The sequence below is a fragment of the Primulina eburnea genome, chromosome 15 (assembly GCF_022965805.1).
Source record: "Primulina eburnea isolate SZY01 chromosome 15, ASM2296580v1, whole genome shotgun sequence".
NCBI classification, from domain to species: Eukaryota; Viridiplantae; Streptophyta; class Magnoliopsida; order Lamiales; family Gesneriaceae; genus Primulina; species Primulina eburnea.
This window is the reverse complement of record NC_133115.1, coordinates 23306126-23378214: the sequence shown is the minus strand read 5'-3', so window position 1 is coordinate 23378214 and position 72089 is coordinate 23306126. Positions and strand designations below refer to the sequence as shown.

Below are 72089 nucleotides of genomic sequence, written 5' to 3'. Positions count from 1 at the left end.
TTCGCAATATTCTTGGTTTAATTGACTTGTCTTAAAATTATTATAGATGCTGCTTTACTAAGTAAAATTATTTGCAGAAAATAAGAACACAACAACAAATCGAAAATGATACTTTATTAAGAATAAAATCTTTTTCATCTTACAAAAGAAATTTCAGAACCAACTGAATCTTGCCATTATCTAATCCAATCATTCAACTCATACATTCGGATTCTAGAAAATGATTCAGTTGTAGAAATCTTCTCAATCACATGCCATTCCTTCCATAGCATTGCATGTAACAGAACATTGTCATCAACCAGGTCTGTAACATGCCTAACTTCAAAACGATTAATATATCTTCTTGTTGTTGCTGCTTGAACGAGACGGAGCAGCACCACTACTACTTATCCTCTGCAAATCATGAATTTTGAACTATGTTGACATCACTTTCTTCAAAACATATTCTTCAATCTTCTTCTTCAAATCTTCGAAATAAAGCCTTGATTGTTCAGTAACATGAATGTGCATACTGCTGCAAGCATCAGAATTACTTGAGTCGGACATATTGAACTGTTATTGTCTTGTCTCACATTTAATCTCTCTCGTCTTATTTATAGACAGGTGACATTAAATGTTGAAGAAACCAAAGAGTCTCAAGTCAACCGAAGCGTTTTTCCTATTTTACCCAGACTTTTTATTTATCATTTGATAATTATCAACTGATATCAGTTTGTCATCTATTACTTAATGATTAATTGACTTCAGTTCATAGTCAACTTACATCACTTAATCTTTAATCAGTTCATCTGTTTAAATTCGCAATTCATATATAACAACTGATGAAATTTATCATTTGCAGAAAGAGAAGAACAAAGTTAAGCACATATAAATACTTCATTCAACCATAAACGTTTGCACGAATTACATCATCATATTTTTCCTCTACAACAATTATCCACATTTTCAACCAAGCGGATAAAAGTCCAGTAGATGTCTTCACAAAGTTCTGAGAATCAGCTATGTGCTTAAGGATTTTCAGCTCCTTTCGAAGCTTTAGCTGATAGATATGACCATCCTTAAAGACATCCACCCACACAGCTATGTTCAAGTGCTCCCGCACTTTTCTCAAATCTGTCACCAGTTTGGGAGTGGTAGCCTCTCCAGTATTATACAAGAACTCAAGCTTCTGTAACTTTTCCCAGTAGTGAAGACTCTTATAGAAGACTTCATCTTCTATATCAGCCTTCCTCGTCTCCAGAGCAAACGACAAAGCAATCGAGCTACTCGCATCTGTCATTTTTTTTGTCTTGAATATTTTCACTAATATGACTAAAACTAATTGTGTTACTTCTATTTATAGGCGAAAATCATGGAAGCTGAAGGGCCATAAATGTTTCAGCAAACGAAAATCTTTCTGATCTTTAAATTTATATCGTCACTTTAATTATTCTATGCACCGATTAAGGGGGAATATCAGTTTTTAAGAAGTTAACTGAGAAGACAATTGTTTGTGAATTCTCAACTGAAATGAATCAGTTCAGCTGGATATTTTACAAATCTTCTCATATAAGTTAACAAATTAAAAACTTATTATATTCCAAATCAACTGATGTGACTGCAATTTCGTAACGTGGCCTATTTTAAACTGTTCATTTTTTTCACACATGCTTACAGCACACATACACACATTTTTACTCAAATTTTAATGGACTGACACATGTCCAGAATTTAAACAGTCACAGACATATAAATGATTCCTCGCTTCGATTCAGTTTTCTTTCTTACACGTACATCATCTCTCAGAGCAAATTCATACACTCAGAACTTATATTTCGCAAAATTTCTGGCTTCCTTACTCTCAGCAATGGCGAATCAAATCCTAGCTCACATGATGAACGCTATGGCCATTGACTTTGACTCAGTTTTATCAGTTCAAGAAGCTGATGTTAAGAACGTATTTCTGAAGATTGAATCTGCTGGTCTCAGGATGTTTTTTGGACAATCTTTGCAGGAAATTTACCCAAAAGAACTCCAGGATCTCTACTCAAATGGATATATCAATCCTGATGGAAGCATTATTTCCTCTGTCAATGGTCAGTTGGTGACCATTTCTGAAAATTCTTTCGGAGAATCGTTTCATTACATTCTGATGGATTAGTACAACTTGCTTATGTCAGTGCATCAGATATTGAAGAAATGAAAACTGCACTCTCTGTTGATGGACGGAAAATTAAAGTTTCCGATCCTAAGAAGGAACTGAAGCATGAGGTTCAGTTGCTGGCTGATATCGTAGCCAAAGGGCTATTGGCTAAAGCAGGATCATTTGCTGCCCTTACTTTGGAAAAATTTCAAGCTATTACGGTTATTATGACTGAAAGAAAATTCAACTGGAAGCAACTCATTTTCAGTATCTTGAACAATATGTTTTCCTCCACCAAGCAATCCAAAGGATTTTCAGTGCCGCTAAGCTATTTGATGAAAGTCAAAGGGTTGGTGGCTGATGATTCCGAGCGACTATCTAAATTCAAAATTTTCAATGGGAAAAATGTTCTGCCACCCAAAACTAAAATCGATATCTCTCCTGATCAGTTTGTGAAGATCAAGAAGGAGATTGGGACGCAACAGGCTACTCCCAAATCAGTTAAACATGCGAAGACCTTGGCTCAACTGACGGCAGTTAAAAGAAAATTGATTATCAGTGAATCTGATTCCGAGAAGACGCCTTCTCCGAAAATTGCAAAGAAACCAAGAACACAAAGGACAAAATTACCAACCACAGCAGAATCTATTCCTACTGAAAGGCTGAAATCTTCGAATGCCCAACAGCCTATCAAAGCAGTTCCCATAAAGTTCATCCCACCAGAAATCTCAACTGATGCAATAAAGGAAACAGTTAGGATCAAAGCTCCTTTAATCCATATCAATCGTCCTGCTGTTCTCGCACCTGCTAGAACCAAAGGTATAAAGATTACAGAACTTGTGGATACTACTCGTACTGGATTGGAAATTCCTCACATCCTCAATAATGAAAAAGGCAAGGGTAAATTCATTGAAGAGCCCAGGCCATCCAATTCCATTCAAACTCATATTGACCTTGTTTGGGAACATGTTAATAATTTTGCAGCATTAAAACTTCAATCCTATGATGCCTGGACCGCTTACAGAACTCAGATTTTTGCTAAGAAACTGAAAAAGAAATCCCAGCTGAACAAATTTATCAAAATGGAAGCAATTGTCCTCAAAGTGGTCAAAGCCGCCACAATTGTTCAGGCTTTGGAGAGAAAACCTATTTTTTTGACCAAATTCAAGCTAAGAAGCTATCTCAACTACTTGAGAAATTGAAGGCCAAATACATTCCCACCAATACAACTGCTTATCATGATCGAGCTGTGATCACTCAGCTAGATACAGATCTTACTAGCTTGCAAGCTTAGATCAAATTGTGGGAAATGGATCAGGAGTTAGTTCTTCCTGATGAAGCCTCTGAGAAGAAGGAGAAGAACCCTCCTCTCAGCAGAAAGATCCAACCTCAGAACAAACTGTTGTTACAACTGAAGAAACAGTTCAGGATGTGCCACAATCATCTGCTGTGGAACATCAGCTGTACTCTGAAGCTGAGTTGAATTTTGCCAACATTGATGAAATTATTCAAGCAGTGGTGACATAATCTATTATTAGTGAATCCATTCCTGAAGAAGTTGATCATTCAACAGATCAAATCACTCAAGAGTTTCCTATCTCAACAGAAGCACCAGTTCAGCCTGCTGATTCTGAACTAAAGGAGAAAACAGTGGTGCCTACTCAATCACAAGATCAACAGATTGCTGAGAATATGGAAGCTTTGTTAATTTCTCCAACTGATGAACCAGCACAAATGACAGAAGACTATCAAACAAATGTATCAGTTCATGACCCTCGCTCTGAAGATCTGATTCAGCAGGAAAGGCCAATTGCTGATCAACATCAATCCTCATCTCCTCCAGTCCAAGTCAAAGTAACTGAAACATATGTTCCATCACAGACTGTTCCTGAAACGATACTATCTGATAGAACCATGGTAGTCTTTGATCAAGTCTCACATGAACCAAGAACATCTAATCAGTCACCTCCTCTTCAATCCACATAAATGGATCTTTTCCTTGAGGAAATACAGAATATGCAGCACAATATGCAGCAGATGCTTACTGAAATCAAGAAAATTCAGTCCACACAATTTTCTCATACTGTCAAACTGGATTCTTCAATTGAATTTGATGCAGAAAAACTGAAAGCCATTCAAGCCAACATGGAGTCTCTTACCCGAACTGTGGATTAAATGAAAAATAATAGAGGTCTAGCTCAAAGTCTCTTTACAACCCAGGATATAATCAGCAAACGAGTTGAGCGATTGGAAACTTCTGTTTCCAATAAAATAGATTTGCTGCAGACTTCTTTTCAAACTGCGGTCTCAAGTATCTCATCAGATGTCAAAATTCTTTCCACTGACGTTCGAAGATTATCTATGAAGATAGATGTGTTCGACAAAAAGGGGGAAGAGATCAAAGAAATTCTAGAACAAAAGAAATCTTCTCGTTGAAGAAAAATCTCTACAGATTCGTGTAGTCCATTATTCAGTCAATCATTTTCTTATCTACAATAAGTTCAGAAGTTCAGTTATTATTTCTCTACAATGAGTTCAGACATTCAGAAACTATTTACTTAGTTTTGTCAAACACCATAAAGGGGAAAATTGTTGGAAACTAAATTCCGGCGTTTGACAAAATATGAACAAACTGAAAATACAAAGCAACTGATCGAGTAAACTGAACTCAGCAACTGATCGAGTAAACTGAACTCAGCAACTGAATCTAGTAAACTAATCTACGCAACTGAAACGCAATTCAGTTATTCTCCTCGTCAATTAACAGATAATACACTCAGCCGTATGCCATTAAGCTAAGCATCCTTCAAACATGTCTCGGGAAAGAACACTCAACCGACAAAGAGATATAGAAGATTGCAACTGAATATGAAACTCCGCACTTCAATCAATACAGCTTAGAACAACGCATTGCAGTTAAGACGCCGCATTACAATAAATGAAGCAAACAATTACCAAGGAATGATGAAGTGGCAATCAACGTATACAAAGATTCAAATATATCTCAAGTTACCGTTGGAAGAGAAGCTTATAAATATGATAGAAGAACAGCTGAATAACTAGAGATTACTATATTAAAAAGCTCGCTGTTATTCTGCCAAAATCTTAGCTCACTATTACTTGATTTATTCGTACCATTCAAGGCTACAATTTGAGCTCACTCGTACTTTGTAATAATCGATAAATTCGATAGTGCTAAGATCAGTTACGCACTGAGAACATATTGTAATACTAAGAGTTTCAGTTTTTGGCAGTGATAAGTCCAAACTGAAGTGGGTCAGTACAAATCTTGTATTCGATCAAAGTCTTTTAGTGGAAATCCTGTCCTTGAGATAGAAGGGGTGACGTAGGAGTAATTGAAATCTCCAAACATCCAAAAACAATCCTTGCGTATTTTGTTTCAGTTTTGCATTCTATCTTTCAGTCAGTTAGTTTCCGCAACTACTTCAGTTTAACTGATTGTCATTGACCAACAAGATTTCGAGAATCATTTTGTCACCAAACTGAATTCAAAATTCGAAAAGATCAGTTTTAAATGTGAGTGTTTATTCAACCCCCCCTTCTAAATACTCTTGATACGTTAATCGATCCTAACAATTCTGCTCTTTGTTGGTTGAATGGTTCGGTTTACTTAATACTGTCTTCAAGCAATCAGACACAGCCTTGGACAATGCTAGTGATATTTCTTCAATTTTTGTCGCAGTCATCTCTTCAACCAAACGGTTTGAAATAGGAGCATACACCTCTGGAACATTACTTGGATGCAAATTCAAATCCCTAGTCGGCTTTTCAGCAATCGGTTGTTCTGTCGGAGCGTGAACTTCTTCTTGGCTAGGTTGAGACTCCCCATCCCCTTGATTGACGTTTTCTTTCCTTCTTGGCGGCATAATGAGGTCCCACTGGGCGTGCCAAAAATTGTTTGCACAATATTGATATTTGCGGGCGTGACAGGTGCGAAGTTGCACCAACTTGTGTGAAAAACAATAAAATCTAACTTTTAAATATTCAAGCGACGTGAATTCTAAATTCGACCGTCGGTTCTAATATCTTAAAACAAATGTAATGCCAAAATGAAAAAAAATTATTGGAAATTTATGGAAATAAACATCTGACATAATTTTGAATTTACAAAAACTATAGGAATTCATCAAAACATGGAAAATATAATAAATTGTGTTGCTGAAATCTAAAACAACAAGACCTAGAATGCTAGAAATATGCTGGAACGCTTGAAAACTAGTGCTTTAAGATTGAAATTTTAACAGAGAGTATTTTTCAAGTTTTTGTTGAGTTGAGTTGTGTGTAGAGTGGCGTTTTCCGATGTCTTTTTCTTCCCAGCGCTGTGCCGTTTCTCTCCACTCCCCATGATCCATGTTTCCCCACTTTTCATGCCACGATTTCTACCTATCCTCCCACGTTCTTCTCCTTTTCCGAGCTCTGTGACCAGTTTGAATCGAATAAGAATTAATCCGTTATGAGCTTATATAATTTAATTGGGCTTAAGAATTAAATTGAGGTTTATAATTTAACTGGGCTTATAATTTAATTATTTTAGCCCAAACACTGATTTTACATTATTAAATTACTTTTTGTTACACAATATACATATATATAAATATAATCTCTTGTATATCAATCAATAAAAATATTAAATATTTGTAACATTTTATAATATAATAAAAAACATTTTGATACATGAACTATTAATAAACTAGTATTTTGAGGCATATGATATTTCATATTAAATTTTGGGTCAGTCATCTGTGACCTAGATCCGTGGAAAGTTCAACCCTACACATGCCTAGTCAAGTTTCAATCGTATCTTAGTTAATTTGATCGAATTAGACTACGGCAGGGTGATTCCAACCCTTTGCAGAGAAGGTGAATCTTTGCAGCTCATTTATTATTCGATTTCTAGTTGATTTTTTTTTAGGGATTTTAGCATGGACACGAGTTCTCACGTTGGATTTAGGGTCCTTATGTATTGGTACCTTTATAAGTCAGAGCTGACCCAGATTCGTTTTGCACACAGTCCGGATTGGCCAACCCTCGAGCATCACAGCCCGAGAATCGCTCCTCTAAATGATGGTGGCTGAATAAGAGAGAGATGAAATGTTTGAAAAACCAGTTAAACAAGGCCCGATCCAAACTCGGAATAATAAGGCGGTGGACGAAGTCCTTGCCATATAAGATGCTCGAAAATCTTTCACGATAAAGAAGTAGTCCTCGGAAAATAGGAATGTACCATTCAAATTCATTAATTACCAAAGAGAAGATAAAATCAACACAAATATAATATTCAAGGCAACTTTCCTTGCTCGAGTTCTTAACATACTAGAATTATTGTCGTACAAGATACTTAATTTCAACTCTATAAATGTGAGGTAATGTTTTATGGTTTGATCCATTTCTCACTACTTTATACAATCACTAGTATATTTTCATTGTTTATCTCGGGGATGGCCTAAGCATTTGAGGAGATACATCCCAACCAGGAGTTTTTTGATCAACCAGATATTGTCATCCAATAAAATTGGCTCGTCAGATCGGAACCTAGGTGTGGGGACCCGGACGCTAATCATACTCTTAATCGTCATTGGGATAATTTAATCAATTATAATAAACAGGGTCCAAAATTATTTCTTTTTAAAATGCAGAACGCAATGGAAACCATACTAGCATACGTATCAGTATAAAATAAGGTACAAGTCCTGTACGGCATATATTCAATACAGACTAAGGTTCAACAACTAGCTAGCAAGTGTCCAAACCCTATCTACAGCAACTTCAAAGTCCGTGGTCTCCACTCTAATCATGATCTCTCGTCATCTCCTCGACCCTGATCCTGTCCCACCTGTTGTCATGCACACATACAAACACGACAACAGCCGGATAATTCCGGTGAGAATATAATCCTAGTATAAATCAACGAACATGCAATCATATAATCAATATAAAGCATGAAGCAGATATCAGATATATATCAAAGTCTGAAACATAATTAATAAAAAACTATCACTCATACTCGTGACTCAACGACTCAGACTAGATCAATCCTAGCCTAGGGATCCCGGTTTCCAGACGTTGGCATTCCATATCGATCACCACTAATAGAAGAAACTCCAATTCTATCCACATCGATATGGTATCGATCGCCAATAATAGAAGAAACTCCAATTCTATCCACATCGATAGCCAATCGTCCGGTGACCTATACGTGATAGACTTTGGCACTTTCGCCAATTCATTATCTTGTGACATCGTGCAATGTGCCCGTGGCGATCCCACCACTATCAGGCACTTCTGTCACAAGATCACTCGTCTAATACTCGTCTAATACATGCTTCCTATAAATCAATAGAACAAGCATATCAAATCAAACTAATGCATATAATAACAATAAGTATGTGATTTAGGGAAACTCATGTATATCGTACTTGAGTCGATCTCCCAATATCACATTGACTTATACCTTTCGTTCGTTGTCTCGGTCTGAAGCAATAACCGTTCTGAACTCAAGACTTTCTCCGTAAATCTGAAACGACATATCGAAAATCATAATATCAATATTCCATTCTCAATTTAACACTCAATCTGATTAATCTGGATTTAATTCAAATCACGGTATAACGGCACAATCTCAGTATCCCCGTCAATACCATATCAACATACATCAATTACAATTCATAACTCATATCCGATACAATTTGAAATTCATTCATAATACAAATCTGTCCGATTTCAAATCATTATAATCAGAAAATCACAACAATTCCATAATCAGTCTGTTTTTCAATCTGACTTTGATTCTATGATGTCTAACATGTCAAGAACATCATATATGAATCATATCAAATTCCTACAACAACATATTTTCAAATGATACCAAAACTCAATAAAACTTACGTCCCGTTGTAGCCTGCGTCAATAGGAACTCATTACTGAAGTCAGATTCAAATTCTGACGGGCAGATCTTTCACAATAGGAGTAAGGATTTTTTTCACAACTTTCCCCTGAACCTTTCTCGGTTTTCTTGCGAAGGAAATGAAGGGAATTGCAAATTATATACATCAGTTGCATGGTAAAGCTATGTGGCTCGTCTTTTCAGAAAACACGTCTCGCGCATATGCGCGACATCACTCGGCGCATATGCGCGAGACCATATGTATCGGTGCATCATCTGCACAGCACCTCGCGCATATACGCGCCCCTGCTCTGTGCATATGCACGAGGTTCTCTTGAATTGCACTTGGTTCATCGCACAACTCGCGCATATGCGCGAGGTCTTCTGCTCGTTTTGCGCATGTGCGTGCATCACGTCGCGCATGTGCGCGAAAGGCACTGTCCTCGCACATACATCTTCTCATGCTGAGTCAAATCGTGTCCCGATTAATTCCCTCGTAATCATATTAAATCATAAATCAATAATTACAGATTACCAGGATAAAAATTCTCGGGCATTACATTTCTCCCCCCTAAGTTATGATTTCGTCCCCGAAATCACAGGCAATCAATCATATAAATAAGAAAGAATGTATAATAGAAACTGGATAGAAACTTACATCAATAAAATAATGTTGGAAATTCCTGTCTCATGTCTGATTCAGTCTCCCAAGTTGCTTATTCAGTGCCATGACGAGTACATTGCACTTTCACAAGTGGAATAGTCTTCGTTCTAAGTTGTTTATCCTACGATCGATAATCTGGATCGGTTTTCCGACATAACTTAGACATTCATCAAGTTCTGCTTCGTCTGGCTGAATAACGTGAGAATCATCCGGAAGATATTTCCGAAGCATAGTTACATGAAATACATCATGTATTCCTGATAATGAAGGCGGCAAGATGAGTCGTTAGGCATGATCTCCTATCTTCTCGAGAATCTCATATGGACCAACGTATCGTGGAGACAACTTTCCTTTCTTTCCAAATCTGACAACTCCTCGGAAAGGTGAAATCTTCAAGAATACTTGATCTCCAGTCTCAAATACCAACGGTTGTCGTCTGATGTTGGCATATTTGGCCTGTCGGTCCTGAGCTGCCTTCATTTTCTTCTGAATCAGCTTCACTTTTTCCGTCATATCTCTGATCATATCAGGTTCAATTTCAGGAACCTCAGAGATATCATCCCAATATAAATGGGATCTGCATTTCTTTCCATACAACGCCTTGAATGGAGCCATCTCAATACTCGTCTGATAGCTATTGGTGTACGAAAATTCGCTAATCCTGCCAATTAGTGCTAAAGTCAAGCACTACAGCTCTCAGCATATCCTCCAATGTCTGAATCGTCCGTTCTGACTGTCCGTCAGTCTGAGGATGATATGCAGTACTCAGATGTAACTTTGTACCGAGAGCCTGCTGCAAACTCTGCCAGAAGTGCGAAGTAAACCGAGGATCACGGTCTGAAACTGTAGAACCCGAAAAATCAGATTACGTATAAGCCATGCATAATTGCTACTATTTAAATTAAAAATGAATTTTTATAAATATATGAAGTGTTTGGTTTATTTTAATAATTTTAGGTCATGATTATTTATTTTAAAAGTAGATGTTTAGTTTTATCTTTTCAGGATAAATACGCGAGGCCGGACCGGAGTTTGGAGATTAAAGATAAAATTAATAATAAGAAAGATATTCTTAAATTTAATTTAAGTCAAGGAGTAATTTAAAGAAAAGAGTGTTTTAGGATTAATTAAATTAATTAGAGCTAAGTTATTAAATAAGTTCTTTAGGTTAATATTTAATTAAAGCTTAAATTAAAATATGTAAACAAATGAGAATAAATTAATCTAAGTCTAATATATTCAAGAATATTAAACATAGTATTTAAATACTTAAATTTGAATCCATGCAAGATCATACTAGAGGTTATTATAAATTAATATTTTAATGCACTAAAATGTATAGTAGGTGTAAGGCCCGAGAATTCGATTACCGTAATTTGAAATGATTTGGGGATAATTGAGGTGATTATAGAAGGAAAGGATCGGACCGGGAAAGACGAGAAAATGCATGAAAATGTGAGAGGAACAGTAGCCTCGCGCAGATGCGCGGCACAGATGCGCGCATATGCGCGACGGGGGCAGAGAACCTCGCGCATATGCGCGACACGAATCCGCGCATGTGCGCGAGGTAACCCGAGAGTTGTGAAGAATTTTGAAGGACCTCGCGCATATGCGCCGATTGAGGGCGCGCATGTGCATGCTACGCGCCGAGACATAGTTTCTCGCGCATATGCGTCGATATTAGTCCCGCATATGCGCGAGACATGCAGTAGGCACACCGAGCCACTTGGCTTGTTGCATGTGCGTGTATGTATGATATATATATATATATACGTACATTGAATTCGGCAGAAACAAAAGGAAATCGAAGGAAAGAATTGTGAAGAAAGCTTCAGGGAAAGAGTGAAAAATCCTTACGCCTTTTGTGATAAATCCGTCCGTCCGATTTCGATCCGATTTTGGTATTGAGTTCCTATCGACGTAGGCTACAACTGGACGTAAGTTTTGCTACGTTTTGATATGTTTTGAAATTATGGTATTGTCAGAATCTGATATGATTCATATATGATGTTCTTGTCATGTTAGACATCGTATAATTGAAACTGAATTGAGGAACAGATACCATATGGAATTGTTATGATTTTTGGAGTTGAGTTGATTGAGATTTGATATCAGAATTGACTTGTTATCGAATATGAGATGTTAGAATTAATATCTGACTGCTATGGTAATGCTGGGTATATTGAGACTATGACGTTATACTGTTGTAACAGAATTTGATTTAATTCTGATTATATCCAGTATTGATTGAGTGGTATATTGTTACCGTACCCTCGATATTGTTATTGTCAGATTGAGTATTAACAGGCTTTGAGTTCGAGGCTTCAACAGAGTCAGAGTATCAGAAAGAAAGATATAAATTAATGTTGAGTTGGGATTGCACAACTCGAGTAAGATTTGACTCGAGTTTCCCTAAATCACATACTGTAGTTTATTGCCTTGATTTGCATTGATATTTGCAATTGATGAGATTCATATGCTGCGTACTCTCGTATTTTTAAAAAAAAAAAATTAGACCCTGTTTATCTTAATTGATTAATGATTCCTAAAAAATGATTAAGAATTGAGTTAAGTTCGGGTCCCCACAGTAGAAGTGCATAAAACCTTAAGTATTTAAAATATTAGATTTTAAACAACATTGTACATGCAATATTAGTAACAATATAGTCAAACCATAAACCATTTCAAAAGTTTGGTAACTCCCCATTCAAATCACCTCTAAATGGACTTCATGGTGTATTCAATTACTCATTTTTAATTCACTAATTATTGGTAATTCAAATACTACAATTCCACATCAATTCCCATCAACCTATGAGCCTAGAAAGTGAGCTGATCGTACATCAAAAATAAGTAAATTACGATTACAACTGACCCAGAGCCAAGTTTTTCGTATTCTTATATATAGGAGTTTCTTGATTTTGAATTTGTTAACTAGCGCTTGTAGACACACAAAGCATGGTAAAGTGTATGCATATCATAGAACCAAGAAACAAACCAAGATGTGTCTCTCACTGAAAAGAAAACCATTAAGGTATGACATACTAATGAAAATTTTTGTACATATTATTCAATATGTACCTTCAAGCTCTGTGACAGATGAATGACTAACACATTGAATTTCAACTTCAACACAAAATCTTAAAATGATTTTTGTACACCTTATTCAATGTGTACCTTACAAGCTCTGTGACCGATGTACGACTAAGACATTGCATTTCAATTTCAATTCATAATCTCAACATTTTAAGTCGAACTTTAAAGGCATCTTAAGCCTGTGAAGTGAACCAAGGTTTTTAGTTTTTACTTGACGGCCAAAATGTGTTCCGTTCAAGGGCTTCCCCCTGGATAATGTCCAGGCACAAAGGTTCAGCCTAGGGGTTCATCTTATATATATATATATAAATTATGTACCTATGGAAAAAGTTGCTCCTATATCCTAAGGCCATTCTCAAGGATCTGCAAATGCCAAAGAACTTGGAAACGGATGAAATGCGCAATCACCAGTTAAAATAAAATCATAAATCCAATTTTCTCTGTTAGCCAAAGTTGAGCTCCAATGGTCGTTCTTTTTTTAAACTAAAATATTTCGACAGATAAAACTGCAATCTATTGGCAATATTCTCCATTACACTGGACACAACCTTTAATACATTTGCTACTTGTATTGTTTCTAACTTTTTTTTTATCAATCTCGCAAGAAATTAACCAGATGCTTTAGCTTCTCTATCGAATCACTTTTCTTTTTCAAAAGATTTTTAGCATACACCACGCAACTGTTAAAGCATGAACCCGAAATAAGGTATAAAAGCATACAGCATTGAAACACTTCATATCTGCATGTCTGCAACATGAGATAAAAGCTTCAAAGGATTGACATTGAAAGAATGGAACAGGAAAAAGGAAAATCAAATTAAATCATACCGGTTCAGTCTGCTTATGGAAAGCCTCAAGTCTCGACTTGAGCACAGCTGCAGTATCATCCTTACGTTGAATTAAAGACTCTCCAGTTACCTTCGCAAATAATTTAAGAAATTACCTCTAGGCCTTGAAGAGAAATTCAATACGCATAGTAACCAAGACAGTTCGGCTCCAAGAAAAGATAGCTATAGCTATAGATGGAACCTAAAGAAAGTTAGCATTGATAGACATAGAATAAACTTTTACATCATCGACACCAGCAACTTTAGGAGGTGCAAATTTCGTGTGGTATGAACGACCGCTAGAAGGATGGATCCAACGGCCAGTAATCCTCTCCTCCAAGATAGCATCATCAATTGCAAAGTTAAGAACTTTGTCAATCTTAGTTCCACGTTTCTCGAGCATCTCATCCAGCTGAATATAAGGAACACTAACTCATTTACAACTGCTGGAAACTGACCAAGAAACACCATTCCAAGAAAAAATAGTAAACGTTTTGTGCTTGGACAGTTGTCCATGGAAATCCATCAAGAATAAAACCTTTATGACAGGATGGATTCTTCAATGCATCATCGATAATCCCCACAACCAAATCATCGGAAACAAGTTCCCCCTAAGAACTCACAAACAAACAGATGCCTTTGGTATAAGTACTTATGCGTCAAAGGTCTTAGAATATAAAGCAAGGAATGTACCTTGTCCATGGCCTCTTTGGCTTTAACCCCAAGCGGAGTCTTGGCAGCCACAGCAGCTCTCAGCATATATATCACCAGTGGCCATATGGCATAAGCAATGTTCATCATTAATCATTGGTGACGGAGTACCTTTCCCCGATCCTGGTGGACCTGCAAAGTTCATATAAAAGGTAAAAGGCATTAGAATACTCATAAACAACTTCATCAAGCCTTACAGTTCTTGGAAACCATCTAAACAAGAGACTATTTCTTGAAAGATGAGGTTGAACCAGGGTTGCATACGAACCCAGCCGAGTCAAGCTCGAGAAACATCATACTCAAACTCAACTACGAAAAAATAAATTGTTAAGCTCAATTAAGCAGACAATTGACTCAAGCTCAACAAAATTTTTCCAACATCAACCTAGCTAGCAAGCTTCCTCACACATCACTCGCGCTTGACTGCAGATTCATGACAAAACCTTCTTAACTTTTACAAATTTATTTGTCGAATATGCAATCATAAATATTTAAAGCAATACAGTTATTTAAATAAAATTTGAATGATAATAATGATAAATTTATTTTTTTAGCTCAAGTACTCCGTGACTATTCAAGCCTAAGACCTTAAACGATGAGACACAATGACCTGTAAACAAAATATTGGAGATTAAAGGTCTTCCATCCTCAACAATTGGACACATTAAAGTTCCATGACAACAAATTTTTAGGCAATTGCCAGAAATCCAAAATGTAAAAAGATTATACTTAAAGTAGATCAACCAAATTAATGTCTTAAATTCATTTAAAAGTGGGCCTATAAAGTAGATCAACCAAATTAATGTCTTAAATTCATTTAATAAGTTACGGCTAGGCCCACTTATTTTAACTAAGTAGAGTGGCACGTTTATGTTAGAACGGGTCTCAAGCTTGTTTACTTTTTAGTAATTTTTCTACTATTTTCTAGACAAATTCCGGGTTCCACTAAATAATTTTATCTTAAACCTGTTTTGTGTTCTTAGCTAAGGGTTTTAATACATATATCATATGCAAACAATTATTTTATTGAATATCGTTCATAACATCAACAAACACTATTGAGCTTCTCCAATTTGAGAGTTCTTTATTGTGTCCTTATTGAACAAAACAAACTTATCATGGTTTGTTCTTAGTGCAATCAACCATTCGCTAAGCTAGAGTCAGGTGCCATACCGACGCCTAGGCCGCCTAGACTAAGACTAGGCACCGCTAGATGGATTCCACGGTATCAACATAACAAATCACATATTATAACTCCAACAAAATAATATCAAATTAAAAATGTGTTCAAAATTACACAACTAATAGAATATCACAAATTTACTTCAGTTCTCCATAATTTTGAACAACTTGTTCATCATCGGACACAAACTCGATAACATCATTGTAATCCTCTTTTTTCTTCTTCGGATGCAAAATCATCTCGTGAAGTTTTCTCACTCTAGATTGCAAACGAAGATGAAGTGTGGTGTGTCAGTACAAGCCAACAAATTGCATTTTTGTTGGACTTTGGTTGAAAGCCTATAAAAATATTTACCTTTAATTTTTTTTAATCGGACTTTTAATTAAAAACTTTTCAAACAAAACTCCACCCCAAAAAATGTAATTTTTCGGTGCGGTCATCCGGCACCTAGAGCCGCCTAAAGCATCTAGGCGTCCTTGCCGCCTAGGTTGGCCGACTAGCACTTTTTCGGTGCGGTCGGCCGGCGCATAGCGCCTAGGCGGCCACATTGGTCGAATTTTAGAACACTAACTGCAATCAACCCGAACTAGGCGTCCTTGCTGCCTAGGCTGGCCGATTGCCACTTTTTTGGTGCATACGGCCGGCGCCTAGAGGCTAGGCGGTCGCCTAGTCCGAGTTTTAGAACATTGACCGCAATCAACCCAAACTTATCATATACGGAATTTTGAAGAAGCGATGTTTCATAACTAAAAAACAAACCACAGTGAAATTCGGTTTGCAATTCTAATATAATCATTGGGTCAATTTCCCAAATAAAACCAAGATTTATCATTCAGAATCATGGATTGATATCGTGATGTTTGGGTTAAATTACAGACATCCTAAGGAAATTGTTTTGAATTTTGATGCAGGACCTTTCAACATATTTCCGGATTACTCATCATTAAAGCTTGAGCTTGGCTCGAGCATTGGCCAAGGCCAATCTAATCACGAGGGTGTGCACCACTAGGTTGACAAGTTCTAAAACTTCACGTAGTTTGAGGATAGGTCGGTTTATTGGTGTATGCGTCGTCCACAACAGGAGATTCTAAAACCTTAAATGATGCAGCAGAATTCTTATGCACAAAGACTAGCAAATACACACATAAACTGCAACTTCAAATTATGTGCAAATCCTGGTGAGAAAATTAAGTCCCACAGATCTGAGCTTTTGGATACTTCATCAAGAAGTCACCTGCCACTCTAAAAAACCAGAACAAAAAACTAAACAAAAAAAACAGTGATTCACACAGATCTATTCAGATTTCAACTTAAAATCCAAATTCGCCCATTATTCCAAGCAACAAAACCTAAGAAATTAAACGCTTTGTTAACTAGTCAATATGCATCATTTTGTCTTGAAACAATCGTCACGTCCACTAAATTCAATACATTTACCAAAAAAACTTATCATGCACACAAACACACATGCATATACTGTAATTGATCAACATAGTTTCACAAGTTCAACAATTTTCAAAGCATTATCTATCTTCCGAAAGTAAATCTAAGTTAAATTGTCGATACAAAATTACAACTCCGCACCGTCCCATCGATCATATAAACCCGATTCAATAACTGTAACCATGAAAAACAGCTCGAAAACCTAAAACCCATTAAATGAAAGAGGAAAAAACTTCATCAAAAAAATGAACGCACCAACGAGGATGAGGCGTTTATCGGGCTTGGAGAAGCACTTCATATGGCGGAGAAGCTCCGTCATGAGATCCACAGACGGCACATCTTCGAGATTGTCCATTCTGCTCTCCTCCCTGGCTGCACACTGGTGGTGGGTGAGAAAATACGCAAAGAGCAACCTCTGAAAGAAATCTTTGCTTGCGTTCTCCGACTTTCGGAGGTTTTGATGTTTGGTGATCGATTTAAAGCGTATTATGGATGGAGGTCCATGGTCATTTGATAACCACATTCTTATTCTTCAAAAATTGGCATTGGGAGAGGCACCATCTATGCTTTCTCTCCACAATGTGGATTTCTGGGTTCAAGTGTATGATTTGCCTATCGGCTTATGTCAGAACATATTGGTAAACTACTTGGTAATTTTATCGGAAAGTTTGTTGAATATGATGATAGTAATAATTTATCTATCTGGCGCACGTTTATGCGAATCTGTGTTACATTTGATGTCCGGGAGCCATTGAAACGTTTTAAAAAGATTAGGAAACAAGGAGGAGATTGGGTGATTGTTAACTTCAAGTATGAAAGATTGACACAGTTCTGTTTCATTTGTGGATTACTTGGCCATATGGATCGTTTCTGTGACAAACTTTTCAATACCCCTGAAGCTGATATTAAAAAAGAGTGGGGAACATGGCTTCGTGCACCAACAAGAAAAACCACAAATATAGAGGGCAGTCGCTAGCTTCGAGATGCTTTTTCCGCAGCTGAATCAACCAATCATAATGCTGGATTACGTCTGAGCCATGATACCCAATGCAGTGTAAATGATATGGTAAATTTGGAAACAAATCTTATTGAAGCGTCGAATGCACAAAGATTGGGGATTTTGAATTTAAATCACCGCACAACCAGGGCGGATAACAAGGAGGATTTCCAAGAAAATTCAAAAGGAGGTTCCAATCAAAGTATACGGTATGATTCGGAGGAGTGTATTATGGAAATAAATGAGGAACGAAAAAGAATGCGTGGGCTTGAGCATATCACGGATTTACAGGACAATTTGGAAATGGGTATAGATACGCAAAGAATGGAGGCCCACCAGAGTATGGAGACGAATGCTAGAAACCCAAAAAACTTGTTATTGGCAGGCTTTGGATCCCGGGCCTGCCACAACCCATGATCGTTTTAAGTTGGAACTGCCGAGGATTGGGCAATCCGAGGGCAGTTCCTGTGCTACGTGAGTTAATAAGAACTCACACACCAGATATCATCTTCCTTTTTGAAACTCTGGTTCATGCCCAAAAGTTAGAGGATATACGTACAAAGATTGGTTATGAAGGATGTTTTGCTGTAAATCGAGATTGGAGAAGTGGAGGAATTGGTGTATTTTGGCGACGTTCTTCTACATGTTCACTGCTATCATTTTCGAATAATCATGTGGACATGGAAATACTGGATTCCGCCATAGGTGGATGGCGCTTGACTGGTTTTTATGGCATTCCAGAAAGACACCGGCGAAGAGAGTCTTGGAATCTTCTTAGGACTATTTCTACTGCATCCACTCTGCCGTGGTGTATAATTGGTGACTTCAATGACCTGTTACATCTTGAGGACAAGCAAGGATTGGTTGAGCATCCAGAATGGTTGTTCAAAGGCTTCCGGGACGCTGTCAATGATTGTGCCCTCCAGGAAATCTCGATGCAAGGATACACATTTACCTGCTCTCGTAGGAGGGGTAAGCCAAATGCAGTTGAGGAAAGGCTTGATCGAGCTTTTGGAAATTTTGAGTGGATGGTTCTTTTCCCAGATGCCCAATTGAGTAATCTGGTTGCTGATATCTCTGACCACTCACCATTGTTACTGAAGACTACTCAACCTGAAGTTTTTATCAAACAGCGTAAGTTTCGGTTTGAGAACAAATGGCTACGAGAACCTCATTTTCAAGAATTAGTACAACACAGTTGGGATGTTGGGTCAGGTCACGATCTTCTTCCAAGACTTGAGATGTGCGCTGACTTATTATCCACTTGGGGAAAACAACGCTTTGTTGCGTTCAAACAAAGTATAAATCAATACAAACAGAAGCTGAAACAACTCAGGAATTATTCGAATCCTGAATCGGTGGAAGAATATGATGCAACAAGAAAAAATATGATTGACCTCCTAGTGCAAGAAGAAGATCATTGGCGCCAACGAGCAAAGACATTCTAGTTGACGGAGGGAGATTTAAACACAAAATTCTCTCACTCAAATGCAAATGCTAGAAGAAAGCGGAATTAAATCAAAGGGCTACAAGATGAAAACGGAATCTGGCATGAGCATAAAACAGATCTGTCTCATATTGTTATGCGGTACTTTACTGATCTTTACTCCGAGATTAATGGAAATTATGATCTCGTGATAAATGTGATAAATCGTAGCATCTCGGCTGAAGATAATGACATGCTTCTGGCTCCCTACACTCTTGAAGAATTTAAAGTAGCAGTGTTCCAAATGCACCCTGACAAATCCCCGGGACCGGACGGCTTCAACCCAGCTTTTTATCAAAAATGTTGGCATCTTTTGGGTTCTGATGTTTATGAACACTGTAAGAAATGGATGGAACAGGTCTCTTTCCCAGCAGGAGTCAGCGATTCAAACATCGTTTTGATTCCGAAATGTGAAACCCCTGCCTCTATGAAGGATTTTCGCCCAATTGCCCTATGTAATGTCATCTACAGAATTATGGCAAAAGTCATTGCCAATAGACTGAAGAAAATATTGCCAAAGATGATATCTCTATCACAATCTGCTTTTGTTCAGGGTAGAACTATAACGGACAATATTTTGGTTGCTTTCGAGACTCTCCACCATATGAAAAGGAAAACAAAAGGAAAGTTGGGTGGTGTAGCTTTGAAAGTGGATATTAGCAAAGCATATGACAGAGTTGATTGGGGATACCTAAAGTGCATTTTGATTAAAATGGGATTTGATACAAGATGGGTACAACTCATCATGGAATGTGTAACTTCTGTCCGATACTCCATCTTACTCAATGATCAAAGTATTGGCCCTGTCCAACCTCAGCGTGGCCTCCGACAAGGTGACCCTTTATCGCCTTATCTATTTATTTTGTGTGCCGAAGGTCTTTCTGCACTAATTCAAAGAGCGGAAGCACATGGATTAATTCATGGTTATAAGATATGCAGAGGGGCACCCATTGTTTCCCATCTCTTATTCGCAGACGACAGATTCTTCTTTTTTCGATCCACAGCTGCAGAAGCTAGTATCATGCGACATATTCTTACATCATATCAGGAGGCTTCTGTGCAAGCAATAAATTTTGGGAAATCAGGTATTTTCTTTAGTGGTAATGTACACTATGCTGTAAAAAATATTGTCTCATCAATTCTAGGGGTGCATTCTTCACTTGATACTGGAAAATATCTTGGCTTTCCATCTTTGATTGGGCGCAGCAAAAATATGGTTTTCAGCTATCTTAAGGAGAGAATTTGGTCACGAAATCAATCCTGGAAAAATAAACCATTGTCGAAAGCTGGACGTGAGATTCTTATTAAGGCAGTGGCTCAAGCTATACCATCTTATTGTATGAGTGTTTTTCTCTTGCCAGTGTCTCTAGCAGAAGAAATCCAGCGAATATTAAACTCTTTCTGGTGGGGTTCGAAGAGAAACAACCAACGATGTATCCACTGGCTCTCTTGGGACAGGCTAAGCATTCGAAAAGAGAAAGGAGGACTTGGTTTCAGAGATCTCTATGGTTTCAATCTTGCAATGTTAGGGAGACAAGGCTGGTCCTTTATTTCCAGTCCAGATACACTTGCCAGCAGAATCTTCAAAGCTAGATACTTCCCTCGAGGGGACTTCCTCACAGCCCAACTGGGCCATAATCCAAGTTTCGTTTGGAAAAGTATCTGGAGTTCTCGCTCGATGTTGCAACTTGGATGCCGTTGGAAGATTGGAGATGGAACACATATAAATATTTGGAATGATCCTTGGCTTAGAGAGGCAAACAATTTTCGGGTTCAAACTTCAATGATCGCTGGAATGGAATCACTAATGGTGTCTGCATTGATGATCCCAGGAAGTAAGCAATGGGATGTGGGTTTAATCAATAAATTATTTAACGCAAGAGATACAGGTGAAATCTTGAAAATACCTTTACAGGAGACTTCAGGGGCTGATACAAGGATATGGCACTACAGCAAAAATGGGCACTATACTGTTAAATCGGGATATTGGGTGGCCTCTGAGATTATGGCGTCAAATTTGGAATTCAGGGCTTCGGGTGAATGACAAAAAATCTGGAATTTACATATCCCACCCAAAGTCAAAAACTTTTTATGGAGAGCGATTCGAGACTGTCTACCAGTTCGAGCAACTCTTCAACGAAAAGGTATCCCAACCCCTCTCACATGTGTACAATGCGAAGGCAACATTGAAAACACATGGCATGCTTTGTTGTTATGTCCTTTTGCTCAAGACTGCTGGAATGAAGCCCATCTCTCCAATGCCATAAATTCATGTTCAGATCGGGTGGATAGTTTTGCAGATATGGTTTTTTCGATGATTAATACATTAACGAATATTGAAGTGGGGAAATTTGTTATGATCATGTGGGGCTTATGGAAACAAAGAAATGATAAACTATGGAACAATAAGCATTGCACATCGCCACAGGTAGTTTATGGAGCTTTGCAGACGCTGTATGAATGGCTACAAGCAAAAGAACGAGGGCCTCTAATTCATTCAAAGTTACAAAGAGCTGAACCAGTGTGTAAACGATGGCACAAACCTCCCCCTCATTTCCTGAAATGCAACACGGGTGCAGCCATCTTTATAAACAATAACACGTTCGGCCTTAGCTGTGTATTGCGAGATGAAAGCGGAGAATTGATGGCATGTCGAGTGCAACATGGCCATGGAAACCCACCAGTAAAGGAATGTGATGCTCTTGCTCTATTACATGCTATACTCTGGATTAATGAAATGAAACTGGCAAATGTGATATTCGAACTTGATGCCAAAGTGGTTGTGGATGCTATCAAATCTATCGATAATGATGCTACGGAGTTTGGATCTCTTGTGCACCAATGCAGAAGTCTATTGAATCAAGGAACCTCTTTCTCGGTTCAGTTTGCGTTTAGACAAGCAAATGTGGCAGCAGATGCTCTAGCAAAAACTGCTCATTTTTATGCTAGTCCTTCCGTTTATTTTGAAACACTGCCTTGCTTGATTGAACATTTAGCTGAATATTGTAACTCCTTGCATGATTAATGAAATTTCTTTTCAAAAAATATAATAATTTTAAAACTAACACAATCTGCATTGTTATAATAAACTAGTTTTTCACCCGTGCATCGCACAGACAATTAGTTTATTTAATTGATGATTAAAATTAAAAAATATGATAATCTATTTCATTTTCTCTATGTGACTTTTAATCAAACTGAAATGTTTATTGTTTTCATATGCATATAGATCATAACAAAGAAAAACAATATAAAAAAGTCATTTTTGTATTTCGGTTGAAAATTAATATCATGCTTGTATTAGACAATGAATGACATAATGTGTTTGTCAATTATCGTATACACATATAAATTTATGTACTATGTTCAAAACAGTAATTGCAACAAAATAAAATGATAAACATGATACAAAATTTTAATGTGGTTTAAATTATCGTATACACATATTTTTTCATGTTATTTTAACATTCATTATTTATTTTAATTTTTTAAACATATTTGGATGAAAAAAACTTAGTTTCATCCTTATTCTATATTTTTGTTATTTCTACATATTAATGTTTTGATAATAAAGTTGGTTTATCTTGAAGGTGTGATTACATTAGGACAAACACATTCAAAGGCTAAAGACATCTTCTCCGAAAGAGTTAAATCAAGACGGGTAAGAACTTGAAAAATTAGGTATACTATATTTTCGCCACAAATGCATATATTTTTTTAATTAAAAGCATGAGCAAAAAAATACATTTTTGATGCCCTCCATAATTCTGGTACCTCTGGACAGGTCCAAGCCCATCCCAAAGTAAGTCCTAGCCCACCCCGTGGTCAGGAATCCAAGCCCACAGTCCATATCCCATAATTCCGAACACATCCCAAAGTAAGTCCTAGCCCACCCCGTGGTCAGGAATCCAAGCCCACGGTCCATAGCCCATAATTCCGAGCCCTTCGGGAGGTCGGCAATTCAGGACACTATCATGGCAAAGGGATAAGAAGATATGTTCAGCAATAGATAAGGAAATCAATAAATACGGGATACTGATAAATCCCGATAAGATAAAGGTAGAGTCCTAGCCGCCGTCGGGATAGAGTCCTAGTGGAGAAGATCCCTTATCCCTGGCGAAGATCTATCTCGAGAGGAGTTATGTCTGGTTGAGGAGCTTATCCTCTCCCAATAAAATACCATGTAGGGGCATAAGGTTTGATTCATTCACAATCTCTTATTCACTTATCACTCTTATACTGCACCTTTAAGTTTGCTCCCTTGGACTGACTTAAGCATCGGAGGGGTTACGTCGGATAATCTTTCGGCGCCCCCTAACCTTTTTTCCGTTGTTTATACAGATTCCGGAGTGCTTACTCACCCCGTGGTGAAGATTTGAATATACACTCTCCGGACCGAACCCGAGGTAAAATTTTGGTATCATCAATTGGCGCCGTCTGTGGGAATTTGAAAAAAAAAAAAGATAAGATGGTGAACACGGAAAATATGATCAATGGAAATCAAGAGGACCTGAATACTCATGGTAATAAGAGCCTCACTGTGACCGAAATAACACGACTAATTACGGCCACAGTGGAGCAAGTGTTGGCAAGACATGGTGGAGAGGGTCTGTAACGTACCGTAATTTTCATACTTCAAAATTTGCGGAAAAATTAAAAATTTTCTTAAACATAAAATCCATAAGGTCCTCACTCATCATTCATCATAATAATATTTGAAAGCAACATCACCAACTAAAATTTTCCAACAACATACTTGTTTCAAATGTCTCACATCCAACATAAAAGCAAAGTATTTTAAACTTTTCATAAAAACATAAACTTAGTGGTCCTCGGGTTTAACCTTCCGCTCAGTCCAAGCCTGTCCCTTGGTCGCCACTTCCTGTCTCCTCCTCAACATACTCCCCTGCATCGATCAAGTCTAGTGAGTCTAAAGACTCAACACGTATAAACTAGAGATAGCAAGTACTAGATAATAAAACCACATACAGTTTCAAAATATAACATACATACTTGAAACTTGAACTTACATCATAAACTTGAACTTACGTACATACATAATTAGACGTGCCATCAACTTAAACTTTTCATAAACATACTTGCATACTTGAACATACTTGAACATAATTAACTTCATCATTTTTCGTAGAGGATGTTTCAAAGCAAGTGACCCATAACATAATAAATGCCTGATCAGACAAACCACAGTACTGGGCCGACAGGGACGTATCCACTGCCACATACATAAGATCCCCGTTCATAATTTAACGGGCTGGTTGGTCCCCGTTCATAATTTAACGCTTTCCAACCTCGATCTAACCCATTCATAATTTAACGGGCGGATTGGTCTCCGTTCATAATTTAACGCTTTCCAATCCTAAACATAATTTGGTCACAAGACATTTAGTATACCTCAAAAACTTAAAATATTTTCTTGCACGTCAACATACTTACTTGGCGTTGAGGGATTCGTTGGATCTCACTTGGCCACTGCTGCACATACTAACATGAGTTCAAACACTTATCTTTCATAGCTTAGACGTAGGTATTCGTGCTCATCACCGAAGTAAATAAATAGCTTATGACATTCTAGATCACTCGGGACTTGACCTCGTTTAATAATCGTACTAAGCCATGATATAGAACCCCAAAACAAATCCTATATTTTTACATAAATAAATTTTAACCATCGTACTAAACCATGATATAGAATCCCGAAGCAAATCCTTAAAAAAAATGAATAAAAAAAAATTTTTTTTAAAATTTTTTTTTTTAAAGAGGGCGGTACACGGACCCCGTGTAGGGGTCCGTGTACGAGTCCGGGTAGGCACTGAAATTTCGTATTTTTGAAGGAAAACGGACACGAACTCCGTGTAGGGGTCCGAGAAGGGGTCCGGGTAGACACTGGACTTGCAAACTCATGAAAATTCACTAACTTATTCATTCATCCTTTCGCTCCAAGCCTAAGGACCATGAACCAACACCTCAAGACTCATCCTAGGATGTTATTAAATTGATTCAAACCCATACAAACACCCCAAAAGTTCTCAAACATCGACAACTAACTTTAATACAACAATAACCCGTAATTCGGCGTTGTTACGCTTCCTACGACTTCTATTACATCTCAAGCCAATCCCGACCCAAACAAACCACCATATAACACCTAAATACATCCCATAACATATCTAAATGCATTAGCACAAGCCCGGCGATGTCCAACGAAGCCTACAACAAATAACTTCAAGAACATATCACTAACATAATTTTCAGGAAACGCGGTTTGAGCAGTCCCACAAAAATTTTCATAACTCACTCAATTTTTATCCAAATACTTCGGATTTTATATCAAATCGAAGGTATCAAAAATTTATACAATTTTCTTGTTGAAAGTTTTCTCATATTCACGACCGAAAAATCGCAGTATTTGAAAAGACAGCAAAAACGAGTTTTCAGATCTAAAATTTATTTCAAAAATGATCCAACCCATTTTCTACTCAAACGACGAACGTCACACATAAATTTTTACGCTTAAAAATAACACGACACATAATATGACGAGATCGATGCAGAAATAACAGAATATACGTGCCTTTGATGATTAAACAATACCGAAACGACGACACCGAAGCGAAAACGGAGCGAAGGTTGATCTCGGACGATCGTGGCTCGATTTTCCTTGAAGAACACTCACTAAAACTTGCTGGAATTGCTAAGGAATACTTGAAGAAGTTGGAGAGGAAATAATGGAGATGAAATAATGGAGAGGAAATTTGAGGAATAAGAGTTTTAACAAAACTTCTCTTCTCGTTAACATATTAAAAATATGGAATGTGTTTGGTGTGTGTGCTATACGTGTATATGTGTGTGGTGTGTGTAGGAAATAGTCAATTATTTAGATAATTATAGTTAAGGATTTTAAATTAATAATTAACTTGCTAATTAATACTACTAACCCACTAATCAATTTGTTAAAATAAAAATAAAATACATTACAAAATTGATAAACTTTAAAAGTTAAAAAAAATCTTAAAATAACTTAATTTTTAAATTAGGTTTTATAAATATTAAAAACTTCATAAATCATTTAAAATGCCTCAAACCTAACTTAAAATAAAATATCACTTTTAAAATTGTCAAAATCGTCACCGGTCTCTTTCACTCGATTCCGCATCGAATATTCACCTGAAACATAAACTTGAGAAAATATTTATTTTAACATGCATCAAATAAACATAAATAGTTAAAATAATGAAATTTCATAAATTAAATAAATGCATAGATTTTACGTATACTAATTTTTGGGCTTTACAGTTTCTCTCCCACTTATAAAAATTTCGTCCTCGAAATTTAAGTCTTACCAAACAACTCCGGGTATGTGGGGACCCGGACGCTAATCATTTTCTTAATCATCTTTGGGGTTTAATTATCAGTTAAGATAAACAGGGTCTAAAAATTTTTCTTTTAAAATGCGGAAGGTAATGGAATCAATCTATTATACAAACTAGTATAATAATACAAATCATGTATAATATGCATCTAATTTAAAACTAGGTTCAACTACTACAGTCAAGTAATAAAACCTATCTACATCCAAGTCCGTGATCACCACTCTAATCTCGATCTCTCCTCATCTTCTGGACCCTGATCCTGCCCCACCTGTTGTCATGCACACATACAAAACAAGACAACAGCCGGATAACTCCGGTGAGATATAAATATCCCAGTATAAACAATGTATACATACAATCATATAAAACATAAAAGCAAGAATTATATCTTATCACATGTAGCATAATCAAACAACATGTATCAATACCAGTCTGTAAATAAAACATGAATCGTAATCTACGAAACATAAATTAATACGGATCTGTAAATCAAACTCTAGTCTCAATATCTAAGACTCGACTCATCTCTCATTCTAATCTAGGGATCCCGATCTAAGTTAGACTTTTGGTATGCTGTATCGAGTGTCTACAATAGACGTCGATCTACATCTAAGCTCATCGATACACCGTAAGTCTAGGGTCTGAGCAGTTCTGACAAAGACTTAGACTTGGGCATGCTATATCGAGTGTCTACAATAGAAGTCGATCAACATCTAAGCTCATCGATATACCACAAGTCTAGGGTCTTAGCAGTTCTGTCCAAGACTTGGCGGTTCTGCCCTAGCTAGGCTGATATGTTTAGATTCAAACTCTGGCTCTGCTATCATTCAATAGACTAAACATATCAATCTGATATTCTGCAAATATCAATGCAATAACATAAAAAGTATGTGATTTAGGGAAACTCAAGTCAAACCTAACTCGAGTTGTGCAATCCCGAATCAACATTTATTTATACCTTTGTCTTCCCGGTCTGACGAAGACGAAGTCTTGGATTCTGATATGTCCATACCCAATCTGGCAATGACAATCGTATAATTATAATATCAGTATATAACTCAGTTCAGAATCTGTTCTGATTAATATTCAACTCAATACATAATCTGATCAATATCAATGACATAACAATGCAATCTCAATTAATATCAAATCTGATCAGATGTCAATCTGCTGATATTTCGACGGCATAACAATACAGTCTGAATAACCCCGTCAATCTCAACATCACAGATATAATACCAGAACTCATAATCAATACTGGTATAACTCATAATCTCAACGATAACACAAATCTGATATCGAATCTCAGTCAAATCAACACCAAAAATCATAACAATTACAGAAACAATCTGTTCTTCGATCTGATTTCAATTATACGATGTCTACTGTATCAGAAACACCATATATGATTCCTATTCACTTCTGACAATGTCATAATTTCAAATAATGTCTAAACGTAACAAAACTTACGTCCAGTTGTAGCCTGCGTTGATAGGAACACAGTACTGAAGTCGGATTTAAAATCTGACGGGCGGATCGTTCGCAAATCTCAAATCTCTAAGCGAAAAGGCGTAAGGATTTTCTTGAAGAATTCTCGATCTTCGTTTATGCCTTCTGAGGGGATTAAGGCTTGTAATGTATATATATATATATGTTGCATGTCAAGCTACGCGTCATCTTTTTCACTATTTTCAAGCGGCGCTCGAGCGGTAATAAATCACCGCTCGGGCGCGGGTCCTTCTGTCCGAGCTTAGCTTGTTATCCAATGGCGCTCGGGCGGCAACATTCTACCGCTCGGGCGCCATACGTTCTGCCCAAATTCTATAATTATGGTGCATTGGCGCTCGGGCGGTTCTTTTCTACCGCTCGGGCGCCAGATGTTCTGTCCAACATCTTAGCTTATAATGTACCGACGCCCGGCTTCACCTCTCATGTCTTATTTGGCTCCTGTGATATTCGCTAATCACAATTTTGACAATTAATCAACGTCTGATTACAGTAATTAAATCGCGAGCATTACATTTCTCCCCCTCTTAGATCTGTGTTCGTCCTCGAACTCGCAAGTAATCAATTTTGATATATCAGAAGAAATGTATACAGAGTTCAAATTAGAAGTTTATCTCAATGAACCATTCTAGAATCTCAATCTCATATCAGATTCTATCTCTAAACATAGCTCTGATAAAGTCAATCTCGCAATACTGGCTATACAACATCCGTATATACCAAACCACAGCTCATAACAATTTCTTATCATCATCTGCTACCAAGTCTGTTTATTCCATTCAAGGATATATTAAATCTTCAACCTCGAATACCAATCGTCATCATCCGACGTTGGCAGATTATGTCAATCTGATGAATTATCTTCATTTTTTTTTTTGAATTAGCTACCTTTTCTTGGTCATATCTCTGACCGTATCAGATCCTATCTCAGGTATCTCCGAGATATTATTCTTATACAAAGGAAATCTGCAGTACTCACTGTACAGTGTCTCGTTTGTAACTGTCTCATTACTCACCTGATGACTATCCTGGTACCATAATTCATAAAATGACAATATATCTTATCAATTAGTGCTAGCATCCAGCACTGCAGCTCTCTGGATATCTTCCAATATCTGGATAGTATCCTCTGGCTATCTATTAGTCGATGGATAATATAGGAATGAGTTCATGGTATATTCTACCACAAATACAAACTCAAGCAAAATTACACTCTGATATATTCTACTTCTGCATTCTAGTTATTCTGACCACTTTTCTGACATCGATCTGTGTCATTTGGTCATGTTTGTATGTTATCTGGTACAAACTAATAGATATAGATTGAACAATCTGTCAGTCACAATCATATCATATCTCAATCTGGAAAATATTACAGTGGTCTCATTACGAAATTCACTGAAACATACTTCCTATGTCTACTCAGAAATATACAAATTCTGTAATAAATCTTCTGATCTCTATCTTTCTATCTTCATTTATTGGCAATTCAGATATGTCAATACAAATTCTGCCAATATTTCAGTATAAATTATGCCATAACTGATTTAATCTGTCTATATCACAACTATCTGTTCGAATATCATACATTCACAGTTATCAACTAAAAACTGAATTCACTACTGTGCGTTTCTGACACTATCTGTCATTTCAAATTCGAACCATTTGATATAAACAAATCAGTTAATAATATAAATGAAAGGAAAATACCTACCTGGTATTCGGTTCTGACTATCAATATCAATTTCTGCTGTACAATTCTGAAACATTTGACATCGCCAAATACTCATTTTCATACAGCACGAATCCTGTATCTGTCACTCTGATCGATGCTCTGGTCTGACTATCGAAATCTAGTTCTGAACATTCTAATCACATTTCTGAATCACTGAAATTCTCGAATTCAACTCTGATTCGGATTGAACTGTATATAATCTCAACGGTTCACAATGATCTGTATCAAATACGGCTGTGGAAATATAACAATACTCAAGAAAACACAAAACAACAATCGTATAAGATAAGCTGCCAACTCAGACAAAAGTAAATTTCTAACATTTCTGACATTTCTGAAATTTCTGATACTTCTGATCTTTCTGATATCGGTATCATTCTCAGCCACTGATCACAATCTCAACTGTGTCAAAATCAAGCAGTATACTAACTTCAGATATCGCTTATTCTGAATACAATCTGTTTCAATCAAGATTTCTATCTGAATAATTTTTCTGTATACAATGATCACAGTTCTCAGAGTATTCAATATAATCTTCAGATATTCTATTTAATCAATCAGATGCTGCTAATATATCAAAATATCATAGATACAACGAGTATGAAATCATCAGAATATCTCTGAACATACTGAAACATGCCAAAGAGAAACACTAAATCAGTTGTAACTCTTGGTCGGTACTCTTCTACTGATCTTTCAATTCTTTCAATTCATTCTGTATCATTCTGTACATTCAATATCATTCTGTACTGAATTCTAAAACACAAACAGTACCTAGTATCGATTCAATTCTGAAATTTTATATGGACAATCATCAGCCAACTCGTACATCACTGGCAAATCTGCCAATGCTAGGCTCGATTTCAGTACGTCTACTGTATACATAAGGATACCATCTGCTCCTTTCTGTATCAATCGAGTCATAGACAATACAAATATCAAAGGAATTCTAGATCTAGAATTCTTACCAGGAAATCTCCGTTTGTCAGCCATATCTGGTCTGAATCTTACCATCTCTGAAATAATTCTACAATATCTCTGTACTTGATCATCATATCGATGTCAGTAATGCAACCAAAATCAGATAACACAGTACAGCACAATCTAACTCAATCTTATTCTTATCTTACTGCAGTACATATAATATTTCACAGAAATCTCTGATATCAACATTTTTCCCAACAACCAAGGAAATCAATACTGCAGTACGAACAAACCCAGCAGATACAGCATATCTCCATGCAACTCAGTCACAGATAATCATAAAGAATGCATTAGTATATATAAATACATATGCGATGTACTCATAAAAAAATAGTACATGTGGTGTGTTCTGGGTCTGTTCCTCAGTCGTTGTCCTCAGACAATTCTGTTCCCTAAAATCTTCGAGAACCTTTCTGGGGACAGACTCTAGCAAAGTGTCCCGGCTATTTACAAATATTGCATATACCAGTAACTCACTGGCATTGCTCTGTGGAATGTCTCCCTCCACAAGTCCTGCAATATACTCCAGTATAGCTCGGGCTGGAACCACTGGAGCTAGACGAGTCACTTCCTAACTTCTTGAACTGTTTCTTTTGAATTTTCAATTATTCTTTCTTTTTACCACTGCGGCTGCCAATCTCAACTCTAGAATGCAGTTGCTGTGGATTTGGTACTGGAAGATCATACGATGCTCCCTGTTGTTCCATCAGAACTATTTCTGCTCTTTTTGCCCTATTTAATGTATCAGCAAAACTAATCGATCGTTTCACATTCACCAATGTACGTATCTCTGGATTCAATCCCTGAATGAACCGATTAGATATAGCATCATCATTTCTAGCCATAATAGGGGCAAAACGTAGCAAGGTGAAGAACTGTGCCAAGTACTCATCAATACTCATCTGACCCTGTCTCAGGTTTGAAAACTCTTCACTTCTGTCCTCTCTATACGATACGGGGAAAAATCTATGATAGAATTCAACCTTGAAAATTTTCCACGTAATCACTGAACAACTCTGTTCTAAGGCTCCTTTGGTTAGTAACCATCATCTTCTTGCAGTCTCTTGCAACTGATTCTCAATCAACTTGATTCTCCAATCATTTGTGAAATCAAGAAATTCAAATAACATTTCTGTGTCCTCAAGCCAATTCTAACAATCTGCTGACGTCTCAGTACCCTTCAGAATCGGCGGTTGAAACGACTGAAACCTCTTCAACTGTGTTTCCATCTGAGTTTCGGACATATCTGTCTGTTCAATTGAAGTACTACCTCTTTCCGGAATTCTTCGGAGAGGTATATCTGATTACCAAAGGCATTAGTAACCCAATACAACAAATCTGTTCTAATCTTTCTCTTATCATCTTACTGCTGATCAAAAATCAAATCTGATTCATATTCAGTGATACATAATACCAATTCCAATCAAATAATCAGGTAAACATGTATCTCAAAGCAGTAACACATAGTCTCATGCTAGCACACATGTAAGTCAATGCGATAATAAATCACATGCTAGCAATCACATGCAAGGAAAGAAAACTCATCTACCCCGCTCATTCTCTTCTATCTCAATCTAATTCAGTCTAAAGGATCTATCGCTCTGATACCACCTGTTGTGGGGACCCGGACGCTAATCATTTTCTTAATCATCTTTGGGGTTTAATTATCAGTTAAGATAAACAGGGTCTAAAAATTTTTCTTTTAAAATGCGGAAGGTAATGGAATCAATCTATTATACAAACTAGTATAATAATACAAATCATGTATAATATGCATCTAATTTAAAACTAGGTTCGACTACTACAGTCAAGTAATAAAACCTATCTACATCCAAGTCCGTGATCACCACTCTAATCTCGATCTCTCCTCATCTTCTGGACCCTGATCCTGCCCCACCTATTGTCATGCACACATACAAAACAAGACAACAGCCGGATAACTCCGGTGAGATATAAATATCCCAGTATAAACAATGTATACATACAATCATATAAAACATAAAATCAAGAATTATATCTTATCACATGTAGCATAATCAAACAACATGTATCAATATCAGTCTGTAAATAAAACATGAATTGTAATCTACGAAACATAAATTAATATGGATCTGTAAATCAAACTCTAGTCTCAATATCTAAGACTCGACTCATCTCTCATTCTAATCTAGGGGTCCCGATCTAAGTTAGACTTTTGGTATGCTGTATCGAGTGTCTACAATAGACGTCGATCTACATCTAAGCTCATCGATACACCGTAAGTCTAGGGTCTGAGCACTTCTGACAAAGACTTAGACTTGGGCATGCTATATCGAGTGTCTACAATAGAAGTCGATCTACATCTAAGCTCATCGATATACCACAAGTCTAGGGTCTTAGCAGTTCTGTCCAAGACTTGGCGGTTCTGCCCTAGCTAGGCTGATCTGTCCTAGATTCAAACTCTGGCTCTGCTATTATTCAATAGACTAAACATATCAATCTGATAATCTGCAAATATCAATGCAATAACATAAAAATTATGTGTTTTAGGGAAACTCAAATCAAACCTAACTCGAGTTGTGCAATCCCGAATCAACATTTATTTATACCTTTGTCTTCCCGGTCTGACGAAGACGAAGTCTTGGATTCTGATATGTCCATACCCAATCTGGCAATGGCAATCGTATAATTATAATATCAGTATATAACTCAGTTCAGAATCTGTTCTGATTAATATTCAACTCAATACATAATCTGATCAATATCAATGACATAACAATGCAATCTCAATTAATATCAAATCTGATCAGATGTCAATCTGCTGATACGACGGCATAACAATACAATCTGAATAACCCCGTCAATCTCAACATCACAGATATAATACCAGAACTCATAATCAATACTGGCAATTAATATCAAATCTGATCAGATGTCAATCTGCTGATATTTCGACGGCATAACAATACAATCTGAATAACCCCGTCAATCTCAACATCACAGATATAATACCAGAACTCATAATCAATACTGGTATAACTCATAATCTCAACGATAACACAAATCTGATATCAAATCTCAGTCAAATCAACACCAAAAATCATAACAATTACAGAAACAATCTGTTCTTCGATCTGATTTCAATTATACGATGTCTACTGTATCAGAAACACCATATATGATTCCTATTCACTTCTGACAATGTCATAATTTCAAATCATGTCTAAACGTAACAAAACTTACGTCCAGTTGTAGCCTGCGTTGATAGGAACACAGTACTGAAGTCGGATTTAAAATCTGACGGGCGGATCGTTCGCAAATCTCAAATCTCTAAGCGAAAAGGCGTAAGGATTTTCTTGAAGAATTCTCGATCTTCGTTTATGCCTTCTGAGGGGATTAAGGCTTGTAATGTATATATATATATACGTTGCATGTCAAGCTACGTGTCATCTTTTCACTATTTTCAAGCGGCGCTCGAGCGGTAATAAATCACCGCTCGGGCGCGGGTCCTTCTGTCCGAGCTTAGCTTGTTATCCAATGGCGCTCGGGCGGTAACATTCTACCGCTCGGGCGCCATACGTTCTGCCCAAATTCTATAATTATGGTGCATTGGCGCTCGGGCGGTTCTTTTCTACCGCTCGGGCGCCAGATGTTCTGTCCAACATCTTAGCTTATAATGTACCGACGCCCGGCTTCACCTCTCATGTCTTATTTGGCTCCTGTGATATTCGCTAATCACAATTTTGACAATTAATCAACGTCTGATTACAGTAATAAAATCGCGGGCATTACATTTCTCCCCCTCTTAGATCTGAGTTCGTCCTCGAACTCGCAAGTAATCAATTTAGATATATCAGAAGAAATGTATACAGAGTTCAAATTAGAAGTTTATCTCAATGAACCATTCTGGAATCTCAATCTCATATCAGATTCTATCTCTAAACATAGCTCTGATAAAGTCAATCTCGCAATACTGGCTATACAACATCCGTATATACCAAACCACAGCTCATAACAATTCCTTATCATCATCTGCTACCAAGTCTGTTTATTCCATTCAAGGATATATTAAATCTTCAACCTCGAATACCAATCGTCATCATCCGACGTTGGCAGATTATTGGAAGGATAGCCGTCCTAGCTAGGTTCATTTCTAGGTCGGCTGACCGAATTTTTCCGTTCTTTAAAGTACTCCGGAGAGCAAAAAACTTTGAGTGGAACGAACAGAGCGAAGAAGCCTTCCAGAAGCTGAAAGCATATTTGAAGGAGTTACTTGTCCTCCACAAACCAATCCGAGGGGAGGAGATGCTAGTCTACTTTTCAGTCACCCCCCGGGCGGCCAGCTCGGTCCTAGTAAGAAGAGAGGGAATAACCCATCAGCCGGTCTACTTTGTCAGTCACGCGCTGAGAGGATCCGAGTTGAGATATACGACTCCAGAGAAATTAGCTTTGGCCCTGGTCATCACAGCCAGAAAATTAAGGCCCTATTTCTTGTCACACCCCATAACGGTCCTCATCAACAGTACCCTGGGCAGGATTTCAAAAAACCCGGATACCTCATGAAGGTTGATCAAATGGATTACCGAGCTCAGTATGACATCGGATATGAACCTCGAAAGGCAATAAAAGCGCAGGCCCTAGCCGATTTCGTGGCCGAAACAGTACAACTAGAAGAAGAGGAACGATGGAGAATTTTCATAGATGGGTCTTCCCGTCAGATAGGAAGTAGGTTTGGAATTGTACTTATTTCTCCATGGGGAGAGGAAACAGGAATTTCGGTCAGGTTAGATTTCAAAGCGTCCAACAATGAAGCCGAATATTAGGCTCTCCTCCTGGGGCTCAAAGCAGCCCGCAATATGGGAATTTCCCGAACCATCATATACTCGGACTCTCAATTGGCGATCCAACAAAGTAATGGGAAATTTGAAGTGAAGGGCGATAAAATGGTCAAATATGCCCAAGCGATGAATAAAGCCAAAGAAGAATTCTCTGAGCTCATCTTAGAGCTTATTCCTAGAGCGGATAATGAGAAAGCCGATCGACTGGCCAAACTGGCCAGTGCTATGAGTTGGGAGACCGAGCCCAACCCGATAGGACAGGAGCTTGTTTCTCAACTCGAACAGTTGGACGACATATTAGCCGACGTAAAGGAAGGGGACTAGAGATATGATATTCATCAACACTTGAAGCATGGAAAGCTGCTCGGGGAAGAGAGAAAGGCAAGAGAAATCAAGATGAGGGCTCTTCGATTTGTAATTATCAATGATATTTTATTCAAAAGGTCTGTCTTCCGACCATTACTAAAATGTCTAGGAGAAGAAGAAGCTAACTACGTGTTTAGAGAAATACACGAGGGGTGCTGCAGAAATCATCTGGGAAGCATGGCATTTGCTCGGAAAATGCTGTTGGCAGGGTTCTTCTGGCCAACCCTGAAGAAGGATGCCTCTACCCTGGTCAGAGCCTGTCACAACTGTCAAAAACATGCCAACTTACAAAAGAGACCGGCAGAGCTCATGAGGGTGGTCATCGCATCATGTCCCTTCGATCAATGGGGCATAGACATTGTAGGACCTTTCCCATCAGCCGCGAGGCAGAGGAAATTCTTATTGGTGGCGATTTATTACTTTTCCAAGTTGGTGGAGGCCGAGCCGCTGGCCCGAATTACAGAAACCGAAGTCTTCAAATTCTTATGGAAAAATATTGTATGTCGATTCGGAATACCCCGAAAACTCATTTCAGACAATGGAAGACAATTCTGCAGAGCCAAAGTCAAGGCCTGGTGTGAAGAAATGAAGATCCAACAGCTGTTCACCTCCGTGGCCTACCCCCAAGGTAATGGGCAGGTTGAAGTCACCAATCGTACGATAGTACAAGCGTTAAAAGCTCGGTTAGGAAAAGCCCAAGGCAGTTGGGCGGAGGAACTCCCGAGCGTACTCTAGTCATATAGAACCACACCTTAAAGTGCTACGAAAGAAACCCCTTACAGCATGGTATATGGAGCAGAGGCAGTACTGCCCGCCGAGATCGGACAAGAAAGCGCTCTGGTCACAGGGTATGGCTCGGATAATGAAGGTTTTCGAGCTATGGAGTTGGATTTCGTGGAAGAAAAGAGGGAGATAGCTAAGGTAAGGATGAACGCCTACCGTAAACGGATGATCCGAGCTTACAACAAAAAAGTTTACCCCCAGGTCTTCAAAGAAGGAGACTTGGTGATGAGGAAGATCCAACACCATGGAGAGAGAGGAAAACTTGATCCAAAATATGAAGGCCCCTTGAAAGTAATAGGGAAGGCCGGGGTCGCAGCCAATTATCTGGAGGATGCAGAAGGAAAGAATGGTAAAAGGCCGTGGAATGCCCAGCATTTGAAGAAATATTAAGCCTAGAATATATATAGAAATAAAAATTAAGGGGGGGGGGGGGGGGGGGGGAACTGATACCACCCGCCCTGCACATTCTACACTTTTTTAGATATAATTATTAAATTTCGGACGTATGTATAACCGGTAATTTTATTCCAAGGATATTTTCACTCATGTAAATAAAGTCCACGAAGGTGGCACTAACCCAAAACAAGCCCGACCACTGGCTCGGCAACACTCAAACTCACGAATGTGGGTCTCATATAAATAAAATCCACGAATGTTGCACTAACTTAAACAAGCCCGACCACCGGCTCGGCAACACTCAAACTCACGAATGTGGGTCTCATGTAAATAAAATCCACGAATGTGGCAATAACTTAATCAAGCTCGACCACCGGCTCGGCAACACTCAAACTCACGAATGTGGGTCTCATGTAAATAAAATCCACGAATGTTGCACTAACTTAAACAAGCCCGACCACCGGCTCGGCAACACTCAAACTCACGAATGTGGGTCTCATGTGAATAAAGTCCACGAAGGTGGCACTAACCCAAAACAAGCCCAACTACCGGCTCGGCAACACTCAAACTCACGAATGTGGGTCTCATGTGAATAAAATCCACGAATGTGGCACTAACTTAAACAAGCCCAACCACCGGATCGGCAACACTCAAACTCACGAATGTGGGTCTCATGTAAATAAAATCCACGAATGTGGCACTAACTTAAACAAGCCCGACCACTGGCTCAGCAACACTCAAACTCACGAATATGGGTCTCATATAAATAAAATTCACTAATGTGGCACTAACCCAAACAAGCCCGACCGCTGGCTCGGTATTACACTGGTCCATGACCGCATGGTTTGACACAAACGGGGTTTTTACGTTTGTTACGTGGAAAAAATAATTTTAAAGCACGGTGCTCAGACAATCATTCGGCTCGGATTTTTTACGTTTGTTACTTGGAAAAAATAATTTTCAAGTGTGGTGCTCGGAAGATCATCCGGCTCGGATTTTTTCATTTATTACTCGGAAAAGAATGATTTTCAAGTTTAATGCCTGGACGACCATCCTGCTTGGGTTTCACGTCGGTAACTTAGCAAAAATGATTTCTAAAACAAAGCCTGAATGGCCATCGTGGTCAGATATCCTAAACCGAGATTGATAAACAAAAGAAAATTAATTAAGGACAAGTCAAAGGACAATTCACTTACATTAAATCAGAATAGATAAGTACAAAACGCCGAGCTCGGCTTACAAACATGAGAAAATTAAACTAAAGGGGATTTGGGGTCGGTAGCATCGCCATGGTCGGTCTGGCCCTCTGGCCCCGATGCTTCCCCTTCCTCAGGCATAGCATCCAAGGCGGTCTCTGAATCCAAGGAGGGTGCAGGATGGTCGGCTTCGGAATAACCGTTGGCTCGGAATTGGGCCAGGCAGCCTTTAAACCCCTACTCAAAATAGATCACTGCCTTCCCTGCGCAAAGCCTCTCAAAATCAGGGGATCGGATGAATTCCTCCCTTTTTTTAGTCCAAACAACCTCGGACTCTTCTTCTCGTTTCCGAGCCGCCTCTTCCAAGTCCCGGATCTTCTGCTCGGAAGCTTTAAGATGGTCTTGGGTGCCCTCCAACTCACATCGAACACCGTGAAGCTCATCATCGTGCTCGGCCTTCAAAGCACGCATTCGCTGAGTTAATTTCCGATGTCGAGCCAGGATGTCGTCCATACTTCGAGCGTTGGATCGGGCCTTAGTACGAGCCTTATGAGCTCGGATGGTATACTCGCCGACCCAAGCAACAGTCTGAAAAAAAAATAGAAAGAAATTTATCGGTTCGATTGAAAATAAATAAGATATAAAGTACATAGGCAAGAGGAAACATACATGTATAAGCCCGAGGGCTATGGATTCCTCTCTCTAAGGAGTCTGGGGCGGAGTGCAGAATCCCTAAGTCACACGAGGAAACCAAGTTTTGGACCCCCAAAAGCCCCACGCCCATCAGGCTGGGCTAGAAAGGATATGTCCGGGCTGCGAGGGGCTTCTGCTCCCTCTAGAATCACCAACTCAGGCTGAGAGGGGGTCTCGTCCATTTGGCCCTTCCCCTTGCCCACTGAATGGCCGGGCGACTCGAGCACCGGGGGGCCGAGGGGTTGAGAACCCGACCCCGACCCCTCTTTGGCAATCTTCTTCTTGGAAGGCTTGGGGCTAGGGGACTCGGATAGGACAGCCTCATTGGAGGGCTCGGTTTTCTTCCTCTTTAACTTGGCCATTTCTGCCTTCATCCCGACCTTCATTACCCGATCCCTCTTTAATAGAGGGGCCCAGGTCGGGATCAAGGTGCGACGCTAAGACCTCATACCAGGGTCGGCCCTCCTCCCTTAGGCGAACTTCATCGGCTTTCAATTGCCTCAGACGTCGTGACTTCTCCGCTCGAGTTTCTGGGGGCAAGGCTCGGAACCCTCTATACTCACTCCTCGGGGGGCATCAAGGGGCTCGGAAGGACCCTGCTCGGATCTAGAGGGATCAGGTTCGTCCGCTCCAGAGGGAAGTTCATCTAGATAATTAGCTACTTCCTGGACGGCCGACTCGTCAGGGGAAGACATCTCCTAAATAATGCTAATGGAGAACAAAGGAACTTACAGAGGACGGGGTCGGATCACACTGGTTGGGCGTAAAACTGGGTTGGTCGGGAAAGCTCTCGAAATTTTGGCAGAGTAACGGTTCGGAAAGAATAAGTGGGAAAATGAAAAGAGCGTCCCTCTTTTTATACTAAGGGAGGTTTGATGCTAATCGTCCGATCGCCCAGCTTCAAGGGCCCGGATCTTCTTGGGAAGGTGTACGGTCTCCTAGGGAACCGTGATGTCAGAGAAACCGGACCGCCCAATCACATATCACGCAGATCGATTCCTGGGCCGTCTGATGTGCCACGTGGGAACAAAGAAGCACACCAATAATAATAATAATAAAAAGAACCACACAGAAAGGGAGCTCGGGACTCGACCAGGTTTATCAGTCTAAACTTCATACTTCCTTTAGACTAAGAGGGGGTACTATTGATGCCCTCCATAATTCTGGTACCTCTGGACAGGTCCAAGCCCATCCCAAAGTAAGTCCTAGCCCACCTCGTGGTCAGGAATCCAAGCCCACATTCCATAGTCCATAATTCCGAACCCATCCCAAAGTAAGTCCTAGCCCACCCCGTGGTCAGGAATCCAAGCCCACAATCCATAGCCCATAATTCCGAACCCATCCCAAAGTAAGTCCTAGCCCACCCCGTGGTCAGGAATCCAAGCCCACGGTCCATAGCCCATAATTTCGAGCCCTTCGGGAGGTCGGCAATTCAGGACCCTATCATGGCAAAGGGATAAGAAGATATGTTCAGCAATAGATAAGGAAATCAATAAATATGGGATACGGATAAATCCCGATAAGATAGAGGTAGAGTCCTAGCCGCTGTCGGGATAGAGTCCTAGTGGAGAAGATCCCTTATCTCGGGCGAAGATCTATCTCGAGAGGAGTTCCGCCTGGTTGAGGAGCTTATCTTCTCCCTATAAAATACCATGTAGGGGCATAAGGTTTAATGCATTTACAATCTCTTATTCACTTATCACTCTTATACTGCATCTTTAAGTTTGCTCCCTTGGACTGACTTAAGCATCGGAGGGGTTACGTCGGATAATCTTCCGACGCCCCCTAACCTTTTTTCCGTTGTTTATACAGATTCTGGAGTGCTTGCTCGTCTCGTGGTGAAGATTTGAATATTCACTCTCCGGACTGAACCCGAGGTAAAATTTTGGTATCATCACTTTTGTTTGGTCGTCACTCTTCTGTCGCTTGCCACTAAGAATTGTCAGTCGCTTCATTGTTGGACGGGATTTGTGATTGTGTTCTGAACAAATTGGTTTTCTGTTGAGAAATTCAAACACTTGGTTCTGAGAATGAGTGGATTCAGAGATAAAATAGACGAATTAAATATGTTGTAAAATAAATCTTGTAGTGTTTTGAATTTATTATAAAAGCAGCAATCAAACATATCTCATTCATGTATTTATTTTGAAACTTGTAATTAGTTGTGATAATAATGAAAAACAGTTGCATTAACTCGATCGTAATTTTTTCGAGTTTTTTATTATCGCTATTGAAAAATAAAATATTAGATAAGCATAAGTTAATGCCGTATATGATATAGATTTCAAAGTTTTATGAATTTATTTTGAGAAAAAAGTATTAGTTGATGCAGTGTATTATTATTTTTTCATTAAGAGTTTTTATTTTTATAAAGCAATTGTTAGTTAATTAGGCAATTATTGTTTATTTGGCAGCAATCTTATTCGTATATTTGTATGCGTTATTGTCTGTTTAATAACAGTATTTTATTTGGCAGCAATCTTATTCGTATATTTGAAACTCTACAGGCAGCTATATATTTAGTTTTAAAATTTTAAAGCCTCTATTTGGAAAAGACATATATTAATTAATGCAGTACATTAAATTTCAAGAATCTCATTTTTGGAATAAGGAAAATGTTGATTGTTTGGCCTGATTTTTCTTATTTATGTTCAATTTATCTGACATCAATCCTAATTGAAATTTCTTCGTCATTTTATTTTTTCTTGCCTTCGTGTGAAAAAAAGTATTTAATATTTTTTGGAATATGGGTTGATTGTGGAATAATTTTTCAAAAAAATATTCATATTTGGTTTTAGGGTGACCACAATCTTAATTTTAAAACATGCACTATTTTATGTTTGCTTGTCGTGTTGCATTTTTTCAGTTTCTCTAAATTTTGGTAGTTTACATTTTTATCACAAAAAAAAAATTAAATATTAAAATGATAAATTCGTACATAACACATTCAATGGAACAATGAAACTTCATTGAACAAACACAGTCGACCGTGACAATATAAATAAAATTTCACAAAAGTAAATGTTTGAAACCAAGATAAAAGTGTCTCATGAAATCTTAATCTTTAAATAAAACTTTGAATGATAAACATATTTCAGTCTTTCTCTTGCTTGATGATAGTTTTAAACTTTTTAACTGGGACAGTGGATGAGAACTCATCAATAAGTCTTCTTTTCAATGTAGAATCATTTAAGACATCTTTAGATGGAACTTCGTTGGTAGTAGACTTTATTGGTGTGGAGACTTCATCTCCGGATGAAATAACCTAAAAAGAAGAATTTAATTTGATTTTGTACTAAATTCATAAGCATATATATTTAATTTTGTGATATTTACCTCATCATCTCTTGTTTCAGTTTTGTTGAGCGTAGAAAACAAATCAGATTCTTGTAGTAAATGAAATTTTTTTACCAACAATATATTAAAATTTAAATAATGACATACAATAATAGTCAGTATCATACCCGACTTTCAAGAAATTCTCTAGAATAATTTTCAACAACAGTAGGGTCTGAAATCAATTTATTTTTCAGCTTACTAACAAGTTCATTCTCATAAATGACTTTTGCGGTCTTCAAATCTCTAAAGTTCTTGAATTCAAACATAGTTGATGAAAAAGTATCATCGAAAATCTCGCAGACATTAGTTTTGTTCATAAACATGAGTTTGTATTTATGTGTTGTTGTCTTGTATTTCAGACGATTATCTGCAACAATTATGTTTTTAATTGCAAAAAGATGACCTTCTTTGAGAATTGGTTTCATTTTCTGAATCTGGACTTCTTTGATTGTTGCATGTATGCGCGAACCCTAAAAAAATAGGGAGACTCTATATATTATATTTCTTTGTGTTGAGAGAATTTCATAATCAAATATAAGAAAAAATGTTACCTCCTGATCGTGAAAGATGCATTCGAATGTATGCCCATTGTTCCCATATGGAAGAAGATCGTAACAACGCACTAGCCGTAGTTTCAACGTCCACTATCAAGTTGAAAGTTCAATTTCACGGACAGAACTGAATAAAGGTGTCATTGGGGTATGTATGAAAGTTCAGCTACAAAAGCAATTTGATCCGTTAGGTATTTTTGCCAGAGTTTTAGCAAGCTATTAGTATTGTGATGATGATGTTAATTTGATCCGTTAATTTATAAAATTATTTAATCTGAGGAAAAGTTTTGAAATTTGTATCAAATTTCATACATTTTTAATACCAAATTTAGTTTATAATTTCAAGAATATAATTAAATTTTTGGAAATGTAATTTAATTTGGTTTCTAATTCCGAGAGATATTTAATGCAAGTTTATAAAAGTATTTACATATTAAAAAAATATTAATTTTAATTTCTAAAATGACTTTTTCGAAATAAAATATTTGAAATCTGTGTCAAGTGACATAGTTCATATTTAAATTTTGAATATTAATTTGAATTTGGTTTATAATTCACATAATGAAATAAATTTTTTGGATTTGAAATTTGAATTGTAATTTAATTTGGTTTCTAATTTTCAGATTAGATTCAAGTTTCAAGTCAGAAACACACATACACTAATCTACAGTTTTAATATTGAATTAAATATCCTTAAGACATTTATTAAAATATATTTAGTCACATATTTCGTTTTTTTTTCTTTTTTAGTAGTTCATATTTAAATTTTGAATATTAATTTGAATTTAGTTTATAATTCCCATAATGAAATTAATTGTTCGGATTCGAAATTTGAAATGTAATTTAATTTGATTTCTAATTTCTAGATTAGATTCAAGTTTCAAGCATTCTACACACATACATTAATATATAGTTTTAATATTGAATTAAATATTCTCAATACAATTGTTGAACATAAATCCAGGCACATATTTAGTTTTTTTCTTTTTTAGAAATATATTTTGGCGGGAAAATACTAAAAATAGCAGACAACTCTGCTTTTATATATATATATATATATATATATATATATATATATATATATATATATATATATATATATATATATATATATATATATATAGTATTTAACTCGTGCGATGCACGGGATTATATTATTAAAAATTAGTGAAAAATGAATAGACATTTAAATTGAAAAAATAATATAATTATAAAACTATTTTTTCGCTAATTTTTAAAAACTTTCTTAAATACAACGTATGTCGATTAATTTTTTTGGCTAATAATCACTATTATATATCAAAATTTTAGATTGTGTTAGCCTAAGGCAATGACATGATGCTTATCGTGTTTAGTGTATTGATGTCGACCACCAACCTTAATACATATTTAATTCTTTAATTTTTTTGAAGTTATATATTATTATTTTTAAAATGTGATAAAAAAATATTTTTAAATCGAATTCAATAAAATTAATGAAATTTTTTTTTTTAAAATTCAGTAATTTCATCTAAATCCACATTCACAAACAATTTTGTAACATGACACGTGTTTGACACATTTGAATGATAACAATAATTGTTTCATCAATATCTTTATCCAAATGGATTGTGATTTTATCTACAAAATCTCTTCATAATATATACAACAACCTATTATTATTCCTAAAGAAAAATGAAATATGTGATTATAAATAAATTATGTATAAACCAGAAATTTTATTTTATTAACATTTAATATGTGTATTCCAAAACAATGCAAATAAATTTTATAAAGTGTCTCTTAATAAGCTGCGCACTTTCTTTAGAATTGGTTTAATCATTTCTATTACGGGATATTTTATACTATCAGGTATCCGTGAACTTTGTAATATAGAAGAAAATTATCACATTAGTAAATGCGTAATAATTAAAATTTTGTACAAATAGAAAAATAATATTTTTTACTTCTCGATCATGAAAGTCAGATTTCAAACTTAATGTCTCGTTGTTATGAACTACGTTGTTACCATATGCAGGTAATTCATAACAACGAACAAATCTAATATAATAATAAATAATTTTATTTATGATAATAAATATGATAATTTTAAAACTAACACAATCTGCATTGTTATAGTAAATTTCAAATTTGGAGAAATAATAGGTTTTTTTAATATGTTTTTTGTGAGAGGATTTCCTATATTTTTATTCATTAGACGGGTTAATCATGCTTATATTTACAATAATAAGTAATATTTTCGACATAAAGATAATATTTTTTTATGAGTGGTCAAAATAAAAAATTCGTCTTACAAAAGTTTTTGTGTAGTTTTTTTCATGTATTCCTCCATATGTTTAGAAAAGCTATATTTATATTTAAAGTGAATTTTTATTATGATTGAGGAAGTGATTTTTGATGAATCTCAGACTCGATATCTATCTCATATTTTTCATTGTTGAGTATGATTGTGCTAGATTTATTTAATAATTTCAGAACTTGTGCAGAAAACAAAATTAATTTTAATTTGTTTTATGAAAGTGTACTGCTTAAAGCAATGTTTTTTTAAAAAATGATGGGGTTTTTTAGTGAAAAAATATGAACAATACAAATGTTTATATTTTTACTTTAACTATAATTTAATCAATTTATTACTTGTTTAGCTATAAATAATTTGCAAAATATTTCAGTAATTATAAATATTTTCAATAATATTAATTTTTACCGGAAATTTGTGAGTTCAATGGCGTCCATAAATATTTATAATGATCATAAATTATTGCATTTCTATAGATTTTTTTTTCCAATTTTAATGTTTTCGAAATTTTGACCAAATACTGATGACTTTTTGACCCAGGTTTAGTTAAAATTTGAATTGAATTCTTTGAATATGAAACAAATAGTAAAAGTATTAGACATCAAAAGAGAAATATGTCTATTTTTCCAAATTTATTTCTCCATCTACGGGTTCAGAAATACATATGGCAAAGAGCTGAGGGTGATTTTGGGGATGTCCTATGCTGGACATTCTTCTGTTGCTCATATCATATCATAAGAAAGAAGTAAAGCCATGTAAAACAACATAGAAAGATTAGAAAGAATACGAGTAAAACAAATACATGCCAAAAAAAACAACCCTACTATATATAAGAAAAAATTCGATGGCGAAAAATGATTCCGGATATCTAACTCTGATTCCTTCAACGCTTCTGCTTCGGCTAGAAGATCGCCACAGGGTTTTGGAACATATGACTGAATTCAAATCATTTGTCACATTGCAAATGGTAGCAGCCAAATTAGGAACTAGAAGCTAATTGTGTTTTGCTTGTCTGGAGGAGCTGTACACTGCCACAAGGAACAATAAGCTGGAATAGTACTAGCATCAATACCCAGTGAATTGAGGTTCCGTCCATACTCCTGCGTGTCATAGAAAAGCGTGCAACGAGTGAGTAGAAACACAACCAATTCAATGAACAGGGATGTTGTGAAGTTTTTTTGAGGTAGGAGATACCACCTGAATATCAAGAAATAACTGCATGCATATCTTGTCTGTATCAGACACATTATGATCTGAGACATCTGAACTTGCCCCAGCTCGTCTTTGTGCACCTAAACGTATTTTTTGAAGCGAGGACTCTGTTTTTCGGGCCTGTCAACAATTTTAATCAGGCAATGTTATTTAGACAAAAGCATATCCTATAACCTATCCTTCAATAAAAAATAGGTAGACAAGTTTCTACTCAATTAAAGCCCTGCCCTGTATGAGGAAGCCAGGAACTCAATAAGAATAAGTCCAATGACGCGCAGTGTTGAACCTCGGCAGGGTTATTCAGGATAATAGTAATAAACCTAGTTGTTTTCAGCGACATAGAGAAAATGCTTGAGGTGTGCACGTGTAACACCGAAATGAAAGCTCTATATGAGGAAGCCAGGAACTCAATAAGAACGAGTCCAATGACGCTGTGTTGAACCTCGGCAGGGTTATTCAGGATAACAGTAATAAACCTAGTTGTTTTCAGCGACATAGAGAAAATGCTTGAGGTGTGCACGTGTAACACACAAGTATCTTCAATTACAGTTCTTCTCGTCTCTTTCACACATACTGCTCAACTACCTTCAAATAGACATTAAATTTATATTTGTTTTGTCTGCCAAAGGTAAATTGACTTGGTTTATATCACGTGCTAACTTTTAAAAGGAGTGAAATCTTGTTCATTGGGATGTCAAAACACATCCGTCCTCAGATCCACAATTGTGATACTGGAACGAGCATCTTGATGGAATTTATTTCAATATATAAAGAGGAGAAAATTTTAATCATCGAAAAATGAGGAAGAGATCCAGAACACTAAATAATCAGCATACCATATTGATGAGCTCAGCAGCTAATTCATAATATCGACGAGTGATCTCATTTGCAGCTCCATGTAAGAGTTCCTCACGAAGCTCACTGGTTAGATATGTAGCCGCTCGCTCTCCGTCCAGAAAAGCCTGCAAAAAGTAGGAAAGTTATGATAGAAGGTTTTCTGTATGAAGCAGTTAAAATTGAAGCAACAGACCAGCTGGAGTGCAAGAGATAAAGGTACAGAGAACATCAGTTATGCTTGGGATTAATTCCTCATTCATCCATAATATTAAACAGAAGTTCCAAGTCTTTTTTTTCGAATTAGCAATTAAAAGACAGCTGAAATCAATATTTTATATTATATAAGATTCTGGAGCTTAAAAATTAGTTGTACCTTTAGAGGGCGCAATACACCAGATACATAAGGTGAATGCCTAACAGGTAGAGGCTTGTTAGTCATCCTATATGTGGCAGTTATTCCCTTCAATTGTCGCAAGTCCTACACAATTTGTTATAAAATCTATCAGAGTAATTTCTAATGAGTAAGGTATTCCTCGTGGGTCTATAAAATAACTGTAAATACAATGAGAAAGTATTACAAAAATTCCTACTTAAATTTATAGCCATATAGCCTATAAACACAGGTAACATAACAAAACCAATTAGAAAATAAAATTTATGCATCCGGCTCACCTCCACAGACTTCTCAACTAGAGTTTCTACTATCAAATTTATTACTTGAGGCTGAAGAACTCTGAGGGAGTTTCCACCGTGTAAAATACTCTGCTTCACAAGGTCAAGTACTTCAGCAGGACACAACTTCAGAAGTTCAAGAACATGCCTTAGATAGTCAACACAAACTTCCTCCACCAAGGATTTTAAATCATGAGTTATCTGTGAAACAAAAATTAATCAACAAATTTGAAATAATAATCTTTGGCACACCATAAGATGGTTGCAAATTTTGCATAAGCATTCATATATGCTACAACCAAGAACTGCCAACAAGAAAAGGGAACCTAGGGGAAAATTTATTTATGGTTAAATAATAAAATAACATCAAGAAAGAAATAAATATGTCAGCATTCCACCAGGCTAACTAATTAGATGTTTACAACCCTGGCGAGGTTAGAACTAAATCCATGCCTTGTGACTAGGGATGGCAATGGGGCAGGACTCCTGCCCCAATCCCCGCTTTTTCTAATCAGGGATTCCCCATTTAATCCTCGCGGTGATTAAGTCTTCATTGGTCCCATACCCATTTCTATCTAATTGGCCTGAAAATCCTCATCCGCGTACATTAAATCTTCGTCCTAGTCCTTATCCTTGCTTCAAATAATCTAGAAATGGTACAAGGTGGACCACATTTGTCATCATCATCCCCGACCTGACATGAATTAAATCACTATCCTCGTCACCGCTTCAAATATCGGTTGAATTAGTCCAAAAAGTCTTCAAATTCACTTAAAGAATATTGATACAATAATTGAATTATAAATATAAATATATATATTACTAAAATAATACAAACTTTTGTAATTCATGGTTTTAATAATTAAAAAAATGAAACCACATAATTATCATAAGGTGACGAGTTGAATCATGAACGAGATTTGAATGTTATGAATTTGAGTTTTTTTTGTTAATTATTAGAAAAGATCATTATTATTAGTAGTAATGATATTATTATCGGGAGCCTCGAGATGGGTTCTTGGATGAGGATAGCATTCTCACACTCGTCCACAATTTGTTTCGGGGAATTGAAAATCCCCAATCCAACCCCACTTCAGGTTTTCCTAGCAGGGAAAATTGGCATCCCTACTTTTGACATATTAAAAGAAAATGGGCTTTGGACTTGCAGAATTCAGTGCTTAGCAAGTTCTCTAATTTTTTTCCTCCTCATGCTATCACTTGTGGTTTCGGGGATGTATTTACAAGGCTCGGCATCCAACAATCGTCTTCACTTGGAATAGAGGACAAAGGATCACATTTTTACACATGTAAATGTGTGGAATTTGCAGAATTGATAGCCACTGATTGGGACAATATATGAGAAAAAAGTTTCGGGTCTTCCCAAGGTGGCACACAGAGGCTTAGATAACAAAAAGAAAATTACAACAAAATACCAATAACTATGGTCTTCATAACTATCCCAGTATGTAATAATTTCGACTTTTTACGTCTAAAAGCTCATTAAAAATTGTTTTTAAGGCCCTATGTTGTCCTAGTGAGAAATAGGTTCAAGGAACAGACTAATTTTTTGCACGGAAGAATTGAATTGTAACAGAACAATGTGATACATACATAGAGGAAATCATCCGGGGCTGCAGAAATAGCTCATTCAGATCCAGTGTTAGTGCTAGTATTCCTGGATCTGCGAGCATTTAATCCAGCTGACAACCAGCTTGAGTATCTACATCCATAACAAATTGAATTTTCCAAATTTTGAGTTAAATTCAGAAATCATTGTAACCATGAAACTTCTAGCCTCAATAAACAAAAATGCAGAGACCTTGAAAGAAGTTGCAAAAATAAACGTAGAAATTTGTCTGAGCAAGAAAGAACAAGAACATCATTCGCCCAGCACGACCTCAAGCAATCCATAAGAGAAATACTCTGCTTCAATAATAATTTTTGAGAATTTTGCTGGTTTGAGGTAGAGTTCAGAGAGGGCACAAGTGAAGTATTCATAAGTTCAGAATCCAAAGCACCAGCTATTTCCTGAAACCTGAGAAAATGAATCAGATACTCAATATTGAGTTGCACTTTTCTTTTTTGACCTAATTCATCACCTTCCTTAGAAATGAAAGTCCCCGGACAAATCAGAAAAAGGAAATATGAATTGTGTTTCGTACCTCAATGAGAAATAAACCCCGGTATTCCACTGCTTCATGAACTCTATATAGACTGCCTCTGCCTGAAGTTTAACAGCTACAGACCTAGTGGGACAGTAACCTTGCATAACAACAAAAAGCACGATGAATTAATTAAAAAAACATAACATAGCATATTAAAGTACATAATTTATCAAGTGCTTCTCAAATACCTTCTAGATAAGCCAAAAAATCTAGGCTTGACTTATAATTTTGGAGAAACTGTGTAGGCCTTCCTGGAGAGAAAGCCCCTGGTTTTCCTGTTTGGATGGCTGATAAAACCTCTTTGAGGATGGAATTTGCCAGAAAGCTAAATACATGTAGACCTGAATTTTCTGCACATGTTTAGGCAAATAAATAATCAGCATGAATTGGGAAGAGAAATTCAATACCTCACGGATTGTAAGACAGAAATAAATAACCCATAAGAAAAAATGGTAGAGTGCGATGCATACACAAACAGAGCTAAATTTTAGACCTGGATAATTATTTAAATATAAGTCTTATTGGATAAGACAATACTTAAACTCATTTATATTTGATTAAAGAAATTTAAAACAACAAATTTAAAACTTTTTAGCTCACTGATAGTAACAGGTTTTTTTACAACTTTAGTTTAATAAAACACGATTTACATTAATCATTTGGCCATGATAATATATACACACACAGATATATATATACGTATATATATATATATATATATATATATATATGAAATAAGACCAAGCCTGCTGGTTTTGTAAAATATAAGCTCAGCTAATCACAATGTATAAAGAGCAAAATCACTTCTCAATTTGCAGTAAGAAATCTGGTAACCATGCAGTGAAATATAAAATGTTGTTAATGCATTCTGTTTCATAAGTTATAATTTCTGACGAGCTGTTAACTTATACATGGCAAGTCCAGCATAACATTTTCTGCACTCGCCTTAATTTGTGAGGCATGTTTCCTATTCATCCAAAATATACCTTACATGACTTTGTACAAACCTACACTAGACTTTTAAATGGGTTGGTCCCACCTGATAACCACATGAACCGATCTAGGCAAGCAGTGAGTCGTGGACCCGTCCATACACAGAGGATGCAGTTGGAGCTCGGACATGAAAATATGAGGTACTTGTTCAGAACCAAGACCAACCCAGGATGGTATTTATAGACTAGAGAAAGTGGAATAATTTATCGAATGTTCTGCTCCATAGTATCATCATCATGGTTTTGTTTCTGGTCGTCACGACAAAAATCACAATAATCGTCAAGATTCTGCTTCAGATTTACCGAATAAACAATCATTTTTTCAAGCCATTTCAATCTCCGCTCAAAATTCAAGGTTGTCTGATGCATGATCCTGGTTTCAACTTGGGCAACCTTAGCACATGACCGAAGTAAGATGTAATAATCAGCATGAACAGCATAAATATACACTTCTTTCCTTTTCCTAACATAATGGACATAGTCTTTCCTCTTCACCTTAACCCGCGGAGGAACATAACAAAATTTGTGTTCTTCCATGTCCAACTTCAATTGTCTTATTCGTGCATCCCTATGGGAATCTGTCAAAGGTCGATTAGCATGTCCTGAACTTTTATCATTGTGCGAAGGATCGTCCTGAGTACCTAATCCTACGCGCCCCTGCAAACAAGGACTCTGAAATTGAAGAATGCATTTCTAGGAAAATAAAATGCCACCTAAGAAACACTAGGAGTTATACAAGTCAATTTGGATTTAACGAAAGCAGTGTACAATCATCCAAATATTTTTTAAATCAATCTAAGGAAAAAATCCAAGGGGATGATAATTGGCACAGTGGAGGTGAAACGCTTGTATCAGAACTTCGAAATTTCACCAATATTCAAATAGAAATATGTTTGTAAATTTGTGGATGCAAAGATGGTGATACGAATTTAGCCAGTTGTGCTTATTACTTCATAATTCTTAATGATAAGGATTTGTCTATGATATAAAATTTATATTCCAGAGCCATACGGATAATGCCAAAGATTGAAAAGTTAAATGATTTTCTAAATTTAAAAAAAGTAAAACTCTTATACCTTGTCATTTTGATAAAGATCCCAAAACTCTTCCAACAACTTTTCTTCTTCCAGATCCTCAAATGATGGACGCAATCCAGAAAAAACTACATCTTTGCAATACTGGAGGTACGACGACAAGTCATGGCAATATGCTGTCAAAGGAAAGAAATAGTTCAACAAGCTATATTTTTCGTGCACAGAAACTGAAAACCAAACAATGGAATTTTTATCCAAGAATAATACGCAAGAAATTGATAAATACAATTACCATATGCATCATCTAGTTCGCTATATTTTGATTCAAGTATTTGTAGAAGCTCTATCCCATTCGATCCAGAATTCGGAATACGAAATTTGGTGAAATGAGATTTTGAATTGTTCGAAGATGATTTCTCAGCAGCATTATCCATCATAATATAATCGGACTGAGACTCGATTTCTTTCTTTATTTCATCTTGAGATGTTGTACTGGGATTGGACAAACTTGATTCCCACATTCCGTAGCCATTTATGTCAAAAAGAATCCTGATTGCCACAATGAGTACAGACATGACACATACACGAGTTGGAATCCTTAACTCGTTAACTGACAGATACAACTCCGTAGGCATAGACCATTCATATATGCGACAAGCCAGAGAAATTATTTCTCCTGATAACAGAGATAACTGAGAGCAATAGCGGGAAGCAATAGCATGAAAGTTCACAGGAGGTAACTCCAGACCAATTTTCAATGCAATATCAGCTGCCAGTGACTCCAACTTCTGTGATGAGACAGCTTGGATGGGCCTGAACATACGACTGACACTGATGGGGCATGCCTTAGAATGAGATCCAATCTGCTTTTCAATTTCACAAAAAGCGGAAAAATAAGGAAGCTTTCCTTCTACAGTCCACTTCAATATGTCAGATGGCAGAATTGCCTCTCTAGCCACATGACAAACAAGGAAAGAAATGGCTAATGAACAAGAGATGGGTATTCTGCTTCGGAGAGATCTATACCATATCATTACCACACGCTTCCCGAGGATATTAACAGGGTCGCCACGATATTTAGCATTAGGCTGAAATTCTTCTGCTTCCCCTGCATTTCCAATATTAAGAGAACGATGAAAATAAAATGAGTTTGAATTCATGCCGGTACTCTAATCACCACCGCATATCTTTAAAATTCCATTTAAGTTAACAACTAACATGAAATGTAATTGTCTCATGTTTCCAGTAGGACACAATGACGACGTAACAAATCCTTTCAATACATATCCAAACCATACAAGACGTCGGAGTACTTCTCTCAAAACAAACCACTTTTACTCCCATTAGTAATCTTCTACACGCTTGTGATCCCAGGTTTCATGGTCTAAAATATTCTCCACTTAGGGAATGGGGACTAGGCTAAGGAGATCAAAAAAAAAATTCAAAAGACAATTTAACTAGACCATGGTCATAATGAAATGCAGTCATTTTAACCTTCTGAACAATAAAGGATAGGATATACCTTGTGTCTGACCCTCGGAATCATGAATGACCTGGTCTGCCCATTCATCAGCCATAATCCTAGTGGAAGCCAAAAACCTTAACCATATTGGCCCAGCAAGACCAACAATTAATGGGCTAGCGTTAAACTTCTCAACCAAAGCCTCGCATTGCAATTGGATCATAACCTGAAGACCTGTCAAGTATCTCGACCTAATAATGGAATGGTAGTCGTCGTAGCTAAAATTATTTTGACACGATCCAATGTTGACAGGCTCTGTTGGGTCAAATTCATTATCCATATCATCCTCCATCATATACGGATGATCCCAAAACTGAGACGATGTGCATTTTGCCTGGGAGATAGGCTCAACAGCAAGGGCTTGGGCTGGCCGAACTCGGCTGTGCGAGGCCGAGTAATGGTTGATAATCTGTTCTTCATCGACTCCTGTATCAAATATATCTTCTGCTTGTGAGTTACAGTAGCCACAATAGAAAAATCCATCATCAGATATCATAAAGCCAACGCTGCTGCCACACACTTGGCATGTCTGTCGTAATCTTCCTGTCATCGTATCTATGAGAATATATAGAAATTAGATGTATGGCTGGCATCTTTTTGAAAAAAGGGTGAAGAACTAATTACTTTGTCACACCACATTGCGTAAAAAGGTAACAAATAATATTTCCATGAAAATAAAACATAGGGAGCTTCAAACTGATTACTAAACAAAAAACAAAGTGAAATCCGGTAAATTTTATACTTAATTATAATATATTATTTTTTATTAATTTATTTGAACCAATAATTAATTGACATATATAATATATTCATTTTGAAATAGTTTTTCAATATTTATATTAATAAATAAATTTAATTATTTAAAAATTAAATCTTTTAATCCTTACATGTATATATAGTGGGATTGTAAATTTTTAAAAATACATCAATTGATTAATCTGTAACCTTGTTTCTGAATTGATAATATGCATGTGAAAAGAATATTATTTATCATTGTGTGGATACAATTTTGTATAAAAATATCATAACTTACATCTTAATTGAAAATACTAAAAAAATTTAAAAAATCATCGTTGTTGCGAGGCTTATTCAATTATTAAGAATTAAGCGGTATTTTTTTGGATCATCTTTTATTATTATTGAATATTACATCAATTTGTATAAATCATAAATTAAAAATCACAAAATCAATTCTAGAATTAAAAATTTCATATGATATTAAAATAAAAAATTATTAAATGAACAAGCCAAAAAAATAAAACATTTGAAAGAAAATATGAAAATATAACTAAAGAAACATTTCGAAAATTTGAGAGAGTGATAGAGATAGATGAGGAGAAAGAAAATAAGAAGAGAGATGATGTAAAGCGACATAGAGAGAAATAAATAGCTTGTGTATTAGGTAGAAGTTTTAAAAATACATCCAAATCTTCGGGTTGAACCTAATACAATTTTTGACAATTTATAGTTGTACCTTAGGCTTTAATGTTTATATGTTAATGAATTCCATGAAATTATTAAAAGTCTATTGAAAATTTGAATACATCTAGACTTTTATAGAGTTTTTAAAAATCAATGTTGAATATCACTTGACTTTTAAAAGTCTTAATTTAATACTTCTAGACTTTTAAAATCTACAAAAGTCATTAAAAATCAGTAAATATCCTACATTGCATACGCTAGTTTAAATTTTTTGTTTTAAATAATATTTGTGTGAAATTCTAGATATTATACAAAAATATAAAAGTTATAGTGATATATTTATTTAAAAATATAGATAATAATAATAAATTATTTGTGTCGTGCACGGTGCATGGAGCTTGGAGGCTGGCCAGGGGCGGTTTTAACGACGGTTTGTGACAGTTTAGCAACACCGCCGCTTAACAAGCGACGGTAACCATAAAATTCATAAAAAAAATTACTACGCAAAATTTAAAAATATGTAGAATTTTCTGTACAAAAAAAATTAAAACCTGATTTGCGCGAAGATATGCAGCAACGTTGGAAGATCGCAACGATGAGCAAATCTACGAAATAAATACGAAAAAATGTTAGTACAAAATAAAAAATCGAAACTTCGAAAAAATATATAGAGTTTAACTACTACCAGAGATAGACGAAATCGTTTAAGAAAATGTTCAGGAACCTCGGAATATATAGAATTATAGCGACGGTTTGCCTAAACCGTCGCTATATAGCGACGGTTTATTCCTAACCGGTCGCTACAAAGCGACGGTTCAAATACAACCGTCGCTCCTTAGCGACGGTTTTTGAGTAAACTGTCGCCGATCAGATCGGCGACGGGTTATAAGTAAACTGTCGCCGATTCAGATCGGCGACAGGTTTTACAAAAACTGTCGCCGTAAGAGCGACGGCTTTTGAAAACCGTCGCTATATAGCGACGGTTAAGTTAAACACTGTTGCTTTTTTGCGACGGTTTTGGAAAAACCTGTCGCAATATAGCAACGGTTTTGGAAAAACCGTCGCTTCTTTTGTACTAAAATTTTTCCCTCTTTCTTCCGTAGATTTGCTCGTCGTTGCGATCTTCCAACGTTACGTGGTGCTGCATATCTTCGTGCAAATCAGGTTTTAAACCGTCGCTTAATTTGGCGACGGTGTAATATGTAAACCGTCGCTTATTTTGACGACGGTGGTTGAGTAACCGTCGTTTTTAGAAGGCGACGTAGGCTCCAGTTACGGAACGCCAAACCGTCGCTTAACCTAATTAGCGACGGTTTTAGCAGGTTCCAGTGACGAAACGCCAAGTCGTAGAATTAGCGACGGTTTTAGTGACGGTTTGACTGTCGCTATATATATATATATTTTTTTTTTGTAGTGCAAGCCTCCAACCAGCCCTGGCCAGCCCCCTAGCCCCATGCAAAAGGAACGACACACTTGGACCACACTAGACACAAATAACACACGGCCCCTCTTTCCTTCTTTTTTCTGAACTTTTCCCTATGGTTGTGGCTGGTTTTCTCAATTATATTGTCATGTTAGGGCAATAAACCATTCATATTTTATCATGTTTTGGCAGCGTATCCGTTGGATTCAAAACGTTTTTCCTTAAAAGCGTAAAATCATCGTAATTTTTAAAATAAACGTTCTACCGTAAAAATAATCGAACAATCATATTTTTCATGCAAAAACAATTAAATCAAGCATATTATGATTTTTATGATGTTAAAAGAAGTTTAGAAAACATGCATTTGCGTTTTAGAATGCTCGATTATTCGATCTTCGGCGAGGGTGCGATGTTGGACGACCGGACGACGAAGAATACAAGCTTTTCTTCTCCCCAATATTTTCGAAATTCTAGTGTGTGTGTTGTGTGTGAAAAACGGCTGCTGATGGTGATGAGTTGTGAGGTTTACAAAGCATATGTAGCTTATTTATAATTAATTAACAAGTTAAATGGGCTTTGGTTTTGGACTTGCTATAACTTAAGTTAATTGGGCCTTCTTTAAATCATTAAATTGAGCCCAATAACCCTTAATTAATTAAAAGATAAAAGTTTATAAATTTAGTTTCATAAAATAATATTTTTGATCTTTTAATAATCCTTGTTTGCACAAAACCGGCTTCCCGGGAAAAATCGAGCTCAACTCGTAAAATAATTCGAACTCCAACATTTTTAGGAAAATTTAATCATTTTTAATCATATTAGAAAGCATTGCCATTAATAAAAGTACATATTCTTGTCTTGGTCGTCCTCGGTCTCCTTTTCCCCGCCTATTATCGAATATTCTAGTAAAATCCTTAATTTCATGAAATCATATCATATAATCATTTAATCATGCAAATCGTACATTTAATCGTATTATAAATATCATGCTAGTATTTAAAAGAATTTAAATAAAACAATTAAGTAATTAAAATAATTTTGCATGCATGTGGTTTACGTAAACTGATATTTCGGACGTTACATTATATAATACATATTATCTTTATCTTGAGGAATAACTATTTTCAGAATATTTTTGCAAATCTCCTGAAAACTTTGAACATTCCAGCAACGTTAACTCCTAAAACACTTTGAATTTGTTTCTCGTATTTTAGTTTTCTAAAAAATTATACACCTTTTTTATGATGTTGTTATTGCAAAAAATTATTACCGACTCATCGATTTATATTCCAAGGAAATTCAATTTTTCTTGTTAAGATGATTTTTTTTTCCAATAAAACTAGTTTTTCTTTTCTACACACCTTAGAGAAAATCTCTAAATGTTTAATATCTCCATCCATGTTTTTAGATGTTATTAAATCATCATCAATATAAATAAACATAAATTTAAAATAATATTTTAATAGATTGTCCATATTTCTTTGAAAATTCTGGGGTGAAATAGCCAATCTTATTGGCAATACTTCCCAAATATAGTGACCTTATGATGTGGATAGCGGTGAATTTCTTGTTTTTTTCATTTCTCCGAATTTAATAGAATCCGAACTTACAAGCGAATTTAGAAAATATGTTGGCGTTGCATATACAACTGATTAAATGTTCTCTACTGAATATAAAATACCGCATAAAACTCTATAATTTTATTAACTTCTTGATAATTAACTAATTTGAGTTTTTTCCTTTTTATTTCACAATGATTCATAACCAGAAAACACGGATTGATATATGATGATATTTCTGCTTTGATTAAAACAAAGTTTTATATGTTCCTTGATAATAATCTGCACATCCTTTTGATCTAACATGTTCATTGAGATATAATCACATTTGATGAACTCGAGTTCCTTGTCTTCCTTAATTTTAAGGCTGGCTTGGAGTTAATTCATGTCCCACAATGTCAATGGATCTTTATTGTAATTTTTTTTTTTTATCATTTTCTTGACATCTTCTAGGGATACTTTTAATTCAAACTCTACATATTTATGATATAGAGATATTTTGTGGAATTCTTTTTGTTAGGATCGGTTGGGAGATCATCGTTGAGCTACAATAGCTCGGTTCTTGAAATATTGAACACCGATGAATTACAACTCTTTGTACAAATTCATTCAGCTAGGACTTACACTACTGCCTAACTGAACTCTTTGCACTCAAAATTGCAGGCAGCACCTCACAATCAGCATATTGTTTAATGTCTCATATGCAAAGACTACAAACACAATGTTTTATGTCTTTGTGTAAATACTCACTCAACTAAACTTTGATCATCAAATCTCTTGTATATGTGTAAGTGATTGTGTGTGAGGAATTTATCCTTTACAGTGTACATCTCAAATGTATCCTCACACAAGGACTTGTGCTCTTAACTAGCTGATTTCTTCATGCTAACTGCCCATGCTTTGAATCCCCTTCCAAAGATCTTGTTTGATCTTTAAGATGTTGTATTTATAAGCTCCAACAATGATATATACGTTAGACACAAGAATATGACCGTTTGAAAAGTTTCTGTACTGTTTCTGGAATTGCAACGGTCAAATTCGTCTCGCTGGACAATTTCCCGACTGGTCAACTCTGGTCAATTCAACTGGTTGTTCAGTTCAACTGGTCAGCAGCTTGTTCAGTTCAGTTCAGTTGGTCAACTGCTGGTTCAGTTCAGTTCAGTTGGTCAGCATCTGGTTCAGTTCAGCTGGTCTGGTTCAACTGGTCTTCAGCTGGTCTGGTTCAGTTTCAGCTGGTGTGCTGAAATCAACCTAGCTGATTTCAGATTGTGCAAAACCAGTAGCTTCATCGCCATTTATCAACATCTTAAGCTTCGATTCAGACTTTGACTTCTCAAGATGATTTGTAGATCATCGTCTTATCTTTCCAACGCATACTGAATCGCTTCGTTTCAATAACAGAGCTGAGAGATATGACCAAAATACCACAGCTGCTCAAACCCAACTGATTGCTGTTTTTGTGTGATCAGTTCTATAATTCTGCGATCAGTTAGACCATGATAACATCTGATTTTGCACAACTGACATGAGATACGACTTGTTTCATATTGCATTTTCTGATCAGCAAAGTTGGCGGATTGTCATTTGAATCATCCAGATAGGAGATATCATCAACATACTAAAGATCGCCAGAAATTCAGTTTGTGCAGAATTCAGTTTCAGCTTGCTTCTTTTGTTTGCAACTTCACACTTGAGTAAATATGTTAGAAACACAATAACAAGCTTTTTTAACATCAAAATCAAGATTGCAAACATGAAATGTTCCAACACTTTTTCTTCTGGTTGGAGGTTTTAATCTGCTCTTAATTGTACTATTGTTTCTCCATACTATATAGAATTCTTCATTTATAGGTTCAGAAGTTTACCTTCAACATCATGCTTGTTGTAAAACTGTATTGGTAATTTTATGTAAAATGCATATCTTAGTCTCTGGACTATGACTTTGCGATCACATGATGTTGTGAACACTAATATTTAGTCTTATTTTATTGTGAATAGGATTTAAGCAGTTGTAGTAAATTATTTCATAGCAAAATGTATGTTCATGTATCATGAAAATAAATAAGTGGTGTTTTCACCTTGTACCAAGGTGTTTGTCCAGCACTTACGATTAATATTTCTGACATCTTAATCCCTTTTACATAAGATTCTCTTGGAGAAATCTCGTTCAGTAACATGAAGTAATTTTTCTTCCAATTTTTTTTGGAAAAACTCATCTTTTTTGTTGTACAGATTTAAGTATCTGAATCAATATTTAGCAATAAAATATCAGGTCTTATATTGTTCATATAACTTTCGTACTGGGATGTATATCGAGAATGCGCTCGTTGTTGGATTTTCCCACATTCTATCATATGCCATGAATCCCATTCCATTCCATTCCATTCCATTCTTTAGACGTTTCTAAGATTTGTGTTCCTCGAGAAACTCTAACCCATGAACCAATTTGTTTGGTTTTTCTATTGGGATTCCTTTGACATGAACTTTGAATTAAGCGATATTTCATATTATAGGTTGTACCAAATAATATATAGTATTACAATAAAATTTATTTCTTTGTCTTGTAATATTAAATATTATTTCTACTTATCTTCACCATTAGAGACATCTAAGTTTTATTATTGCCGAAAAGCTTTTTAGTACCATTGGGCTTCCTGGACACGTGTTTTTTCTTACCTATGACTTGTTATTCTATCTCCTTGAAAAGATAGTCATTTTGAATCAACTCTAAAAATTTTATTCTTTTGTAGAATCGATTGTCTTTGATCTGGATTGAAAAATTTATTCTTTTGTAGAATCGGTTTGTCTTTGATTTGGATATCTATTTCCTGTATTAAAAAAAACTCGATTTTTTCTGGATAAATTATCTGAGCAACTTTTGCAAATATTTATAGTATTTCAATAAACTCATTTATAATAAACAATTTTGAATGATGTGTAATAGATAGAGCATATTAAATTTTAGAGTTAATAGAATATGATCTATTATAATCTTTCATCAGTATATTTTCTTTGAAATTTTGAAGCAATGTTAAAGCTCGGCAAAAATCTCAATCTGTCAGGTTGCAGGCAATATTTGGATAAATTACTACTACATTTTTCCCTACATATAGATTCTCTGATATTGTTTCTAGTATCGAATTTTGAAGATCACCCATTCATTTATCACATATAACAACTTCAATAGATAAATCTATCTCTTCTTTAAAAGTAGCTTTTATCATAATCTGAATTACTCCGATATGAATACATGACATTGTTTGTGCTACTTCTATCTTGAGTTTTTGCAATTCCTACTTAATTTCTTCAAAAATAATTAATTTCATCTTCATCTGGTTTCTCGTAACTTTCATTGGATTGTTATTTCCCTTATGAAGATCTTATATATTAGATGATGCTTTATGTTTCTTAGTCCAATATTTTCTAAGAATTTTTCTACCTCCTATACAGAGAATCTTTGATGTCTCTGTAAGCTAGGATTTTCATTCATGATAAGTGAATAAGATAAGTGAATAAGATAAGTAAAATGAATGAAAGTAAACGGAGACAAAAAATTGTTTATGGAAGTTTGAAGACTAAACTTATGTGTCTCCCCTTCTTCTGTTTTCAGAAAGATTTACTAAAAGATTGGATCGGTACAACCCTTTGTAAAAATTCACTTCAGCTCGATTCACTAATCCTAATAAATTGAAACACTTAGTAACTTTTTTCTTAACTTGATATGTTCAAAAACAAACTTCTGATAGTTACAATGATTCTCACAATACAATGATTCTCACAATACAATGAAACTTGTGTAAACAAAAGATAAGTGAGAATACAATGTGCACAATATGATCTTTAATTGATTTGATACAACTTTGTCCATGTGGAAAAAAAGATAAATCTTTTGAGAATTGTTGTATAAGTAGAGAATGTGTGATGAAGCTCATAGATGTTGCAGTAGTCTTCTTCATTCTTGATGCATTCTCTTTAATATGTGTTGGTCACCAACATTAATAAAAAAAACGGTACTCACAAATATATTGGGTAGACGACAATTAACCAGAGAGTGTCACGTGTCCTTGTCGTATTTTCGAAAATATTTACGTCCAATTCAAATTTATTGGACAATAGATAAAAATGGTAACAAACATATCTTTTGTTCTGTCTTTGTTGATAATTCTTTGAAATATACTCGGAGATAACTGTCGGTGTCTTCGGATAATATAGTCAGATCAGTCTGCAAGCTGATCTGTTCTGTTACAGAGTAATTGTGGACAGCTTGGTTCACTTCAAGCTAGTGTAGATGCTCTTCAGATCTAAATAATTGGACACCTCGAATTATCTGTTTGTTTCATCTTGTATCAGCGTAGTTGATCAACACACTTGATATTTTTTCAGCGATAACTTTCTTAATTCATTTCAGTAATTCACATTTATTAATTTAGCTTAAGTTAAATCGACATGGCTTGTGAACACAAAAACTTAAGTTAAAGTTTAATTTTAACAACATCATATTATATGTTATGCTATATATAAAAGTTTGGAGATATCTTAAATTTAAATGAATTTATAATAACTCAAGAAACAATCCTGGAAAATGGTGCAATGCATTTGTTTTTCTGGCACGTTGGATATCTCTAATGAAAAAAAAAAGAAAAATATCCCAATTGAAAAGGTTTGGTAATTTAATAAAACCTTTAAATTGTTTTTAAATATAAATACAATATATAATTGTTTTTATATAAATAAAAATAGGATTACTATATTTTTAAATAAATATATCACTATAACTTTTATATTTTTGTATAATATCTAGAATTTCACACAAATATTATTTAAAACAAAAAATTTAAACTAGCGTATTCAATGTAGGATATTTACTGATTTTTAATGACTTTTGTAGATTTTAAAAGTCTAGAAGTATTCAATTAAGACTTTTAAAAGTTAAGTGATATTCAACATTGATTTTTAAAAACTCTATAAAAGTCTAGATGTATTCAAATTTTCAATAGACTTTTAATAACTTCATGGAATTCATTAACATATAAACATTAAAGCCTAAGGTACAACTATAAATTGTCAAAAATTGTATTAGGTACAATCCGAAGATTTGGATGTATTTTTAAAACTTCTACCTAATACACAAGCTATTTATTTCTCTCTATGTCGCTTTACATCATCTCTCTTCTTATCTTCTTTCCCCTCATCTATCTCTATCATTCTCTCAAATTTTCGAAATGTCTCTTTAGTTATATTTTCATATTTTCTTTCAAATGTTTTATTTTTTGGCTTGTTCATTTAATAATTTTTTATTTTAATATCATATGAAATTTTTAATTCTAGAATTGATTTTGTGATTTTTAATTTATGATATATACAAATTGATGTAATATTGAATAATAATAAAAGATGATCCAAAAAAATACAGCTTAATTCTTAATAATTGAATAAGCCTCGCAACAACAATGATTTTTTAAATTCTTTTTAGCATTTTCAATTAAGATGTAAGTTATGATATTTTTATACAAAATTGTATCTACACAATGATAAATAATATTCTTTTCACATGCATATTATCAATTCAAAAACAAGGTTACAGATTAATCAATTGATGTATTTTTAAAAATTTACAATCCCACATATATACACATGTAAGGATTAAATGATTTAACTTTTAAATAAGTAAATTTATTTATTAATATAAATATTGAAAAACTATTTCAAACTGAATATGTTATATATGTCAATTAATTATTGGTTCAAATAAATTAATAAAAAATAATATATTATAATTAAGTATAAAATTTATAAAATTTTATAAAAAAAAAATTCAAAAGTCTATAAAAATCTTGCAAAAAAATCTACATGAATCCACGTAAATCTGTTTATAAATCTGTGAGATTCTGTAAAAGTCAATAAAAATCTATCAAATCCATACAATTCTATCATTTGGAAAAATCATTAAAAGTTATCAAAACTCTGAATTGAATACACCTCACTTAATGTGTGCATGCATTATCATGAGACGTCGATTAATATTAATATATTAATTAAAGTTATAAAAAATGAATATTTATATTTTATATATGTTTAATGGTCCTCAATTTTTATGCCGACTGCAAATATTAAAAATTTTAATTAAAATTTTTTTGGAGTGAATTTGTAATTAAATTTTCACAAGGAAAAATGTTATTTTAATTTAATAACTCTCTGGGCCCCATAATTTTCTTAGATTTTCACAGATAACAATCTTCGGCTTCCCTCAACAAAACTATTCTCAAACCCTGCCGCCGCCGCCCACGCCCACGCTTACCGGATATCAGATCTCTGCAACGCACATCCACGTACTTCTCCTCGTTGCGCCGCCGCTTCAGACGTAGCTGCAACCGTCCTGGCCGGCGAAAGCAGCCGGATTATTCCACCCCGAGCATTATAGCACGAATAGATGTAATGTTCCACTGATTTCATTGTCGATTTCAATCCTTTACCTTGCCAAAACAAACAGGTAGAAAATTATTTTGCCTTGATTATCATGTTTCTGTGCAATATTGAGCGCGCACATGGTTTTTTTGCTTATGCAACAGAGTTTTACCTAAGCAATGAATGGTTGTTGGTGTGTTTCGTTTCAAAGATCGCGTCTTTCAGCACAATCAATTTCTTTACCGGATTTCACTTTGTTTTTTGTTTAGTAATCAGTTTGAAGCTCCCTATGTTTTATTTACATGGAAAATATTATCTGTTACCTTTTTACGCAATGTGGTGTGACAAAGTAATTAGTTCTTCACCCTTTTTTCAAAAAGATGCCAGCCATACATCTAATTTCTACATATTCTCATAGATACGATGACAGGAAGATTACGACAGACATGCCAAGTGTGTGGCAGCAGCGTTGGCTTTATGATATCTGATGATGGATTTTTCTATTGTGGCTACTGTAACTCACAAGCAGAAGATATATTTGATACAGGAGTCGATGAAGAACATATTATCAACCATTACTCGGCCTCGCACAGCCGAGTTCGGCCAGCCCAAGTCCTTGCTGTTGAGCCTATCTCCCAGGTAAAATGCACATCGTCTCAGTTTTGGGATCATCCGTATATGATGGAGGATGATATGGATAATGAATTTGACCCAACAGAGCCTGTCAACATTGGATCGTGTCAAAATAATTTTAGCTACGACGACTACCATTCCACTATTAGGTCGAGATACTTGACAGGTCTTCAGGTTATGATCCAATTGCAATGCGAGGCTTTGGTTGAGAAGTTTAACGCTAGCCCATTAATTGTTGGTCTTGCTGGGCCAATATGTTTAAGGTTTTTGGCTTCCACTAGGATTATGGCTGATGAATGGGCAGACCAGGTCATTCATGATTCCGAGGGTCAGACACAAGGTATAGCCTATCCTTTATTGTTCAGAAGGTTAAAACGACTGCATTTCATTATGACCATGGTCTAGTTAAATTGTCTTTTGAATTTTTTTTTTGATCTCCTTAGCCTAGTCCCCATTCCCTAAGTGGAGAATATTTTAGACCATGGAACCTGGGATCACAAGCGTGTAGAAGATTACTAATGGGAGTAAAAGTGGTTTGTTTTGAGAGAAGTACTCCGACGTCTTGTATGGTTTGGATATGTATTGAAAGGATTTGTTACGTCGTCATTGTGTCCTACTGGAAACATGAGACAATTACATTTCATGTTAGTTGTTAACTTAAATGGAATTTTAAAGATATGCGGTGGTGATTAGAGTACGGGCATGAATTCAAACTCATTTTATTTTCATCGTTCTCTTAATATTGGAAATGCAGGGGAAGGAATTTCAGCCTAATGCTAAAAATCGTGGCGACCCTGTTAATATCCTCGGGAAGCGTGTGGTAATGATATGGTATAGATCTCTCCGAAGCAGAATACCCATCTCTTGTTCATTAGCCATTTCTTTCCTTGTTTGTCATGTGGCTAGAGAGGCAATTCTGCCATCTGACATATTGAAGTGGACTGTAGAAGGAAAGCTTCCTTATTTTTCTGCTTTTTGTGAAATTGAAAAGCAGATTGGATCTCATTCTAAGGCATGCCCCATCAGTGTCAGTCGTATGTTCAGGCCCATCCAAGCTGTCTCATCACAGAAGTTGGAGTCACTGGCAGCTGATATTGCATTGAAAATTGGTCTGGAATTACCTCCTGTGAACTTTCATGCTATTGCTTCCCGCTATTGCTCTCAGTTATCTCTGCCATCAGGAGAAATAATTTCTCTGGCTTGTCGCATATATGAATGGTCTATGCCTACAGAGTTGTATCTGTCAGTTAACGAGTTAAGGATTCCAACTCGTGTATGTGTCATGTCTGTACTCATTGTGGCAATCTGGATTCTTTTTGACATAAATGGCTACGGAATGTGGGAATCAAGTTTGTCCAATCCCAGTACAACATGTCAAGATGAAATAAAGAAAGAAATCGAGTCTCAATCCTATTATATTATGATGGATAATGCTGCTTAGAAATCATCTTCGAACAATTCAAAATCTCATTTCACCAAATTTCGTATTCCAGATTCTGGATCGAATGGGATAGAGCTTCTACAAATACTTGAATCAAAATATAGCGAACTAGATGATGCATATGGTAATTGTATTTATCAATTTCTTGCGTATTATTCTTGGATAAAAATTCCATTGTTTGGTTTTCAGTTTCTGTGCACGAGAAATGTAGCTTGTTGAACTATTTCTTTCCTTTGACAGCATATTGCCATGACTTGTCGTCGTACCTCCAGTATTGCAAAGATGTAGTTTTTTCTGGATAGCGTCCATCATTTGAGGATCTGGAAGAAGAAAAGTTGTTGGAAGAGTTTTGGGATCTTTATCAAAATGACAAGGTATAAGAGTTTTACTTTTTTTAAATTTAGAAAATCATTTAACTTTTCAATCTTTGGCATTATCCGTATGGCTCTGGAATATAAATTTTATATCATAGACAAATCCTTATCATTAAGAATTATGAAGTAATAAGCCCAATTGGCTAAATTCGTATCACCATCTTTGCATCCACAAATTTACAAACATATTTCTATTTGAATATTGGTGAAATTTTGAAGTTCTGATAAGATCTTTCACCTCCACTGTGCCAATTATCATCCCCTTGGATTTTTTTCTTAGATTGATTTAAAAAGTATTTGGATGATTGTACACTGCTTTCGTTAAATCCAAATTGACTTGTATAACTCCTATTGTTTCTTAGGTGGCATTTTATTTTCCTAGAAAGGCATTCTTCAATTTCAGAATCCTTGTTTGCAGGGGCGCGTAGGATTAGGTACTCAGGACGATCCTTTGCACAATGATAAAATTTCAGGACATGCTAATCGACATTTGACAGATTCCCATAGGGATGCACGAATAAGACAACTGAAGTTGGACATGGAAGAACACAAATTTTGTTATGTTCCTCCGCGGGTTAAGGTGAAGAGGAAAGACTATGTCCATTATGTTAGGAAAAGGAAAGAAGTGTATATTTATGCTGTTCATGCTGATTATTACATCTTACTTCGGTCATATGCTAAGGTTGCCCAAGTTGAAACCAGGATCATGCATCAGGCAACCTTGAATTTTGAGCGGAGATTGAAATGGCTTGAAAAAATGATTGTTTATTCGGTAAATCTGAAGCAGAATCTTGACGATTATTGTGATTTCTGTTGTGACGACCAGGAACAAAACCATGATGATGATACTATGGAGCAGAACTTTCGATAAACTATTCCACTTTCTCTAGTCTATAAATACCATCCTGAGTTGGTCTTGGTTCTGAACAAGTACCTTATATTTTCATGGATTTCGTTCGTGTGAGTCCAAAATGACCACCTGCCTCGTGATCATGACAGTGGCTAAGAATTGATCTCATCTCTTCCTCCGCTGCACATCTCCTTATCTTGGCATCTGCATAGATTTTGAACAAAAAAGGTTCCTCCGAAAAACAATATTTCACGTCCGAGAAAAATTTCTTTCTTTGGTGAAATGTTAAATTTTGGGGATGATCCTGTAACAAGAAAATATGCATAATCTGTATACCATGGACAATTAAAAGCACGTCATCTAACCTCACCGACCAGCCCTCTCGATTTAACCCCACAACTTTCACCAGAATCTTCTTGATCTTGCGATTTGACACCTCAACTTGACCACTTGTTTGGGGGTGATAGAATGTTGAGATTTTATGAGTGACCCATATTTGCCAAAACGTTTTTCAAAAAGTTTATTCCAAAAATGGGTGCCACCATCATTAATTAACGCTCGTGGTGTTCCAGATCTGTTGAAAATCTTTTTCTTTAAAAATTTCAGCACCACTTGAGCATCATTCGTGGCATATGATTCCACCTCCACCCATTTGGAAACATAGTCAACCGCAAACAAAATGTATTTTTTTGGGAAAAGTGGTTGGAAACGGTCCCATGAAATCTATCATCCAAACATCAATAACTTCGCACTCGATAATATTATTTATAGGCATCTCATGGGGATTAGAAAGTTTACCTGTGCGCTGGCATCTATCACAAAAGAGGACAAATGAACGTTCATCCTTAAATAGACTGGCCAATAAATGCCACATTCGAATACCTTGGATGTCGTTCGGGTGAGTCCAAAATTACGACCTGCCTCGTGGTCATGACAGTGGCTAAGAATCGATCTCATCTCTTCCTCCCCTACATATCTCTTTATCTTGGCATCTGCATAGATTTTGAACAAAAAATGTTCCTCCCAAAAACAATATTTCACGTTCGAGAAGTTTCTTTCTTTGGTGAAATGTTAAATTGGGGGGGATAAGCCTGTAACAAGAAAATATGCATAATCTACATACCATGTACAATTCAAAGCGCTTCATATAACCTCAACTACAAGTCCTTTCGATTTATCCCCACAACTTTCTCCTAAATCCTCTTGATCTCGCGATTTGACACCTCAACTTGACCACTTTTTTGGGGGTGATAGGGTGTGGAGATTTTATTAGTGACCCCATAATTTCCCAAATGTTTTTAAAAAAGTTTATTACAAAAATGGGTGCCACCGTCAGTAATGATAGCTCGTGGTGTTCGAGATCATGGTGTTCGAGATCTGTTGAATTTTTTTAAAAAAATAAAAATTTCAGCACCACTTGAGCATCATTCGTGACATATGATTCCACCTCCACCCATTTGGAAACATAGTCAACATCAACCAAAATGTATTTTTTCGTGAAAGAGGTTGAGAACGGTCCCATGAAATCTATCACCTAAACTTCAAGAACTTCGCACTCGATAATATTATTTAAAGGAATCTCATGGCGATTAAAAATGTTAACTGTGCACTGGCATCTATCACAAGAGAAGACAAATGAACGTGCATCATTAAATAGAGTTGGCCAATAAAAGCCACATTCGAGTACCTTGGATTTCGTTCGTATGAGCCCAAAATGAGCACCTGCCTCGTGGTCATGACGGTGGCTAAGAATCGATCCCATCTCTTCCTCCTCTACACATCTCCTTATCATGGCATCTACATAGATTTTGAACAAGAAAGGTTCCTCCCAAAAATAATATTTCATATCCGATAAGAATTTCTTTCTTTGGTGAACTGTTAAATTTGGGGGGATGAGCCTGTAACAAGAAAATATGCATAATCTGCATACCATGGACAATTTTGCATCAATATCAATTTTTCATCAGGAAACCAATCACCTATCTCATCATTTGCACATTCGTTTTTAACATGTTCCAGTCTAGATAAATAATCAGCCACTACATTCTCTACACCTTTTTTTATCTTTTATTTCGAGATCAAACTCTTCAAGAAGTAAAATCTATCTAAGCAATTGTGGTTTGACCTCTTTCTTAGCAAGAAAATATTTAAGTGCAGAGTGATCAGTAAAAACAATGACTTTCGACAAAACAAGGTATGAATGGAATTTATCAAGTGTAAATACTACTGCAAGTAATTTTTTTTTCAGTTGTTCCATAATGTAATTGTGCTTCATCTAAAGTCTTACTCGCATAGTATATAGTGTGAAATACCTTGTTCTGCCTTTGGCCAAGAACATCACCAATTGCCGTATCATTGGTGTCGCACATTACCTCGATATTCCAATCCGATGCCACCAACACAGGAGCTGTCACCAAGTGCTCTTTTAAGTTCTTGTATGCCTGCAAACAGTCAGAATTGAAATCAAATTACACGTCTTTCATGAGTAGGGAAGATAGGGGCATAGCAATTAGAGAAAAATCTCTAATGAAACGCCAGTAAAAACCGGCATGTCCTAAGAAACTTCTAACTCCCTTCACTGAAGCTGATGGTGGTAGGTTTTTGATGACTTTCGCTTTAGCTTTGTCCACCTCAATCCCTTGTTCAGAAATCTTATGCCCTAGCACAATTCCCTCTTGTACCATGAAATGACATTTCTTCCAATTTAGCACTATGTTTGTCTTCTAATTTAGCACTATGTTTGTTTCCTCACACCTTTTCAATACTGCGTTCAGATTCTGCAAACATTCATCAAACATTGCACAAAGATAGAAAAGTCATCCATAAATATTTCAAGAAAATTTTCGATCATACCATGGCATATAGCAGTCATGTAGTGCTGAAACATAGCATGGGCATTAGAAAGACTAAACGGCATACGTCAAAAAGCAAAAGTGTCATAAAGACAAGTGAAAGTTGTTTTCTCTTGGTCTTCCGGTGCAATAGTGATTTGGTTATACCCCAAATACTCATCTAGAAAATAGTAAAACTCATGCCCCGCTAGTCTCTCTAACATCTGATCAATAAAAGGGAGGGGGAAGTGGTCCTTACGGGTGCCATCATTTAACTTCCTATAATCTATACACACTGTAGAACCCGTTAAACCAGACTACGTATAAGACGTGCATAATTACTAGTGTTTGATTTGAAAATGATTTATTTTATATTTAAAGCATTTTAAATTGTATTAAGTCATGATCATTTAGTTTAAATCGCAGTAGTTTAACTTTTATCTTTTGAGTTAAATAAGCTAGGCCGGACCGGAGTTGGAATATTGAGATAAAATTTAATGATAAGAAAATATTCCTAGAATTTATTTAAGATAAAGAATAATTTATTTTAATGAAAAATAATGTTTAGGGATTTAATTAATTAATTAGAGATAAGTAGTAAATAAGTTCTTTTATGTCCAATAATTAATTAAAAGCCTAAATTAAATTGTGTAACCAATTGAGATAAATTAATCTAGGCTAATTTTATTTAAGAAAATGTAACTTAACATGTTAGTAATTTAATTTAAGAATTTGTCATGCATGCAAGAAAATTACTATCCCAAATTAATTTATTAATTCACTAAAATACATAATTAGTGTTTAAAACTTTAAAAAGTTAAAATTCATAATTAAGCAATCTACCTTAGTTGACAAGAGAAAATCGTTCATCTCTCATCCCATTATGCCTCCCTCAATCAAATAATATCATATCATTCCTTATCTAACAAACAACTAGGACATAAAGATATTGATTGTCATTCAAATCTCATTTAATTAGTAAACTTTCCATTCATCTCCTAGCAATTTCCCTCCCCACATTCTCGAAAATTTCAGAGTAGAAAATCAATAGAAAAATCGTGAGGAGCACGAAAAGAAGAGGATAGAAAACAAGTAAGAAAAGAGAACTCTGTCTCCACCGCGCCGCGTTCGTCATAATTGATTTGTTTTCGTTTCAAACAAATTTCAGGCATGTATATATGTTTCTTTTCTCTTCAATCAAGTCATATAATTATTTTTTAACATCACATGT

At 35.9% G+C, this 72089-nt stretch overlaps 3 protein-coding genes and 3 pseudogenes across 3 annotated transcripts; 3 read left to right on the top strand and 3 right to left on the bottom strand.

The window, feature by feature from the left end:
* Nucleotides 1-12547: 12547 nt before the first annotated feature.
* LOC140814355 (adenylate kinase 4-like) lies at nt 12548-17488 on the bottom strand (annotated as a pseudogene).
* Nucleotides 17489-18360: 872 nt separating this feature from the next.
* Nucleotides 18361-19395, top strand: LOC140815557 (uncharacterized). Its single transcript, XM_073174635.1, has one exon. It carries the CDS (start codon nt 18361-18363, stop codon nt 19393-19395), a length of 1035 nt encoding a protein of 344 aa, XP_073030736.1.
* Nucleotides 19396-37015: 17620 nt separating this feature from the next.
* Nucleotides 37016-37405, top strand: LOC140815556 (uncharacterized). Its single transcript, XM_073174634.1, has one exon. The coding sequence runs from the start codon at nt 37016-37018 to the stop codon at nt 37403-37405; it is 390 nt and encodes a 129-aa protein (XP_073030735.1).
* Nucleotides 37406-46134: 8729 nt separating this feature from the next.
* Nucleotides 46135-50729, bottom strand: LOC140815555 (conserved oligomeric Golgi complex subunit 2-like; annotated as a pseudogene).
* Nucleotides 50730-51287: 558 nt separating this feature from the next.
* LOC140814849 (TATA box-binding protein-associated factor RNA polymerase I subunit B-like) lies at nt 51288-55942 on the bottom strand. The gene is made up of 5 exons (XM_073173942.1): nt 55894-55942; nt 53921-54475; nt 52691-53506; nt 52441-52574; nt 51288-52021 (listed from the first exon to the last, which is right to left on the bottom strand). Exons 2-5 carry the CDS (start codon nt 54468-54470, stop codon nt 51569-51571), a joined length of 1953 nt encoding a protein of 650 aa, XP_073030043.1. The 5' UTR covers nt 54471-54475; nt 55894-55942; the 3' UTR covers nt 51288-51568.
* An 8581-nt stretch (nt 55943-64523) lies between these two features.
* Nucleotides 64524-68112, top strand: LOC140815146 (TATA box-binding protein-associated factor RNA polymerase I subunit B-like; annotated as a pseudogene).
* The last annotated feature ends 3977 nt before the right edge of the window (nt 68113-72089 follow it).

Excerpts from the sequence above, each read along its gene's own strand:
- LOC140814849 (XM_073173942.1), bottom strand. The coding sequence starts at position 54,470 with ATGACAGGAAGATTACGACAGACATGCCAAGTGTGTGGCAGCAGCGTT. Across the intron at positions 53,507-53,920 it reads TTCCGAGGGTCAGACACAAG|GGGAAGCAGAAGAATTTCAG; the intron begins GTATATCCTATC and ends TTGGAAATGCAG. Across the intron at positions 52,022-52,440 it reads ATCTTTATCAAAATGACAAG|GGGCGCGTAGGATTAGGTAC; the intron begins GTATAAGAGTTT and ends CCTTGTTTGCAG.
- LOC140815556 (XM_073174634.1), top strand. The coding sequence starts at position 37,016 with ATGGTATATGGAGCAGAGGCAGTACTGCCCGCCGAGATCGGACAAGAA.
- LOC140815557 (XM_073174635.1), top strand. The coding sequence starts at position 18,361 with ATGATCGTTTTAAGTTGGAACTGCCGAGGATTGGGCAATCCGAGGGCA.